At 41.3% G+C, this 72,089-nt stretch overlaps 2 protein-coding genes across 2 annotated transcripts in view; both read left to right on the forward strand.

The window, feature by feature from the left end:
* The first annotated feature begins 355 nt into the window (after window positions 1–355).
* On the forward strand, window positions 356–30,383 carry CPN1 (carboxypeptidase N subunit 1). The gene is made up of 9 exons (XM_082853999.1): window positions 356–789; window positions 5,322–5,521; window positions 10,966–11,121; window positions 13,554–13,736; window positions 14,954–15,065; window positions 16,924–17,063; window positions 18,906–19,005; window positions 26,568–26,686; window positions 29,556–30,383. The coding sequence occupies exons 1-9, from the start codon at window positions 570–572 to the stop codon at window positions 29,712–29,714; spliced, it is 1,389 nt and encodes a 462-aa protein (XP_082710125.1). The 5' UTR covers window positions 356–569; the 3' UTR covers window positions 29,715–30,383.
* A 13,914-nt stretch (window positions 30,384–44,297) lies between these two features.
* DNMBP (dynamin binding protein) overlaps window positions 44,298–72,089 on the forward strand; it is a 110,456-nt gene continuing 82,664 nt past the window's right edge. The window contains exon 1 of the mRNA XM_082854921.1: window positions 44,298–44,411. The gene's annotated coding sequence lies outside the window, so the exon portion shown is untranslated. The remainder of the gene's footprint in view (window positions 44,412–72,089) is intronic.

Genomic DNA, 72,089 nt, shown 5'->3' on the forward strand with positions numbered 1-72,089 from the left:
TGATTGGCAACAGTTTTCTTCCAACCTGGGGCTCACCTTCTCATTTTCTCGATGGTATCTGTTGAAGGTTTTTGAGGAGAAAAAGGACAAGACAGAGCTGTGCTTCAGAAAGATAGGATGTAGAATGGATCAAAAGGACAGAGTGTTCTATTTTAATACCCTTTCCTATATTGTAATATAGGGAACAAGGACAGGCCAAGCTTCTCAAAATTCTCCGGGAATCAAAGGGTTATAAGCAGCTATTTATTGAAGCCTGTTTACAGTCCAGTTAATCAGTAAACCAGAATCAGTGAAACTACCCAATCTGAAGAAGTGCAAAAACCTTTCAAAAGGTTTTCATGGATTAGGAGAGGCAGAGAAATGGGGGAGGGGAGATGAGTGCCTATTCCAGAGCTACATAAATAACTTCTGGCTTTGGAGGGACAGTTCTGAACTTTCTTCCCAGGCACTGTCACACTGGTGTTTACTGGCGGGAAACTAGGAAAAGCTGGTTCTTGGCCCTTGGATTTTGACTGGTTACTGGGAGAAGCGGGGCCCATTTTAGTGGGTCTCTGAAAAAGCCCGGCAAGATGTCAGACCTGGTCTCAATTTTCCTCCAGCTCCTTCTCTTCAAGTTGGTTGCCCCGGTGACCTTTCGCCACCACCGCTATGATGACCTCGTGCGGACGCTGTACAAGGTGCACAATGAATGTCCCCATGTCACGCGGGTTTACAGCATTGGGCGCAGTGTGAAGGGAAGACACCTCTACGTGCTGGAATTCAGTGACTACCCTGGAATCCACGAGCCCTGTAAGCCCTGAGCATGTGTCTTAAAGTGTGTGTGGGCAGGACCCTTCCCTTACAAATCCAGTAATTGGGGTGGTTTCTGGGGAGGTCCCTGGACCCCTCGACCCATAAAGTATCACCCCTTCCTCAGCCTGGACTAAATATTTCCTTGCTTAGCCTACAAACTGGCCCTGCCTCTGGGGAGCTGCAACCCCAGTTCAGGCTCCAGTCTGCTCCTCCTTTTTGGGTTCTGTTTGCTCAAGACCTTAATGGTAAAAGGTGAATCTTTTTCCCTGCTCCCTTCCCATCCCCCCCGCCTTCCCTCCCATTACCCTTCTTTCTTCCTTGCTGTTACTATTCTGCCTTTCCCTATCCAACGCCTCTGGAGAAACAGTTAGCCCTTCTAGTTCTGCCAGAGCTTAGGGACAGCTCTTTGGGGAATGACGGTGTACTCAGAGTATGGGATCCTGGAGAGAGTTTGAGGTTTGTGGTATTCATTTTATTCATTGCATTATTTGTTGTTAGTTTGTTTCTATTATAAAAGCCATCCATGTTTGGATTAAAGTAGAAATTAGATAAGGTAAAAACCTCACCCGTCATCCCACCACTCACGGATGACCATCGTTAACATATTGATGTATCTCCTTCTAAACTTTCTTCTATGCATGTTTAAGCCACCTCCCCTTACCTACACGTCATTTTTTTTTTTTTATAAATTTATTTATTTATTTTTGGCTGTGTTGGGTCTTCGTTTCTGTGTGAGGGCTTTCTCTAGTTGTGGTGAGCGGGGGCCACTCTTCATCGCGGTGCGCGGGCCTCTCACTGTCGCGGCCTCTCTTGTTGCGGAGCACAGGCTCCAGACGCGCAGGCTCAGTAGTTGTGGCTCATGGGCCTAGTTGCTCTGCGGCATGTGGGATCTTCCCCGACCAGGGCTCGAACCCGTGTCCCCTGCATTGACAGGCAGAGTCTCAACTACTGCGCCACCAGGGAAGCCCATCATTTTTTTTAATAAAAATGGAATCATACTATATCTGCTCTTCTCATTTCATAGTCTTTGATGAATAGCATGTCTGTAAATATAGATCTACATTATCATTTTTGGCTGCATAATATTCCATGGTTGCAAGGTTGTATTGAGCAGTTCATTTATTGATGGGCATTTAAGTTGTTTCTACTTTACGGCTTTACTTAACAGCAATTGTGACATTCAAGTACGTCAGTTCCTCTTTCAAACTGTCAACCTCAAGTCTCTTTTCCTCCCCACTTCCTCACCCTTCCGCCAGCCCAGATTCCATCACAGCCTGCCTAAATGATTGCACCAGGCTCCTAACGTTCTCCTAACGCCTAACAGCCACCACTCTCTAAACCTTTCATTTAAGACACAGACGCTAGATGCCCAAATACTGATATAATCCCCTCCCTCCCTTGCTTAAAAACCTTCAGTGGCAACCTCACACCCAGTGGATTCTGTCCATGACAGCTTCAAACTCTTAAGTGGCCAGTTCGGGGGGAAGGGAGAGAGGGGGGTGGGAGGCTGGCTCAAGGAAGGCTACGTGATTAGGCGACCATAAGGGCCTTGCTTTGAAAATGCACTTGCAGAGCAAACACCCTGCTTTTACTCAGGTCGTGTGTTCATTTGTGGAAGCTTGCGGGTGCTAATGGACATTGTAGGCTTAGCCCCTCACTCCACGCCCCTTTCTTGGTGCTCTGTCTACTTTCTATCATTCAGTGCCTTTCTTGAAGCTTTTCATACTATTATACCTCACCGATCCCTCTTTTCTCTGATGCCCTATCAAAGGTGCATCCATTCATTCCTTAATTATTCCACAGGTATTACTGATGACCTACTCAATGTAAGCACTTTGGTAGACTCTGAATATCGCACAGAGTATAAAACAAAGACTCTGCCCTCAGGGCCTTAATTCTAGCGAGGTAAGACTGGCAATAAATAGGTAACTAAATAAATATATATTATACCAGATGAAAATAAGTGCTATTGAGAAAAAGAAACCAGGAAGGAGAGATAGGGAGTTGTGGACAATTGTGGGTTGAGTGGGGGAGGGGTGTTGCTTTTTAGGAAAGCTTCTCCTTCGAGGTGATTTTTGAGTGCGTGATTAAGGTGCCACATTGGCTCTGGGGAGGAAAACACCGCACAGAGGCAAGAGCCGGAGCACGCTTGGCATGTGTGAGGAGCAGCGAGGAGGCCCCTGTGGCTCCGGGACGGTGAACCACAGGAAGGCAAGGTCAGAGCAGAGCTGTCGGGGATACTGGGCAGGAGGAGATCACGTGGGGCCTTGCAGGCCTCTGCAAAAATGTTGGCTTTTGCTCTGAGTGAAGTGAGAAGCCATTGGAGGGTTTTAAGCAGAGGAGTGACATGATCTGACTAAAAATTTTAGAAGATCACTCAGAACAAGAGTCAGCAAACTAGAGCCTTGAGGGCCAGGTACCTGTTTTGGTAAATAAAGTTTCACTGAAATACAGTCACACCCATTTGTTTTTGTATCATCTATGTCTGCGTTCACTGGAAGCGTTGAGTAGCTGCAGTGAAGACAATATAGCCCAGGAAGCCCAGAGGATTTACTATCTGGTCCTTTACAGGAAACGTTTGCCAAACACTGACTCAGGAGAATAGACTTGTATGGTTGGGCAGATGCAAGGAGTTCAAGTAGGAGATTTATTGTAGTAATGCAGGCTTGCGATTGTGGGAGCTTGAACCAAAATGATGACAGTGGTTGTTAAGAGAAGTGGTTGTATTGTATTCTGGATATACGGAAAGTAGAGACAAAAGAATTTTATATTGAATACCTCCTAAGAGCAAGGGACTATGGTAGGTTCTACAAGGCAGTGGTTCCCAAACTTATGGATTTCACACGCACACACAAATATATATATATGGGAGATCAGAGGGGACTAAAATAGATTTTCCAAATTTTATTTTACTGAACAAGGATGTTGAAGAATACTACCTGCCATCTGCTATCACCATCCTTTCGTAAAATAAAGTATAACTTAACACCAAGAAAAGTCAGAAAGACATGATAAGATTAAAGAAATACACTAAGATCAAAGAATGTACATTATAGAAAATCCACCACACAGTCCTTATGGGTTATAGACATTCCTTTGGGAAAGACTGCTGTAGCAGATAAATAACAATGGATTGTATCCTAAAGAAAGTTAAAAATGGCATACATTGCAAAGGCCAGGTCCAGTAAGGAAAATAGGACATGTGCAAAATTAGCCAAAACTCAGAGTAGAAAGTGGTATCATAAAAGGGAAGTTTAATAGCGAGTTCACTCCCAGCAAGGAGATTCCAAGATGGCTTCACAGAGTAAGGAGCATTTGAGCCTAGATGGATGGTGAGGAGGGCATGGAAATGTGAAGATGAAGAGACACAGAATCAGAAAAGGCATGAAGGCAAGAGAGTGCTGGATGGGGGCTTCCCTGGTGGCGCAGTGGTTAAGAATCTGCCTGCCAATGCAGGGGACAGGGGTTCGAGCCCTGGTCCAGGAAGATTCCACATGCTGCGGAGCAACCAAGCCCGTGCGCCACAACTACTGAGCCTGAGCTCTAGAGCCCATGAGCCACAACTACTGAGCCCGCGTGCCACAACTACTGAAGTCTGCGTGCCTAGAGCCTGTGCTCCGCAACGAGAAGCCACCGCAATGAGAAGCCCACTCACTGCAAAGAAGAGTAGCCCCTGCTCGCCACAACTAGAGAAAGCCCGCGCACAGCAATGAAGACCCAACACAGCCAAAAATAAATAAATAAAATTAATTAATTAAAAAAAAAAGAGTGCTGGGTGGAAGGGAAATGGCAAGGGCTTTTCTCCTTCTTTTTAAAATAGGGCAAGAATGATTTTTTTAAGTGGTTCTAGAGGCTCCTCTTATGACCTCAGTTCTAACTTCAATTGAACAGTTAACATAGCCAAAGAAAAGACTAAGGAATGAGACATACATAGACTCCTTCCTACTCTGTGCCTCAAGACACAGCATTCTCAGATATGAAAGGGAGATTTTAACCTGAGTACCAAGAAAATTAAATTTTCAACTGGTGCAATTAGGAACTGTTATGCTGTAACCTGGAGGACTTTAGACCAGCAAATCTTGGGAAAGCACTATGCTTATCCTGAAAAGATTTGTCTCTGAGAAGCATTAAGCTACCTCAGTGCCACCTGGGCTTTGACCTCCATTATTAATCTGCCAGGTGACCTCAGACAAGTTACTTAACCTCTTCCATACCCAGTACCCTCATCCTGAGGATAATAATGCCTACTTTACAGGTTTTCTGTGAAGATTAGCAATGCCATAAATGGCTAGTACACAGTAGGGTTTTAATCAGTAGTAGACATTATTATCCATGGCATGAATTTTTGTAGCATTGTAGTTGCAGTTTGTTCAAGGGGGGCACAGGGATTATTGGAAAAGACCTAACAGAAGCATGAGGTTTTCTTTTATTCATTACTGAAAAAGAGGGGAAACGTCCCTTGCATGGTTAGGAATTAACTGCACTCGTAAGCTTTCCCCCATCTTTATGTATGTTTCTCTCACTTGCAGTGGAACCGGAAGTCAAGTATGTGGGGAACATGCATGGCAACGAGGTGCTGGGCCGCGAGCTGCTGCTGCAGCTGTCGGAGTTTCTGTGCGAGGAGTTCCGCAACAGGAACCAGCGCATCGTCCGGCTGGTGGAGGGCACGCGCATTCACATCCTGCCGTCCATGAACCCCGACGGCTACGAGGTGGCCGCCGCCGCCCAGGTACCGAGCCCCAGGGGGAGGCCCTGCAGAGAGCAGAGCCATCTTAGGGAGTAAGGAAAAGCCGGGAGACCAGGTGTCCTCTCTGTCCCACTGTAAATGCCACGATGTGATAGAGGAAAAGCTGGAGAAATAGAACGAAGTGTGAAGACGGGTTCAGCACTGTAGCACCCTAGGCAATGAATGGGGGTTCTCTCTGAGTCTCAGTTCCCTCCCTTCCCCGCCTTTCCAGCTGAGTTCTCCACTTCATTGTGAGGATCAGTGAAGCAGTATCAGTGACAACATTTCATCAACTGGAAGGTACTGAACAGGTGTGAAGGGATATTGCAAGACGCCCCTCCTTCCCTGAACTTTTAGCTGCCAACCTTAAATCCTCTTCTTCCTCCCATACTACACTTACATTTGCATTTGGAGGGAAAAGAGAAAGAATGAGCTTTTCTCAGAATTGTGGGGTGGCAGGTTAGTCCTGTTACAGATTCTTCATGCTTTATTCCATCTCTGTATGGCTTTTCTCCTCTACTAGTATAGTAGTCAGCCTTTGAATTCTTTATTTTAGAGTTACATTATTCAGGGGACAAATTTTAAAAAGTGTTTATGGGCTTTATTTCCTAACATAAATTCAGAATATTAGTGTGCCTAACTTTAAGTCAGTGATTCTTTTGTGGCTGTGCATCAGAATTGTAGGTGAAGATATTTGAGATACAGGTTCTCAGGTCCTCTCCCCACCCCAAATCTACTGAATTAGAATTTTCAGTGGGTGAGGGCAGGCATCTGCCTTACACAATGGATATGTTTCTTTAGAAGCTCTATTTAAACCTGGTTTGTTTGGGTTTGTTTTTTTTTTTTTTTTGGAGGGGGATGTAAATGAAAGATTTTTTTTCCATTTAAAAATATGTTTATTGGGGGTAGTCTTAAAATGTTTTTTATGTTTAAGACTAGACTTCACTACTTTACTTTTTTTTAAATTTTGGTTTTATTGTGGTAAGAGCACCTAAGATGAGATCTACCCTCTTAACAAAATTTTAAGTGTACAATACACTATTGTTGATGATAGGCAAAAGGTTGTACAGCTGATCTCCAGAACTTATCTATCCTGTTCAACCAAAACTTTATACCCCTTCATTAGTAACTTCCCATTTCCCCCTCCTCCCAGTGCCTGGCAACGACCTTCCATGCTCCGATTCCATGAATCTGACCACTCTGTCCCATACAAGTGGAACCACTCAGCATCTCTCCTTGAATGGCCCATCCTGGTTTAAGCCTACTAGAGGACAGGGCTGAGGGGTGAGGAGAAGCAGGGAGGGTAATGGAGCCAAGATGTCGAGCCAAACACAAATTCGACCCTTGCCATCTTACAACCTCCTGCTGACATGACTCAACAGATGAAAAAAAAAAAAAAAAACTTTGTTCCCCCCCCCTGCCCCCCTGCTGGAAATCAGAGAGATGGACATGAATATGCCTTGAGACTTGAATTTCCAAAAGAACAGGACAATTTGAGAGTGTTGTAGGGGTGAACCCAGCGTGGCCACTTTCCTTCTAGTGGCCCTTCCCTGTATTGCAGTGGGGAGACTGGAGAAGCCCCTCAGACCTGCCCACATCTTTTGTGCAGTGAAGTGGGGGTGGGAGGAGGTGGAGAAAACCCCTGCCAAATCCTAGAGCTGTGTCTCTGGGGAGCCAGTCACCTCTGCTCACCTGCTATGTACTTGTTCAAAGGGAGCAGATCTTTTTTTTTTTTTTTTGCGTTTTTTTTTTTTTGCGGTACGCGGGCCTCTCACTGTTGTGGCCACTCCCAGTGCGGAGCACAGGCTCCGGACGTGCAGGCTCAGTGGCCATGGCTCACGGGCCCAGTCGCTCCGCGGCATGTGGGATCTTCCCGGACCGGGGCACGAACCCGTGTCCCCTGCATCAGCAGGCGGACTCTCAACCACTGCGCCACCAGGGAAGCCCAAAGGGAGCAGATCTTGAACCTGAACCCAAGAGAGGACCCATCGGGTTCTCAGATTCCCAGAGCTACGTGCCGTACCCAGAGGAAACCTGTCTGCATGGCTACACAGGGAAGACCTGCCTGGCCACCTAAATTTAAAGCCACCTGTAGGTAAGGTAGAATAACATGGCTCCACCTCCCAAAGATAGTCAAGTCCTAATCCCTGGAACCTATGAATGTGTTATGTTACATGGCAAAGGGAATTAAGGTTACAGACAAAATTAAAGTTGTTAATCAAGTGACCTTAAAATACCCTGGATTATTTGGGTCGGCCTAGTGTAACCAGTCACAAGGGTCCTTTAAATGTGGAAGAGGAAGGCAGAAGGTCACAGGCAAAGAGAGATTTGAAGATGTTCTAGGGAAACAGATTCCTCTAGAGACTTCAGAAGGAACACAGCCCTGCTGACACCTTTAGATCTCGTGAGACCCATTTCTATCTTCTGACGTCCAAAACTGTGAGATCATAAGTTTGTGCAAAGTTAAGCCCTAAGGTTGTGGCAATTTGTTACAGCAGTAATAGGAAGCTAATAACTGAACCCTGTTTATGGGAACTTCTGTTAAAGGAAGTCCTTACTGCCAGCTTAACTAATGACCCGGTGTGAATAGTAAGTCAGCTGATAGGTAAATCAACGTAACTGCTAATATGGACAGTTATGAGTTAACGCTGATATAAATCAGCAAGCAATGAAAACCCCTGGAAGCATAATGAAAATCATTATCTCATAGAAGTGAAAAATCAAACTCCAAATAGAAAAATCATATAAATGTTTTCCACTGGAACAGAATTGATGTAGGAGACTTAAAAGAATGTCAAAAAATATGTTTTCAATGAGATCTAAGAATAAAACACGAGCAAAATGCCACGATAATAGAGAAATCTGAGAACAATAAAGAGTTCTTAGAAAAACACGAGAGTAGTAGTACATCTGTGAGTTTTTAGCCTCCTAGTGTCCATGCATTCATCCTACTTCCAGTAATGGCCACCAATTCGGGCTCTCCCCTCTCAGTCCGCAGGGCTCCAGTAGACACTATTCTGCCTCTCCAATGCCAAACAAAACACCAAACAGAATTTCAGTTTTGCAAGAGCCTGTGAACTTATCTCTATTCTCCTGCTTTATATATTTTAATTATTTATGTAAATATCTATCTCCCCATATATACCATGAATTCCTGGAAAGCTAGCATAATGTCTCATGATCTCTTTCCCTAGTGTCTCTCAGGGGACTTTGAATGGAGATAGACCTAAATAGATGTGGATTGATTAAATGGATGGATGAATGAATGAATACATGACCAAATAAAGGATGAAATGTGAAGTGTGAGCAGAGAGGTTAAGGGATCCACAAAGTTGATATCGCTCAGAAAAAAGATAATCAAGGATCCTAAGTAAAATAAATAAATAAATAAATGGGGGGATGGTTTCCACTTCGGAAAACAGTTTAGCAGTTTCTGAAAAAGTTAAATATGGACTTACTTTATGATCCAGCAGTTCTACTACTAGATATTAGAAATGAAAACATGTGTCCACACACAGACTTATACACAAATGTTTGCAGCAGCATTATCCACAATAGCCAAAAAGTGGAAGCAAACCAAATGTCCATGTACTAGGTTTAATAGTATCCCCTCTGCCCCCTCCAATTCATGTCTACCTGGAACCTATGAATATGACTTTGTTTGGAAATAGGATCTTTGCATATGTAATCAAGTTAAAGTGAAGTCATACTGGATTAGGGGACCTAAGTCAAATATAACTGGTGTCCTTATAAGAAGAGAGCAATTTGTACTCAGAGACACAGACATACAGGGGAGAAGACTATGTGAAGATAGAAGTAGAAATTGGAGGGAGGCATCTACAAGCTAAGGGACGCCAAGGACTGTCAGCAACCACCAGAAGCTAGAAGAGTCAAAGAAGGATCCTCCTCTAAAGCCTTTAGAGAGCATGACCCTGCTTGATTTCAGACTTCTAGCCTCCAGAACTGTGAGAGAATACATTTCTGATGTTATAAGCCACCGAGTTTGTGGTAACTTGTTACAGCAATCCCAGGAAACCATACAGTCTATTAACTGGTGAATGGATAAACACAATGTGATAAATCCATATAATGGAATTATTCAGAAATAAAAGGGAATGAAGTCCTGATACATGCTACGACATGGAGGAACCTCAAAAACATTTTGCCCAGTGAAAAAAGCCAAACATATAATATATGATCCCACTTACTGAAATGTCCAGAAAAGGCACATCCATAGAGACAGAAAGTGATTACCTAGGGGTGGAGTAAAAATGAGGAGTGACTGTAAATGGGCATGAGGTTTCTTTTCAGGGGGATATAAGTATTCTTAGATTGTGGTAAAAGTTGCACAATTCTGTAAGCATACTAAAATTCTTTAAATTGTATGATTAAAATGGATGAATGTTGTGGTATGTAAGCTATATATATCAATAAAACCGTTTTTAAAAAATAGGGGTTCCCACCCTCCTACACTGTTGGTGGGAATGTAAACTGGTGCAGCCACTATGGAAAACAGTATGGAGGTTCCTTAAAAAACTAAAAATAGAGCCACCATATGATCCAGTGATCCCACTCCTGGGCATATATCTGGAAAAGATGAAAACTCTAATTTGAAAAGATACATGCACCCAAGTGTTCATAGCAGCACTATTTACAATAGCCAAGACATGGAAACAACCAAAGTGCCCATCAACAGACAATTGGTTTAAGAAGATGTGGTATAAATATCCAATGGAATATTACTCAGCCATAAAAAAGAATGAAATATTGCCATTTGCAGGAACATGGAGGGACCTAGAGATTGTCATACTAAGTGAAGTAAGTCAGACAGAGAAAGAAAATATTGTAAGTGATAAGTGATATCACTTATATGTGGAATCTAAAATAATATACAAATGAATCTTTATATAAAACAGAAACAGACTCAGACATAGAAGACAAACTTATAGTTACCAAAGGGGAAAGGGATGGGGGAGGGATAACTTAGGATTATGGGATTAACAGATACAAACTACTATACATAAAATAGATAAGCAACAGGATTTACTGTATAGCACGGGGAACTGTAGTCAATATCTTGTAATAACCTATAATGGAAAATAATCTGAAAAAAATACATATATAACTGAAAAAATTATACTTTCTCGCTGCACATACCTCTGTCATTCTGATTAAATAGACATAAACAATTTTTTTAAAATAGGGGTTCCCATTATCCTGAAACACCCTCCTTTTGTTAGAGCTTCTCCTGGGATCTCTACCTCCAGCATGTGGTTTATAGAGAAACTTGAACCACGCCACTGGGACTTTGGATGAGTTAAAGGAGAAAATGCTACATCGTTTGATAGATCGAGCTAATGTGTAAAAAAAAAAAAACTGTACAGTGTTCTTCAAATAGAGCATTCAGTCTGAAACCTTCATCTTTTATTTCTTCCTTTTCCCACTAGGACAGGGACATTTCTGGGTATCTGGTTGGCAGGAACAATGCAAACGGAGTGGACCTGAACCGCAACTTCCCTGATCTCAATACCTACATCTACTACAATGAGAAGAACGGAGGCCCCAACCACCACTTACCCCTTCCAGACAACTGGAAAAATCAGGTATAAGACAAAATTTGCAAGCAGAAGCAGGTAAATCAGCATCTGGAATTTCTTCCCTGAATCTTCACATCAACTAAATATGCAATAATAAAGCATCAACCCAATTCTGTGCTAGTCTGTCCAGAGCAATGCTAACTGTAACGTATGCCTCTTTGTACGTTTTCCCTCCCTGAGCATAGAGCCCTTCACTGAGCACATGATATTTGATGTTAGTGGTGAGAGTGGCAAAAGAGGTGAAAGTGGTATCACACCGCTGCACAGCACTTCAAAATTTTATAGAATTCTTTCTCAGCTAGCATTTCAGTTGATCACGGTAACACTCTGGTAAATGCATCAAGCCGTGTTATCCACTCCCATTTTACAGATAACACTTAATAGAAAAAATAATTTAAACTCACACCGCTAGTAATTGGTGGACTCAAGATTAAAACCCAGGTCTTCTGACTCCTCATCCAACATTCTTTCTACTGCACTATACTGTTGACAGAGAACTGTAGCATTCTAAAGAGAAATCTCTCTTGCATGTGATGAACTGTACGCTTATCAACAATTAGCTAGAGAAAGAGGTTCAGGGAGTCTCACCCTTAGAAGAGAAGTTTTTCTTCTTCTCTTTCTGTATGACCCGTGACCACCTTACCATATTCTCATTTCCCTTGCTTTCTCAATCAAAGGGTCCCATCTGATGCTCCCAGACCTCTTGCCGCTTGGTAATGCGAATGGTTTCAGCCTGACGGTCTTCCTGTTCCTGGGAATGACTCTTGTCATCCTTGGAGCATCACCACCACCCTGTTCCTTACACTGTATGGGCTAGTTCTAAACATTTTGTGTGAGTATCTAAACTTAGAGACTGGGGAGAGAAAATGAAAGCAGGTGCAAGGCTTTATATTGGGAGTTTCTAGATGGAATCTTATCAGTTTTTTCCCCTTGGAACTGAAGCAAAAGTCATGCCGACATGTTTAGATTTTGGAGAGCAGCTATGCTCTTGGCTCAAGGAAATAATACATCAAAAATAACTTTGCATTCGTTGACATATCCAGCCAGAAGGATGTTCTGATTTATTAAACTTGTCTACATAAAATAAGGTAATTGAGCCAGTAACAATTAAACTCCCACTGGCCCTCTGTCTGCATCTTAGAAGGAAAAAAGACAATGAGAAGTCCCTCTTGCTCTTGAGGGGCCAGGAACAGTGAGAGGCTGGCCTCCTTCTGATGGATGGAGGGTTAGGACATGGAGAAAGGACTGCTTTAAAGAATCTGAGTCCTGGTCACAGAGCTGGACCGGTGCCTTGGGATTATATCCATTCCGATTGGATGAGACTCAACATTATTCATTCAGTCTCCCTTGGAATAGAAAAGATGGAGGCCTTCACAGCTGACCCTTGGTCCAGGACGAGCCGTTAACACATTAACACCACATAACCTCTAAGCACATCCATCTTGAGGGGAGGAAAAACAGTGAAGACTGTAAATTATTTACTTACAAGGCCAATAGATTCAAGGCTTTCTTTAGAATACTGTCACTCGCTAGCAATATAATCTGCAATAGAAATCTGCAGTAGAATGGGTGGAATCTCACTACTTAGCCAAGACTGGCCCATATTACAGTATGTCTAACTCATGAAATTTGGGTATGACCACAGGAGAACATTCTACATGTCAACAACACAGCAGATGTGTTGGGGGAAGGAGGAGGTTGAAAACCATTGCTGTAAACCAACAATTTTCAGATATATTTACTAGAACCCTAAATTTCTGCAGAGGAGCTCCAGAAGCTACTGGAATAGTGGGTAAATTGGAGGACCCTTTTTTGTTGCCAGAGAGAGGCCAAACTGGGACTCTGCGCTCTCCAATTTATGTTACCCCTCTTCAAACTGCTCTTTTTCTCCCTCTCTCTCTTTTTTTTTTTTGATAGACTTCATTTTTGAGCAGTTTTAGGTTCACAGCAAAATTGAGTGGAAAGTACAGAATATTACCATATATTCCCTGCTTCCCATTATCAACATCTCCCACCAGAGGGGTACATTTATTACAAGGATAAACCTACATCGACTTGTCATCATCACCCAAAAGTCCATAGTTTACATTAGGGTTCACTCTTCATGTTGTATATTCTGTGGGTTTTCACAAATGTATCATGTATCTACCATTTTGCATCATGCACAATAGTTTCACTGCCCTAGATGACCTCTTTTTAGCTATTGAATACTTGGTTTCCATATGAGATTTCATTTTAAACAAGTGTTCCATTCACTTAATTTGTTAAACTATCACACAAAAGATCAAAATTTCCCCATCTGCACTTCTCATATCTGGTAGGATTCTCTTTGCTTTATTCAGACATGCCATCCTCTCAGGCCACAACCCGACAAACTCATGTAAACAGCCATCTGGCTTCAGTTGCAGCTTCACCGCCAAGCTCTCATCTCTCCTCAGGTGGAACCCGAGACCCAGGCAGTGATCCAGTGGATCCGCTCCTTCAACTTTGTCCTTTCAGCCAATCTCCATGGAGGGGCAGTGGTGGCCAATTACCCATATGACAAGTCCCTTGAGCACCGGGTCCGAGGTTTCCGCCGCACTGCCAATACCCCCACGCCTGATGACACACTTTTTCAGAAGGTATGCAGAATGGCTGCCTGTCCAGCCAGAGGAACTTGGGGCTTAGGAGTGTGACTGAGGTCAAATCAGTAACACAGGACCCTGTTAGGAATGAACAAACAGAAAATGATTGAAAATACCTCCTGCTCGTTAAGAGCTTACAATCTAGTATATTACATTTTGTTTTGAGTGATAAGCCATAAATTCATGAAAAAGTAAATAAATAGGAAAGCTTTTTACAGTACAGTTACCAAAATTTTAAAAAATACTTAAGCTAATGACAAGCAAGAAATATGCCAAAAGCCTAATAGTGCTGGTGGTAAGCTAGAGCATTAAATGTGAATTTGGGGGCTCTAATTTACGGTTTTATGGTAATATGGCTATATTAATGAAAAATAGACCATGCACATGAAAAAGGTTTACATAATAGTTCAAAACAGCAATAGAATAAAATTAACAGATGAGTTATTTTATAGTTAATATTATTAATAATATATAATTAATATAACAATAACATTACTTAGTATCTCAATTTTTTTCTTTTTTTGGGCTGTACCTCGTGGCTTGCAGGATCTTAGTTCTCCGACCAGGGACCGAACCTGGGCCCCAGCCTTGAAAGTGTGGAGTCCTAACCACTGGACTGCCAGGGAATTCCCCTATAATGATAACATTATTAATTCAACAGTTAATGAATTACACAGAGAATAACACCAGTTGTTGCTTTGCAAAGCAAGTATACTATTATATTTTCTTCTCTAGTAATCTCATTTTGTCCACTATTATAAAATAGTAATGAAAGAGAATTATAGAGATTTTGAATATATTCCTCTCTTTCCAACACACATCTCTCACCCCCAATACATAATTCTTTTTGTCACAAAGCCCTATCTTTCTTGCTTCTTGATTTCTCTTATAAAACTCGGCTGGAAAATGAGGTACACCTCACTGAGGTACACCTAGAGGGGAGCTTATACATTATCGAGTGCTACCCCTCACTTTGCACTTGAAGAAATTTAGGCCCAAGATAGTGGGAAAATCAGAAGATAGGTCTCCTAACTCTAGTCTACTCCATGCACACACAACCCATCTCTCTATTCCTTCTGGTATTTTCTTTCGCTAAAGCAAATAATCAGTTGTTATACCTAGTGGGGTTCTTGGCCTCACCCTGCTTCTGAGTATGAGCATTGCCACATGAGTTGGGGATACTCAAGGTCGTTTTCCACCTGCTTTACCTGTAGCTGGCCAAGGTCTACTCCTATGCACATGGATGGATGCACCAAGGTTGGAACTGTGGGGATTACTTCTCAGATGGCATCACCAATGGGGCTTCCTGGTATTCTCTCAGCAAGGGTAAGAAGAGTGCTAAGCACAAGAGTGCTGTAAGCTGAAGTAGAATGGGGTTCGTTTCTCCATTTAAATTATCATTCTTTTTCACAGAGAAATGATAGGAATGCTATTTTGCATCCAAGTAGAGATCTGAAAAATGGGAAGTCTTAAGTTAGCATTTAACATCATCTTGTGATTCTTTAAAATGGAGGTCTGGGGCTTCCCTGGTGGCGCAGTGGTTGAGAGTCCGCCTGCCGATGCAGGGGACGCGGGTTCGTGCCCCGGTCTGGGAAGATCCCACATGCCGCGGAGCGGCTGGGCCCGTGAGCCATGGCCGCTGGGCCTGCGCATCCGGAGCCTGTGCTGCTCAACGGGAGAGGCCACAACAGTGAGAGGCCCGCGTACCGCAAAAAAAAAAAAAAAAAAAAAAAAAATGGAGGTCTGGACACCTTGTGGTCCATTAAAACTGGTGGTTTACATAGTGGATTAGGGCATAGGAAGGGAATAATGCAGTCAAGTGGTTAAGAGCATGGGTTCTAAGGGTACACTGGGCTGAAACCAGGCTTGCCCATTCACCAGTTATGTGGCTTCAGGCTAATTACTTAACTTCTCTGTGCTTCAGTTTCCTCATCTATACTTTAAGAATAACACTACTTGCATTGTAATTCTGATGTAAGTATTAAATAAAGCACATAGAGGATTTGGAAATGCCTGGTTTATAGATGTTAAGGTTTTTCCGTAGTAACATGAGGTATGCCTCATGTACCAAAGAAGGAGAGATGCTGGCCTGGACACAAACAGTTCCTCTGATATGTGCTCTCTGTACCCTGCCTACCCATCTCCCATCAGAAGGGGTTTGCTGTGGACAGTGGCCATTGATAACATAGCAGAAACCTCCAGCAAGAGGCTTCTCTCTCTATTCCCTGGGCTTTTCCCATCACTGAGGGTCAAGATAGAACCTCTGTTCACAGACCTTCAGTAGATAGGGACCCTAAGGTTAGGGAGGAAGCTGAAGCAGGAAGCTAGGTTCTCTTAGGAATCATGTTGCAGCAGCTGTCTTTCCCCATCTTCTCACATCTGACCTGTCAGAGCCCAGGTAGTAGAAAACTCACTGGAGAGGGCTGAGCTGATGGCTGGTCCTATGGGGAGTGGGCAGGAGGAAGGTGAGGGAGTCATCATGTACTGGGAAGGCGGTAGACTTATCATGGCTGAAAACTCACTTGAACCCAAGGCAAGAAGATTTCTTTTTTTCAAAGACAGATATACATTTATTACCTTTTGTTATGGAAAGTTTAAAAATCACTAAACAAATACGATAATTTTTTTTAAAACACCTTACCTTTAATATTCCTGTGGAACATCAAGTAGGATTATGTATTACTGGAAGTTTATAAGACTAGGTAACAGATTTAAGAATCATCTTCCTTGTCACTTTACTACATCTACCAATATCTACCAAATAGTTTACTGTTAATTTAAGCCCAGGCAAGAAGATTGAACTTTACTTTCTTTAGTTTGCATTAGGAAAGCAATAAGTACCCCCTCCCAAATTTAAAATATAAAATATACTTTTTTGAATTATACTTGTTCCTCCTTTTCCCTTCCCATCCTCTGGGAAAGCATGACCCACTGCCTCCACTGAGAATCATTACCCTAAATTAAAGGGGTGCAATTCCAAGATCATGAAGTTTGTATCAAAATGATAGTATGGTCTCTAGACCAGCATCATCAGCGTCACCTGGAAACTTGTTAGAAATGTAAATGTTCACTGAATACATACTGAATCAGAACCCTGGGGTTAAGCCCCAGCAATCTGTATTTGGCATGGGGTGTTGGGTGGGAACCTGGTTGTACAAATCTGCCACTGCCCTCTTTCACTTAGGAATGCAAGACTTTAATTACCTCCATACCAACTGTTTTGAGATCACACTGGAACTGAGTTGTGACAAGTTTCCGCGGCAAGAGGAATTACAGCGCGAGTGGCTGAGTAATCGGGAAGCCCTAATTCAATTCTTGGAACAGGTAAATCCCATTCCTTAACTCTCCTGGTTACAGAAAGGGAAGTGTTTTCTGACGGTAGGCAAGGTATTTTGTGTGACTCAGGTCTGACTTTTGCTCTGACTCATTACAATAGATCTCAGCTTCTCTACCAGTGAAATTAATTCATTCAACATTGTTGAGCACAACTATCTGTCAGAGACTGTACTATATGCTCAGGATTAAGAGTAAACAAACAGGGCTTCCCTGGTGGTGCAGTGGTTAAGAATCCGCCTACCAATGCAGGCGACATGGGTTCGAGCCCTGTCCTGGGAAGATCCCACATGCTGTGGAGCAACTAAGCCCGTGCGCCACAACTACCTGAGCCTGCGCTCCAGAGCCCACGAACCACAACTACTGAGCCCCAGTGCTACAACTACTGAAGCCTGTGCGCCTGGAGCCCGTGCTGTGCAACAAGAGAAGCCACCGTAATGAGAAGCCCACGAAGAGTAGCCCCCACTCACCGCAACTAGAGAGAGACCGCACGCAGCAAGGAAGACCCAACACAGCCAAAAATAAAAACAAATAAATTAATTAATTTTAAAAAGAAGAGTAAACAAACAACAAATATCTCTGTATATATGCAGCTTATATTCTAGTGAGGAGAGACAGACAATAAAGAAAAACTAAAATAAATTTTATAACATGTTAAATGCAAAATGCTATGAAGAAGGCCTTACAGAGAAAGTGACATTTAAACAGATTTAAAGGAGGTAAGGGGGGCTTCCCTGGTGGCGCAGTGGTTGAGAGTCCGCCTGCCGATGCAGGGGACACGGGTTCGTGCCCTGGTCCGGGAAGATCCCACATGCCGCGGAGCGGCTGGGCCCGTGAGCCATGGCTGCTGAGCCTGCGGGTCCGGAGCCTGTGCTCCGCAACGGGAGAGGCCACAACAGTGAGAGGCCGGCGTACCGCAAAAAAAAAAAAGGAGGTAAGGGAGTAAACCACAAAAATATCTAGGGGAAAAGGGGCTCCCTGATGAAGTCACAATTGCAAATGCAAGGCCACAACAAGTAGATGAAAAGATGCTCAAAATCCTGAGGGAAATGTAAATCAAAGCCACAGTGAAATACCACCTCACACTCATTAGGATGGCTGCTATAAGAAAAACAAATTTACAAACAATGACAGAAAATAGCAAGTGTTGGCAAGGATGTGGAAAAATTGGAACCCTGGTGCAGTGTTGGTGGGAATGTAAAATGGTGTAGCCACTATGAAAAACAGTGTGGTGGTTCCTGAAAAAATTAAAAATAGAGCTGCCATATGATCCTGCAAAACCACTTCTGGGTATATATTCAGAAGAACTGAAAGCATAATCTCAAAGAGATATTTGTATATGCATGTTCATAGCAGCATTGTTCACAGTAGCCAAAAGGTGAAAGCAACCCAAGTGTCCATTGATGGATGAAGGGATAAATGAAATGTGGTATAGATACACAATGGGCATACAGCCTTAAAAAAGAAGGAAATTCTGTCATATGTTACAACATGGATGATCCTTGAGGACATTATGCTAGGTGAAATAAGCCAGTCCCCCAAAAAACAAATATGGTATAATTTTACTTACATGAGATATCAAGAGTAGTCAAATTCATAGAGATAGAAAGTAGATTAGTGACATGATTTGACTTAGATTTTAACAGGATCACTCTGACTGCTCTATTGAGATTATTGGGGATCGGGATGAGACCAGAGAGACCAGTCAAGGGTCTATCACCATAATCTTTGTGAAGATCAAGTGCAGAAACACATGGGAAAGGGCTTTGTGGACTCTCAAACACAGCACAAAGGTTTTATGAGCATAACTATACACTATAAACTTTCCTACAGGTACACCAAGGCATCAAGGGAATGGTGCGCGATGAGAATTATAATAATCTTGCGGACGCTGTCATTTCTGTCAGTGGGATTAACCATGATGTCACTTCAGGTAGGTGGCCACTGCTTAGTGGGGTGAGAAGGAAGCTTTCACTCCCTCACCGTCTTCAGCCTAATCAGGAGGCCAATTTGTAAGCCAGTGAGACCAGCAGGGACATCAAGGACACGGGGGGGGGTGGTGGATTGGAGGAAGGAAGGATAACAGGATTGAGGACAGGAATTAAGAGGCAAGGGCCAGGAAGATGTAAATGTAACATCTCTCTCAGCATTCAGGAGTCACTGCCTCATACAGCTTTGTTAGGGGTGTTTCCTGGGTTTGAGGTTATTAATAGCTCACATACTGGTATGGAATGGGCTAGAAAAAAAAAGACTGTAAAACTGATGTTTAGTCTTGTCCCTGAGCCAGGCATTTCTCTACACCTCCGTTCAGGGAAGAGTTAGTAAAAGGCATTCCATAGGCTCGCTGCAGGGCAAGATTGATGGTGGGGGCAGATCTCGGAGCCAACTTGGAACCTTCTAGAATGGTACAGAATATCTCACGGCACAATGGTGTTGCCAACTGCCCCAGCCCAATTTGATCAGGTTTGGGGTTGTTTGTTTGGTTTTTAATGTAGAGCAGTAGCTCCCAGTGGTTAGGAGCAGGTGAGATTTGCCTCCCTCCCCCAGCCTTGATACCAGCATGCTCAGCCACATTTCACTGTGCAGGCTTTACCAAGCAGGCATCTTACAGCTCAGACAGTCTGTTTAAACTAGATGAATCTCAGCTTTAAGATGATAACTTATATTCTTTAAGGTGATCCCAACACGTCTTACATGAACAGTTCATTCAAGGCAAAGGCAACAACATTCTAAAGGCAGAATTCTGTAGCCCCACAGTCAAGCATCAGACACCAGAATCCTCCAGCCCAGTGACTGGAGCCAGGACTGTATAGGGAACCAACCTTTGGAATCTGTAAGAGCTTCAGGGCCTGCTAGATTCTTTATTTTAAATTTATTTATTTATTTATTTATTATTATTTTTTGGCTGCGTAGGGTCTTCCTTGCTGTGCGTGGGCTTTCTCTAGTTGCGGCAAGCAGTGGCTACTCTTCGTTGTGGTGCGTGAGCTTCTCACTGTGCTGGCTTCTCTTTGTTGCAGAGCACGGGCTCCACGCGGGCTGCAGTAGTTCCTGGCATGCGGGCTCAGTAGTTGTGGCTCGCGAGGTTAGTTGCTCCGTGGCATGTGGGATCTTCCTGGACTAGGGCTCAAACCCATGTCCCCTGCATTGGCAGGCAGATTCTTAACCACTGCGCCACCAGGGAAGTCCCATAGATTCTTTTTTTTTTTTTTGAATTTTATAGTATTTATTTTTTTATATGGCAGGTTCTTATTAGTCATCCATTTTATACACATCAGTGTATACAGGTCAATCCCAATCACCCAATTTAACCCACCCCCACCCCTGCTTTCCCCCTTGTGTCCATACATTTGTTCTCTACATCTGTGTCTCAATTTCTGCCCTGTAAACTGGTTCATCTGTACCATTTTTCTAGGTTCCACATATATGAGTTAATGTATGATATTTGTTTTTCTCTTTCTGACTTACTTCACTCTGTGTGACAGTCTCTAGATCCATCCATGTCTCAACAAATGACCCATTTTCGTTCCTTTTTATGGCTGAGTAATATTCTATTGTATATATGTACCACATCTTCTTTATCCATTCATCTGTCGATGGGCATTTAGGTTGCTTCCATGACCTGGCTATTGTAAATGGTGCTGCAATGAACATTGGGGTCCATGTATCTTTTTGAATTATGGTTTTCTCTGGGTATATGCCCAGGAGTGGGATTGCTGGATCATATGGTAATTCTATTTTAACTTTTTTAAGGAACGTCCATACTGTTCTCCATAGTGGCTGTATCAATTTACATTCCCACCAACAGTGCAAGAGGGTTCCCTTTTCTCCACACCCTCTCCAGCATTTGTTGTTTGTAGATATTCTGATGATGCCCATTCTAACTGGTGTGAGGTGATATCTCATTGTAGTGCTGATTTGCATTTCTCTAATAATTAGTGATGTTGAGCAGCTTTTCATGTGCTTCTTGGCCATCTGTATGTCTTCTTTGGAGAAATATCTATTTAGGTCTTCTGCCCATTTTTGGATTGGGCTGTTTGTTTTTTTACTATTGAGCTGCATGAGCTGTTTATATATTTTGGAGATTAATCCTTTGTCTGACGATTCATTTGCAAATATTTTCTCCCATTCTGAGGGCTGTCTTTTCGTCTTGTTTATGGTTTCCTTTGCTGTGCAAAAGCTTTGAAGTTTCATTAGCTCCCCTTTGTTTATTTTTGTTTTTATTTCCATTACTCTAGGAGGTGGATCAAAAAAAGATCTTGCTGTGATTTATGTCAAAGAGTGTTCTTCCTATGTTTTCCTCTAAGAGTTTTATAGTGTCTGGTCTTACATTTAGGTCTCTAATCCATTTTGAGTTTATTTTTGTGTATGGCATTAGGGAGTGTTCTAATTTCATTCTTTTACATGTAGCTGTCCAGTTTTCCCAGCACCACTTATTGAAGAGACTGTCTTTTCTCCATTGTATATCCTTGCCTCCTTTGTCATAGATTAGTTGACTATAGGTGCATGGGTTTATCTCTGGGCTTTCTATCTTGTTCCATTGATCTGTATTTCTGTTTTTGTGCCAGTACTATATTGTCTTGATTACTGTAGCTTTATAGTATAGTCTGAAGTCAGGGAGTCTGATTCCTGCAGCTCCGCTTTTTTCCCTCAAGACTGCTTTGGCTATTTGGGGTCTTTTGTGTCTCCATACAAATTTTAGGATTTTTTGTTCTAGTTCTGTAAAAAATGCCATTGGTAATTTAATAAGGATTGCATTGAATCTGTAGATTGGTTTGTGTAGTATAGTCATTTTCACAATATTGATTCTTCCAATCCAAGAACATGGTATATCTCTCCATGTGTTGGTATCATCTTTGATTTCTTTCATCAGTGTCTTATAGTTTTCTGAGTACAGGTCTTTTACCTCCTTAGGTAGGTTTATTCCTAGGTATTTTATTATTTTTGTTGCAATAGTGTATGGGATTATTTCCTTAATTTCTCTTTCTGATCTTTCATCATTAGTGTATACGAATGCAAGAGATTTCTGTGCATTAATTTTGTATCCTGCAACTTTACCAAATTCATTGATTAGCTCTAGTAGTTTTCTGGTGTCATCTTTAGGATTCTCTTTTTTTTTTTTTTTTCATCTGCAGTGACAGTTTTACTTCTTCTTTTCCAATTTTTATTCCTTTAATTTCTTTTTCTTCTCTGATTGCCGTGACTAGGACTTCCAAAACTATGTTGAAAAATAGTGGTGAGAGTGGACATCCTTGTCTTGTTCCTGATCTTAGAGGAAATGCTTTCAGTTTTTCACCATTGAGAATGATGTTTGCTGTGGGTTTGTCATATATGGCCTTTATTATGTTGAGGTAGGTTCCCTCTATCCCCACTTTCTGGAGACTTTTTATCATAAATGGGTGTTGAATTTTCTCAAAAGCTTTTTCTGCATCTATTGAGATGATCATAGGTTTTTTATTCTTCAGTTTGTTAATATGGTGTATCACATTGATTGATTTGCATATATTGAATAATTCTTGCATCCCTGGGATAAATCCCACTTGATCACGGTGTATGATCCTTTTAATGTGTTGTTGGATTCTGTTTGCTAGTATTTTGTTGAGGATTTTTGCATCTATATTCATCAGTGACATTGGTCTGTAATTTTCTTTTTTTGGAGTATCTTTGTCTGGTTTTGGTATCAGGGTGATGGGGGTCTCATAGAATGAGTTTGGGAGTGTTCCTTCCTCTGCAATTTTTTGGAAGAGTTTGAGAAGGATGGGTGTTAGCTCTTCTCTAAATGTTTGATAGAATTCACCTGTGAAGCCATCTGGTCCTGGACTTTTGTTTGTTGGAAGATTTTTAATCACAGTTTCAATCTCATTACTTGTGATTGGTCTGTTCATATTTTCTATTTCTCCCTGGTTCAGTCTTGGAAGGTTATACCTTTCTAAGAATTTTTCCATTTCTTCCAGGTTGTCCAATTTATTGGCATAGAGTTGCTTGTAGTAGTCTCTTAGGATGCTTTGTATTTCTGTGGTGTCTGTTGTAACTTCCTTTCATTTCTAATTTTATTGATTTGAGTCCTCTCCCTCTTTTTCTTGATGAGTCTGGCTAATGGTTTATCAATTTTGTTTATCTTCTCAAAGAAGCAGCTTTTAGTTTTATTGATCTATGCTATTGTTTTCTTAGTTTCTATTTCATTTATTTCTGCTCTGATCTTTATGATTTCTTTCCTTCTGCTAACTTTGGGTTTTGTTTGTTCTTCTTTCTCTAGTTCATTTAGGTGTAAAGTTAGATTGTTTAGTTGAGATTTTTCTTGTTTTTGAGGTAGGCTTCTATAGCTATAAACTTCCCTCTTAGAACTGCTTTTGCTGCATCCCATAGGTTTTGGATCATCGTGTTTTCATTGTCATTTGTCTCTAGGTATTTTTTGATTTCCTCTTTGATTTCTTTAGTGATCTCTTGGTTATTTAGTAACGTATTGTTTAGCCTCCATGTGTTTGTGTGTTTTATGATTTTTCCCTGTAATTCATTTCTAATCTCATAGTGTTGTGCTCAGAAAAGATGCTTGGTATGATTTCAATTTTCTTAAATTTACTGAGGCTTGATTTGTGACCCAAGATGTGATCTATCCTGGAGAATATTCCGTGCGCACTTGAAAGAAAGTGTAATCTGCTGTTTTTGGTTGGAATGTCCTATGAATATCAATTAAATATATCTGACCTATTGTGTCATTTAAAGCTTCTGTTTCCTTATTAATTTTCTGTTTGGATGATCTGTCCATTGGTGTAAGTGAGGTGTTAAAGTCTCCCACTATTATTGTGTTGCTGTCGATTTCCTCTTTTAGAGTGTTAGCATTTGCCTTGTGTATTGAGGTGCTCCTATGTTGGGTGCATATATATTTATAATTGTTATATCTTCTTCTTGGATTGATCCCTTGATCATTATGTAGTGTCCTTCCTTGTCTCTTGTAACATTCTTTATTTTAAAGTCTATTTTATCTGATATGAGTATTGCTACTCCAGCTTTCTTTTGATTTCCATTTGCATGGAATATCTTTTTCCATCCCCTCACTTTCAGTCTGTATGTGTCCCTAGGTCTGAAGTGGGTCTCTTGTAGACAGCATATATATGGGTCTTGTTTTTGTATCCATTCAGTGAGTGTGTGTCTTTTGGTTGGAGCATTTAATCCATTCACATTTGAGGTAATTATCGATATGTATGTCCCTATTGCCATTTTCTTAATTGTTTTGAGTTTTTTTTTTTTGTAGGTCCTTTTCTTCTCTTGTGTTTCCCACTTAGAGAAGTTCTTTTAGCATTTGTTGTAGAGCTGGTTTGGAGGTGCTGAATTCTCTTAGCTTTTGCTTGTCTGTAAAGCTTTTGATTTCTCCATCAAATCTGAATGAGATCCTTGCTGGGTAGAGTAATCTTGGTTGTAGGTTCTTCCCTTTCATCACTTTAAGTATCTCATGCCACTCCCTTCTGGCTTGTAGAGTTTCTGCTGAGAAATCAGCTGTTAACCTTATGGGAGTTCCCTTGTATGTTATTTGTCATTTTTCCCTAGCTGCTTTTAATAATTTTTGTCTTTAATTTTTGCCAATTTGATTACTATGTGTTTCGGCATGCTTCTCCTTGGGTTTATCCTGTATGGGACTCTCTGCACTTCCTGGATTTGGGTGGCTATTTCCTTTCCCATGTTAGCGAAGTTTTCGACTATAATCTCTTCAAACATTTTCTCAGGTCCTTTCTCTCTCTCTTCTCCTTCTGGGACCCCTATAATGTGAATGTTGTTGCGTTTAATGTTGTCCCAGAGGTCTCTTAGGGTGTCTTCATTTCTTTTCATTCTTTTTTCTTTATTCTGTTCCACAGCAGTGAATTCCACCATTCTGTCTTCCAGGTCACTTATGCATTCTTCTGCCTCAGTTATTCTGCTATTGATTCCTTCTAGTGTAGTTTTCATTTCAGTTATTGTATTGTTCATCTCTGTTTGTTTGTTCTTTAATTCTTCTAGGTCTTTGTTAAACATTTCTTGCATCTTCTCGACCTTTGCCTCCATTCTTTTTCCGAGGTCCTGGATCATCTTCACTATCGTTATTCTGAATTCTTTTTCTGGAAGGTTACCTATCTCCACTTCATTTAGTTGTTTTTCTGGGGTTTAACCTTGTTCCTTCATCTGGCACATAGCCCTCTGCCTTTTCATCTTGTCTGTCTTTCTGTGAATGTGGTCTTTGTTCCACAGGCTGCAGGGTTGTAGTTCTTCTTGCTTCTCCTGTCTGCCCTCTGACTGCCCGTAGATTCTTATACCCTATTCATGCAAGGGTGGGGAATGTCTCATTCTAGCCAATCAACATACATTGAATATCACCAATTTCTCCAATAAGAGTCCATTTCCAACACCCATTATGCGAAATTGACAAATTACTTATTTCAGTAACAGAAAAACTCATTTCTAACATTCATTATGCTACTTAGCAAAGCATCCAGTGTTGCTAAGAGATAAAGATAGCTGAAGCCCTTATAACAGCTGCATCTGGAATTGGGCCTTTCCGGTACAATGCTAGCTAACCACTCCTGGGTGTGAGCCCCTAATTGAAGAAAATGACAGCCCCCAGGGTATAACAAAGTATCCAACATATGCATTAAAACACACTGCTTTTGCTAAAGAATTTTAAAGTAAATTACATTTAATAGGGGGCAGAGAAGAGACTTCCTCATTATTTATTATCTGTCTCATTCTTGATTGCATTTATTTCAATTAGTCCTTGGTGTACAATTAAAAGAAATTTTAAAGGCACAGTCATAATTTATTCTAAAGAGATATAAAGTCATTAGCCAAAATGCTACATCCCTGCCATGAGAAACAGGCTTTCTTTTCAATTTTATTTTCCCCTTTTGATGGTGGTGGAAGAAATATTAGAAATAGGGTTCTCAAACTCAGATCTTTAGTGGAGCACCCCCACTCAATACAAGGTTACACACATACAACACTGCTGACAGCTGGCTGTCCAGACCATGTCCATTGGTGCGGGTTGTACACTGCGCGACATAAAGCAATCCATTTCTTTTCTGGTAGCTCATATTTTGTCAAAAAAGTTTTTGCCTCCGTCCTCATTATTTCTTTAAGTAGATGTCATTTCTTCACAATGACTTTTCAAACACTGAAACAGAGATTTCATGTTAGTCTCTTTACCAGGCAAAACATTCATAAATCTTTTGGCCTTTCTCCTAGTAACCCTTTACTGGACATGAGTTTGTGTTAAAATACAGGGTCTAAAATTAAACACAGTACTCTCAGTGCAGAGCACAGTGAAACTTCTGCTTCCCAGGAGCTGAGGCCCATGCTCTTACAACGTCATGACAACCTATGATTGTTTTAGATCTTTGCCAGTTTCATCATGCTATTAAGAAAAATCAAGCTTGTGGTCAGCTAAAACCCTCAGATCATTTTTTCATATCAAGGCCTCACCTGGGGCAGATTTCTCATCAGCAGGCTGAGTTATATCCTTGTGACTTTTAGGTGACCATGGAGATTACTTCCGGCTGCTGCTTCCAGGTACCTACACTGTCACTGCCACAGCACCCAGGTTTGACCCAGAGACAGTGAGTGTGACCGTGGGTCCTGGGGAACCCAAACTGGTGAGTTAGGCTGACCTTTACAGAGCACTATAAAGATCACTTATACAGAGTTACAAATAATCGATTGTATAGTTCTAATCTTTGCCAAGCTTCCCTCTTTCACCGTTTAAAAAAATATTCATTGCTCTCATATGCTAATTTTTCTTCTGTCATTCTCCTATTACATCCTTACCTACTTCCTTTTGGTTTTTCCTTTTCCTTCTGTTTAACATAGCATAATGATTAAAACACTACCTGATTCTAAATCCAGCTCATTTGTCCACAGAGCTTGGACAAGCTACCTGATCGCTCTCATTCTCAGTTTCTTCCTCTGTAAATTGGTAATAATAGTGCCTCCTTCACAAGAGGTTGAAATGAGAAAGTGCATGTAAAGCCTTTAGTACAGTGACTTACACGTAGAAAGTGCTCAACAAATGTTAGTTCGTAAATCCCAGAGACCTTGCCCAGATACACAGGTTTACGTTCTTCTGCGCCGTCAGCAAGGACTACCACCAGATGGCACTCTGCCCCCTTCTGATGCCCATGTGCCCAGGCAGCCTTGCTTTCCACTCACCTCAGCAAAGAGCCAGCTGCACTCCAATATTCAGCTCTCCAAAAGGCTTTCTTTTATAGATAGGATGAGAAGCAAAGAACTGTTTTGATCTACAGCCTGGACCTTTTTAGCTTTGGTCATATTAGATCATGATCTCAGAGGCAAAGAGGCTCAAAGATCATGGACACTAATCCTCCGGTTTCTCAAACGAGGAAAAGGTAATGATGCCATCCTTGTTAATGAGCATCTATGGACCTTTTTCTCATGTCAGGTCTTCCCTCCTCAGTCTGTCCTGTTCCTTCTCTATACATCCCAAGAGCTTAGCAGACCCTCCCTCTCCTTTCCCTGTTAACTCAGTGCAGTCAAGTTTCTTGCCTTTTCAAATAGTTATAGGTACTATTCATTGAACAGCCACTATGTGTCAGACATTATCTGAGAGCTTTCCAGAATTATCTCATTTAACCTTCATAACAATCCTGTAAGGTAGATCTACATATCCCCATTTGTGGCTGAGGAAAGTGAAGCTTAGAGAACATAAGTAACTTGTCCAATACCACACAGTGAGTAAGTGGGAGCCGTGATTCCAGCCTCTGTGGGGCTTTCAGGACTGCCTTCTTAGCCAGTCTGTTACAGGGCCTCGAGCTAAGCTCACAACCTCTGTTCATAATCCCTTATTTTAACACAAGGATGAAGGTCAAGAGCTCCTTAAATCCTTTGAAAATTCCTCTGAAATTTCTAGACAGTTCCCCCTTTCCCCTCCACTCCCATCTCCTGCAGGATATAAACGACTTCTACTTGCAGATTCAGGGAACAGAGTAACTCTTCCCTGGCAGCCTGTTACCTGGTCCCAATTTCCCTACCAGTGCATCCTCTTTCCCTTTTTTCTTGTTATCCCCCTGCTCCTCATCTACCCTAAAATCAAATGACTGTTATGCAGCTGCTTACAGAAGTCTTGCACTACATGCAAGTCTATTCAATTGCAAATTCAAACAAGGACAAATCCTCTTAAGTAACAAATTCTGCTTCAAAAGATCTCATCTCCTTTGTCATATAACCTTTAAATTAATTAACATAACACATCATTGTATCAAATATAACTCAGAGGGGGGGGAATCTGTCTTTTGGATACAATTCTCAGATACAGTCACAACTAAGAATACATTTATTGATCCCAGCTGAGTCTTTTCCCATTATAAAGCAGAGATCCATTTGGTTGAGGGAAAAGAAAAAAGATCATTTACTAGAGGGTTTTCATGCTGCAATTAAAACTCTTTAAAGTATCTCCGAGAGTCCAGTGTTTTCCCCTTGGCTTTCCCCACTGCCTTCCAGATGTCCCACTCCTTTAATTTCCTCTGTCCTCCCCTCATTTTGTTGTCTCTCTCTCTCTCTCTCTCTCTCTCTCTCTCTCTCTTTCTTTCGTTTCCTCGATCCTTATATTACTATATAGGAAATAGTACTAATACAGTGTAATTGGCTCTGATTTCTCCCGCTTTGGGAGAGCTAGCAGAAAAGCTGGCTGTGGTTTGTTGTGAAAGAGGCAAGAAATAACCCCGTGAAGAGGTCTGTCTGTCACATGTTTTCCAACTCCCCTCTGGCTTCAGCAGCTCACACTGTTCCCAGGGCCTGAAAGCCAAGGATGCCTCTGGGGAGTGTGGTTAGAACACTGTGCCACACCGTCACCTTTTCCTTCGTGGGACAGCTCTATGGCTTCTGCACAACCAGCACATACCACACTTGTCAGTCAGAAGCATCTTTACCTCTGTGTGCATGGCCAGAAGGGAAGTTTCAATGTACTGCTGGAAACAGTACATTAATGCACATGGACACTGGGAATTTAAGAGTCCATACTAACAATCTATATCATCTCTACTGTCTCTGTTTCCAAACAATCATGACAGAAAGTCTAGCTCTGAAGGTCTGAGGCACTCTTTGGCGTTCCTGAGCACAGCGCCTGTGATTCACAGAGTCAGTGTAAAGGGCATTATTGTGGCACCATCAATCTTAGTTCTTGTGCTGAACAACAGTATCGGTAAAATCACGGTTGAGGTGTAGATATAATTTTTTCTATTACAAATAAATAAATGTACATTAAGTTCATGTCGATATACCCTATGTATCACCGGTGATTATGTGCCACTTTGAGGGGAATGTTAGCCAAGCCTGTATGACACCACCAATGCTGCTCTGGGTGGTTGCTGTGATACTCTCCTTGGTCCCTTGTCCTCAGAACCCGGAACCATGGTAAAACAAGGTCCAAACTGGTCTTCCGACAATTTCAATCCTAGGAAATGGAAAACTGATTCCTGTGCTCTCCTAGCTTCTTTTTCTTTTTTCCAGGTTAATTTCCAACTCAAGAGAAGCACCCCTCCAGCAGCCCCTAAGAGGAGAGGCCCCAACTCAGGGCATAGAGGCAGAGTCTTACCAAAGAAAGTACAGCCCCGGGCAGCTAGGAAAAAAGAGATGATGGTGAAACAGTCCCAGAGAGTCCCTGCCTGAAATCCACAGTCCCCGGGGCAACACTTTAGAAAGGCTTTGTTCCCACTCTCACACCAGATGAAGCATTCTTTCTATTTTATTATCTGAGACATATTTAAATATAAACATATTCAGAACAACTCAGAATGGTCTCCATCTGTTCCAGGGGTAAACCCTCTGATGCAGCAGTACGTACATGCAGTGGTGTTCAGTAAGATTTTCTGATTCTGAGGGTATGGTTTAGGTCCAGCAGGCTCTGTGCCAGTCTACGCTGTGTCCAGAGACTGGTTCTGGCTGGTTAGTCACTATCTCTAGAGTCTAGCAGAGAGCCTATAACACAGTAAGTACCCAGTGAAGGTTTCTGGATGAATGGCTGAAAGGCTGAAATGATCCATCATTACATAGCAAGACCAGGTGACCAATTCTTCTGAAATCCCAGAGGACTGTTTCAACAAGAGCCAATAGTTTCTTATTAAGAAAAGGATTTCACACACAAACACCTAGTCCCACTGCTTCATACATGGGCATTTTAAATAATATGCATCTTTCAAACATTTTCTGGGCGTATAAGTGTAATGCAGATGCCCCTGTGGAATGACTGTGTCCTGACCCTGTGCCAGGGACACACAGCACTCTCCACTCCACTGAGTTCTCCAGAACGAACCCATTTGTACTAAAAGTGTTATTAAGCAAAGTAGACGTCACTGAAGATTTTGAAGGCATGTGTAGTCTTTCATCACACATCAGTCAAGTTCATAAACCGCCACGAGGCGTGCTGGGGTTCCCAAGTACCCTGTCCCCAGGGCTTGCTGGGGGTTCTTTACCCATCATCACCCATTTCAGGGAGCCTCAGTGAGACAGGGCAGAGGCTCCATTTCCCCCGACTTGCTCTACCTCCCCCCACCTTGTCAGCCTCCCCCACTGGCGCCCCAGCCTCTAACTCACCCAGACCTTTCTTAACATTGAGCAGAGTAGGTGCTCTCAGCAAGTATTCCCACACCCACCAGAAAACAAGAGGTGCTCTAGCTGTGACAGTCCACCCTCTGTAGGAGGCCATTCAAGATCAGGAGTAACACATGATTTACTTCTGTCACTTGAGCAATCTCTCAATCTGCGGTTAAAAGGGAAACAGAAGAAAAATATGCCTTTTCCCATTTAAAAAGGAAATTCTCTCCTCAGGTGATGTTTTCTTTCTTCCCAATTTTAATCCCGTATCCCTTGGTTCCCTTCTTATTGTTAGAAAGAAGGAGCTGCTTGGGAGGGCTCTTTTCAATTCAGTGAGACTTTGTGCCTGAGGTTGCCATATGCAGTCGATTTTTCCAGATTGTCTGAATATCACTTACTTTGATTTCACCTTCCCTCGTACATAGCCATTTAGCAGAGCTGATGTTTGCAAAGTATGGTCACAGTGCTTTCTCTGGCCCAACCATATGCTTTTATTTATTCATTTACTCATTCATTCATGCAGGGGACATTCACTGAGTCCTTGCTCTCAATAAATGCAGGGAATACAAAGAGAAATAAGATACAGCTCATTATCTCAGGGCTGCCGTGACCTAGTTGGGAAGACAAATAGGTCATTACATTGCCTTGTGATAATTGCTGTGATGCAGTGAACTCTGGGGCAGGGGGATGGGGAGACTGTGCGAAGGGCCCTACCATAGTCTTGGGAAGATCAGGAAAGGCATATCAGAGTTCGTGAAGTCTACGGTGAGATGTAATAAGGTCGGATAAATAGGCATTGGCCAGGGGGAGAGAAATGGGGGAGCAAGAGTTAGGTTGAGGGGACTGCAAGTACCGAGGGCTGGAGGCTCTGGAGAGGGCGGCCTTTAGGGAGCTGCAAGAAATTCAGCACAGGGGGAGTGAGTGAGGTGCCCAGAGAGGCCAGTGAGGTGGGAAGGGGCGAGACCGTGCAGGACCTTTGAACCATATTACAGAGGTTGGACTTTATCCTGAGAAGAACAAGGAGCCATTGGAGGGTTCCACTGAGGGGAGCAACAGAATCAGATTTAGAGCCATCACCCTGGCTGCGGCCTCAAGAGCTGGCTGGAGCAGCGGCAAGGCTGACTCAGTGAGAAGGCTGCTGAGAGCCGGGTGAGAAGGTGGCCCAAACTGGGGCTGGGCAACAGGGGTGGGGACCACCAGGCAACTCATGAGTTACCCAGAGGGCTTCCTGTCAGCCCCCGATGGCTTCACTGCCCTCTTCAAGATTTGCAGCCATCTCATTCAGACACTCCCAGCCTGCCATCCTGAGGATTTTAAGCACTAAAGGAGATGCAGGTTTTCAACCAAACCTTAAAGGCTAACCTGAGTAAAATTCACCCAAGCAGGAGGTGATAATACGGACAGAATATTATATGGAAAATACAGGGTCTGGCCGTGACTGTACAAAAATTTCTCAATATGGAGGAAGGATGTGAAATCAGAGCTGATGGCGGAGAGAGAGGGCAGGATTCAGCGAACAAGAAGGAACGTCCTCCAACTTTGAGTCCAGCATTCTCCTGGCCAGGAGCCTTTCTATTTTATGTCTAGGATTTTATTTTAAAGAGGAAGTCTTCCGTACAAAATGCTAGCCTAGATAGATAATGTTTCCCAAAGGGGTAGAATACTGTAGTTAAGGGCATGGATTTTGGACTCTGACAGACCTGAGTTTTAATCCTAGCTCGGCTCCTTATTTGCTGCATGACCTTGAACAAGTAACTTACCTTCTCTGAATCATGGTTCTCATATGGAAAAAAGAAATGGAAATAATATCTACCTTCACTTGGAATTAAAGGTGAGACTCTCATAAATCAGTAGGGAGGGGAAGGCAGCTCCTGCCCTGGACCCTCCTCAGAGGATTATCACTCATCAAACTAGTCGATTGTAAACCAGTGAGGCTGACAGGGACATCATGGACTTAGGGGTGCAAAGGGGAGTTTGGAAGTGAGGCAGATCCCGAGGAGCTGAACCCAGCCTATTCTGTCTCTCTTTTTTTTTTTTTTTTCAAATCTCATGTGCTGGAAGGTCTTTGTTTGTTCCATATTCTTCCTAGCACTTTTCCTTCCAGATTGAAGATTTTTTTGACACAGTGATTTTCCTCATGTGACTAGATAGGAGAATTTCCAATTTTCAGACAGGATGATACCTAATGACTGTTGGACCTGGTACTGGTGCCTGAAGAAGTTTCTGCTCTGGTAAGCTGTGACTACCTTACCTTTTCATTTTACTCTGCCCAGCACTCAGAACAGTGCCTGGTATATATAAACACAGCAAACATATTTGTTGAGTGAATAATTCCAGGATTATTTTCATATTTTTTCCTCATCCTCTCCTCTTTTACTATTTTTCTTCTTTTATCTAGTATAGTTTTGAGCATGCTTTTTTTTTTTTTTTTTTATGGTACACGGGCCTCTCACTGTTGTGGCCTCTCCCATTGCGGAGCACAGGCTCCAGACGTGCAGGCTCAGCGGCCATGGCTCACGGGCCCAGCCACTCTGCGGCATGTGGGATCTTCCCAGACCAGGGCACGAACCCGTGTCCCCTGCATCGGCAGGCGGACCACTGCGCCACCAGGGAAGCCCCTGAGCATGCATTTTTAAAATTATTATTATAAACCAGGGTAGGCCGAATTCTAAAATGAGTCCCCATGACCCCTGCCCTTGTATAATCCCTCCCCTTGCAGGTGGATGTGACTGTGATAAGATATCACTCCCCTACTTATGTTCCACTATATGGCAAGAGGATTTTGCAGATGTGATCAAGGTTCCAAGCCAGCTGGTTCTGAGTTAATCAAACCGGAGATTATCTTGGGTGGACCTAACCGAAACTGACCAGCCTTTTATAAGCAGAGAGTTTCTCTCCCAGGCCTGGGAGGAAGAAAGCAGACAGATAGGTTGTGAACTGCCTGTGAAGAGAAGCAGCCCCTAGGAGATGTGAGTGGTGCCAGGCAACAGCTGGTAAGAAAATGGGGACACAGTTATAGACCCACAAGGAGATGGATTGTATCAACAGCTCGAAGCAGCTTGAGCCCACACTTGGGTGCAGCCTTGTGAGATGGCAGCAGGGCAGCCAGCTAAACCATGTCCAGACCCCTGACCAGTAGAAACCAGGGGATAATACACTCATGCCATTTGAAGCCTCGACATTTATGCTAAGTTGTTGCACAATAATAGAAAACAAATATACAAACTATCTCAAATTGTTTTGTAAATTAGGATATAAACCAATAAAACACAAATAACCAATTGTGATCACCCTACGGATGGTATGGCTGCCATGCTTCTACCTCATATAGAATGTCTGTGAAACAAAGAACAGGGAAAAACAAAACCATACAACTCTTTTTAAATAAGATGGCTGGTATAGTCAAGAGTTCAAGAGTACATGTCTCTGACAGCAGGGACTTCAGCCTTTGGATAACTGTGGTTTCTTGCTTACAGTAGTTCCCATTATTTGCACCAAATTGTTTGGTACTAGATTGTGGAGACGTACCACTGGCACAAATACTAAAGCAAGAGAAAATTTAAAGCCTGTCCAGAGATGCTGTAGACAGAACTCTTCTTTAAATGGAGGCTCTTGTGCCCTTCCCAAAGAGCGAAAATCAGTAAACAGTGTGTAACATCCTAAACTTTTCTACCCACCTTCAGGACACTTTGAAGGAAAAGCAGGAACAGGAGCCCTCTTAAGTAGCCAAACGTAATTTCTCCCAGTTGGAAATTTTATCCTAAAACAAAAAGATCCCAGTACAGTGGTGTCAAGTTTTTATCTGCGAAAGACCCAAGATATGGATTCAGAGCAATTCATTCATCTGACAGATAGTTGAGTCCTTTTATGAATCAGACCCTGTGTTATCTGTGTTAAGAGTCAGGGAGATGGTGGTAAACCAGAGAGACACGGTTCCTACCTATTTGGATTCTGAGGGTTTGAGGGAGAGACAAAGAATAAAACAAGTTCGTTAAACAAATACATAAAAAGAATTACTAGCTGAGAAGTGGTGCTGAGAGAGGAAATGCCAGGGGATCTATTGGAAATAGGATGGTTAAGGAAGACTTCTCTGAAGAGGTGATATTTGGGCTGAGATACAAAGGATAAGAAAAATAAAGGCTTACAAAGAATAGGAATGAAAAGTACAGGCAGAAGGAGTAGCAAGGCCAAGGACCCTGCAGCAGGAAAGAGCCTGGCTGCTTCGAGCAGCTGCATCTCCTGGGTCTAAGGGTGTGTGTGTGTGTGTGTGTGTGTGTGTGTGTGTGTGTGTGTGTGTGTGTGTGTGTGTGTTTGTGTGTTTAGCTTCCCAATCTATGATCTAACATCCTAGAAGCCTAACCCAGCATAGGTCCAAGACACAGCATAGCATCCAGACCACATTTAGTGTAGTCATAAGTGAGCCAATAAGATTCACTTTTTCCATGGCCACAGAAAACGCCCCTAACAAGACCAGCCATCTCAAAAACAAGGATTGAGAAAGTGGAACACACTGGTTTGGGACAAATCTGCCATCAGAATGGGAGAAGTCAAAGTTCATGTGTCTGGAGCATCACCTTCACATACGTGGTACGATGATTTGTCTAATACAGACTCCCAACACATACCCTGTACCAACACTCTGTCGTGCCCACCTTCTGCCTAGCATATTACTTCACTTCAACTTTAACACTAACTTCATTCTGGCTATAAAGCCTGAGTAAACATTCCTCCTGGGCAAATGCCTAAGCAAACATCACTTCTCTCCCTCCTCCCAAAAGTTAAATTCCACTATGTATAAAGGCTTTTTCCCCTCTCACTTTCTCTTATTCCTCCCCTCTGCACTTACTGTTCCTGCCCACGCCCCTTCCCCTCATGGGTCTTTCCCTCTCCTACCTTCATTCTCTTCACTTCCCACACATTCCCTGCACCTTTGCCCTCACCCCATCAAGGGCCCTGCTGCATGTGGGATGTGGCTTCACCTAGTAGCAAGAGACCTGGAGCCATTGCCACATGGGTGACCAGCAGCTAAGGAGAAGCCTTCAGGGGTGGTGCCTATTTCTGCTGACACATCGCTTCTCATTGCACAGCCCCAGGGAGCAGGCAGATAAAACCATCACTTGGATCCATGCCTACCCCACAGGAGGAGGGAGGAAAGGCCTCTTTGACTTCCTTTCAGATTGTCTCACATGAGGCCTTTGGAATACAGAGTCCATCCTGGGCATTAGATCAAAGGAGTCGAGTGAATTTCCTTAAATCCTTTCTGGACTCAGTTGAAGTACAAATAAACTGAGAAATAAAAGGATCACAACTCTATTATTTTTTGTATATCCAAATATAGTATTTTACATACACTGTAGTTTATAGCAGACTTATTTCACAGACAGTTTAAAAAGAAATTTCTTTAATGGAAGGTGCTATGGACCGAATGTTTGTGTCCCCCCCAAATTCATACATTGAAGCCCTAATGTGATGGTATTTGGAGATGAAAACTTTGGAAAGTCAGTAGGTCACAAGGGGGAAGGCCCCATGATGGCACTGGTGTCCTTATAAGAAGAGGAAGAGAGCTAGCTCTTTCACTCTCTCTGCCACGTGAGGCTACAAGAAGGCCATCTCCAAGCCAGGAAACAGGTCTTCACCAGAACCTGGCCATGCTTGGCATCCTGATCTCAGTCTTCCCAGCCTCCAGAACTGTGAGAAATAAGTGTTTGTTGTTTGAGCTACCCAGTCTTGGTAATTTGTTATAGCAGCTGGAGCAGACTAAGACAGAGGGATAGATAAAGGGTCTGCTAACTTTCTATTTTAGACTAACTTTCTATTAAGGACTATTAGAAAAATATAATTGCAATCTACTATCACCATGAATTCATAAACTCTCTAATGCCAAAAATAAGAAAGATATAATCTCAGAATTAAAAACTGTTATCAATGAAATTATTTTTCTCATTTTGCTAGGGAACAGTAAACATTTCATCTCAGACTAGCACTTCTGAACCAGTAGTTTAAAGATGGGACTGTTAGTGGTTCAAATAACTAAAAATTTATAAGAAGGGTTTTCAGACACGGCTGGATCCAGGTGCCCCAGTTATGTGGGCTGGAATCTTTCTCCACTTCTTGATTTCATTGTCTTCAGTGGCGACTGCCTTCTCACACAGGTGCTCCCTTGCAGGACTAGATGACTCATAGCAGCTTCAAGCTTGTATTCTACCAGCCTAGCAACAAACTATTGATTCTTGGGCCTGACTCTCAAGAGCACAAATTGGGTGACATGTCTGTCCCAAAAACCATCATGGTGACTCTGATTGGTGAATCTGGGGTTGTATGCCCACTCCCAGAAGGCAGAGGGTGGGTATGGGAAACCACTGTAGGAGAGTTGGTTCCCGTCTTTTAAAAAAAACAAAACACTGTTACCAAATAAAGAAGAATGGATGATTATGGACAATAACAACAAAAGAACATTACAATTTTATTAAAATCAAGCACTGTTATAATTTTACTATGACTCTTAACTCAAGTGAACTCAGTCATTCAACAAACATTTATCAGACACACCTATGTGCCAGGCACTTTGCTAGGCAATAGGACACAAAGATAAATCCACTAGTCTCTGCCTTCGGTGAACTCAGCTAATGTGAGGAGAGGGAGAGGTGGACAATGTTTACAACAGTGTGTGAAGTGGCTGAGATCAGCCCTGTCAGAGGACTGAATCATAGTCCTCGTTAGTTCCTTACTTTGCTTGACTAATATAGACCTGACTTAGTACAGCTTCAAGTTGGATGACGCCTTTATGTGAAACACTTTACATTAATTTCAAACAGATATATATCATGTAGGAGGTGGGGGTAGGACGGACATGAACTTGACCACAGTTCATTCAGAGACAGCTATGTGGTCCAGCTCCTTAAGCAGGTAATACATTCCCAGACTGTGTTAAAGAAGCACAGTGTCATATCAAAAGAGCACAGTTCCACCAGGCCACACAAGAGTCAGCCTTCCTCTGGAGCATGATTTATAGCTCCCAGAACATTTTCAGGAAGGACATTGAAGGTCATGATGTCACTAAGTCTCATGGATGCACCAGGATAAAACATTGCCAAGAGAAGAAAAACACGGCCGCTTCAGAGAAAAGTTCTGAAACTGAGTGGGGAGCCCACATTGCACAGTGGAAAGAAAGACTGTGGCAGATGGTGGTTTGAATCCTAGCTTTGTCATTTACAAGCTCTGTTATCTTGGGCAAATCAGGTATTTCCCAAAATATGGGTAAAGTATCACAAGTAGTACTTAAATATTCTTTAGGACAACTCAAGTGGTGCATGAGCCAATTTGGCTTGATGTTCTGATCAAGCAATAAATTACCTAGAAAGTTATTCTTTTAACAATTTCTTTACATCTTTCTGAATGTATCAAGGAGAAAGTTTCTCTTTGGTTCTAACTTTCTAACACTGACTAGTTTCGTTTTTTTTTAACAAATGGAGAGTAGCCCTCAAGCTCAGAATTAGAATTTAATAACCATTTGGGGGCTTCCCTGGTGGCGCACTGGTTAAGAATCCACCTGCCAATGCAGGGGACATGGGTTCGAGCCCTGGTCCACGAAGATCCCACATGCCATGGAGTAGCTAAGCCTGTGCGCCACAACTACTGAGCCTGTGCCCTAGAGCCTGCGAGCCACAACTACTGAGCCCGTGTGCCACAACTACTGAAGCCTGCACACCTAAAGTCCGTGCTCTGCAACAAGAGAAGCCACCGCAGTGAGAAGCCCATGCACTGCAACAAAGAGTAGCCCCCACTAGCCGCAACTAGAGAAAGCCCGCGTGCAGCAACGAAGACCCAATGCAGCCAAAAATAAATAAATAAATTAATTAATTACAAATAAATAAATAAAAGAACTAAAAACATTTTAAAAAGTAACCATTTTGTTTTCATTGTATTTGTTTTAAAGATTACCTCCTATTAATTACAATCTATATACTGGTTTTGCGTTTATGGGAGTGGTACAAAATTTCCCTTAAAAAGCGAAGTGAGTAAATTTAAATAAAAATATTTTAAAAGTTAGAAAGGTGGTGTGCCATTTAGTCAAGAACTATTGTGATGGTTTTCTGAGAGTGCAAGATTATGGCAAAAAGTGGTATAGGAATGACTAAAGTATGGGAAGTGTGGAAAGCACTAGGCCAGCTGTTTAACCCCAGGGAGCCTCAGTTCCTCATTTTTAAGCTAAAGATAACAATTACTTGCTGGGTTGTTGTCATGATACGTGCTAAGAAAAAACAACCAATATTATTTGGAGAAGGAAATGATGACCTTCATTATCTTTCTTCATTATTGTAGACAACCTGGGAAAGAAAATAAAGATGGTTTATAAATTACTTTTCAAGAATTATTGATTCTATTCAAATGGGGGAACCCAGGTTCTGTTTCTTGGGGTAATAACTTTTTTCTGATTAATAAAAGAAAAAAGATAGGGACTTCCCTGGTGGTCCAGTGGTTAAGACTTCGCCTTCCAATGCAGGGGGTGTGGGTTCAATCCCTGGTCGGGGAGCTAAGATCACACATGCCTCGAGACCAAAAAACCAAAACATAAAACAGAAGCAATATTGTAAAAAATTCAATAAACACTTTAAAAAATGGTCCACATCAAAAAAGAATCTTAAAAAAAGAAAAAAGATAATATATGGTAAGTTCTTAACATAAGGCTAGCTCTCAATAAACATTTACTATAAACTTGTCTTCAGTATTTCAGCTTCCCTTTTCTTTCCTTCCCCTATCTCCTTCTAGATTCCCAAATATCTTCTGTCTTTCTTGTCTCCTCATGGAAATAGGAAGAGATCTGATAGTGTCACTTAAATATGTTTTGATGGATACACAAGAGAATGAGTTTTTTTCCAAAATATTACCTCAACTAGGCATTAGCATTTTAAGGTAGATTTGTTTGCCAGTTTGATTTTTACTTCCAATTATGAAAGAATTTCCTGTTCCTCATTAAACCAATTTCAAGCTTCTGCAAGCAGATGGGAAGAGAAGAAGCCCCTAGGAAACACTATATTAATATATAAGAACAACCCTTAAGATAAACATGATACAGTCCTTTTTTTGAATTCAGAACTTCCTTACAAAACGGGAATTGGCTTTACTTTTGCCAGCTAGGGTCTATTCCTAAATGGAACCAAATGGCCTCCATTGTCTTCTTCCAGGACCTGGCCTTGCCTCCGCCCAAGTCCACTAGACAGATACCCTCTCTCAAAAATCACCCTGGACTCCTCCCTTCCCCAAGGGAGAACCAGACTTCCCCCAGCCTTCCTTCCTCCACTCAACTAGAGTCCCCTCCTTTCTGTCCCGGTGCATTCTGGCACCAGATTAATGAATAGTTATTAGTGTTTCCAAGTGCTATCTGTTCTTTCTCTGACATGGAAGACTAAACCTATGCCTTCTATATTCTACCACTAAGTTGCTCCAGAGGGAAACCTTGGGGAGTTGCCTTTGATTTGCAGCAAAGCCATGGACACTGTTAGTGACGCAGTCCATCATAACAGCGATGGATACTTGAGTGTGTCCTAACACGCTGGATTTAGGTTCAGACGTGAGATCAGAGGATGACATGCCTAAATAAGTTTGATCAATGAGATTAATCAAAATGCACAGGAATTGATTTGGGTTTATTGAGGATCATCCAGGGAAAAAAACAAACTTCTTAATATCGCACACGCAGATATTATTATTATTGCTAAGAAAGAAGTTCCACATACATTTACCTCTTTTGATCCTTTTCATTTCAGTCCCTTCAATTGAGGATATTTTATAATGTATCAGTACATTGACTTAAAATGAAATTCAAACTCCTTATCATGGCCCATCAGGCCCAGGATTATCTTCACCCTTGTTTGTTTTATAATTTCGTCCCATAGTACTTGCTTTCTTTCTCACATAGCCTTCTCTTCTGTTCTGAAACTGAGAAAGTTGTTTTCCACTTCAGGGCTTTGCACCTTCAGTTTCTCCCACTAGAAAGGTGCTTCCTCAGCTCTTTACACAGCTGATTCCTTCTCATCATTTTGGTCGCAAGTAAACGTTATATCCCCAGAGACTTCCCTGACCACCAACCACTATATTCAAAGGTTTCCACTTCTTACTTTGGCCCTTATCAGACCAGATCCTCATCTAAACCACAGAACACAGTGATTCTGTACTCACTTGTCTCAAGGACTGTGTATAACTTGTACCATTCCCCTTGCGTGGGAGAGACGTTAATTCGTTACATACAATGGATGCCTAGGGCATTAGGGTTTAATTCTCTATGATCTAATTTATCATATCATCTAGGTTACTTCCTTCACAGCATTCACCATACCCTGTAATTATTTGGCTTACCATTTGTTTATCTATTGTCTGTTACCCCACTCTAGAATGTGAGCTCCATGAGAGCAGGGTGCTTATCGGTTGTCTTTGTCAGCCTGAATCCCAAACATCCAGCATGATGCTTGCTTGTTGCGTTGCAAATGTTGCATTGTAAATCTTTGTTGATGAGTGAAAGAATATTATTTTGATGATTCAGAATCTTCACGATGCCCTAGGGCAGTGGTTCTTAAACTTTAGTGTACCCACCAAAGAACCCACTTCCAAAGATTTAGATTCAGTAATCAGATCATTCTGAAACTGACTCTTTTAGGTAAAAGAAACAGGTCCCAGTCGGGCTGGGTGTACATTAAGACATCCAAAGTTGTTTTCTTTTCTTTTTTTGTGGCCATGCTGCACGGCTTGCAGGATCTTGGTTCCCTGACCAGGGATTGAACCCGGCCTCCCGGCAGTGGAAGTGTGGAGTCCTAACCATTGGACCATCAGGGAATTCCCAGTTGTTTTCTTTTTTAAATGAAATGCTTGATTTTAATTTCATTTTGCTTTCATGTGGCATACTTTTAAAAAAAAATTTTATTGGAGTATAGTTGATTTACAATGTTGTGTTAGTTTCAGGTGTACAGCAAAGTGAATCAGTTATACATATACATTTATCCACTCTTTCTTAGATTCTTTTCCCATATAGGCCATTACAGAGTACTGAGTAGATTTCCCTGTGCTATACAGTAGGTCCTTATTAGTTATCTATTTTATATATAGTAGTGTGTATATGTCAATCCCAATCACCCAATTTACCCCTCTTCCCTCATGTGGCATACTTGACTCTGTCCAAAAACCATGGAAAAATATATCCCCAGAACACAAACAAAATTGTGGTTAACTGAATAGGAACAGTATCTTCAAAAATAAAGGCAATGGATTTGTAACGTTAATTACTTACTACTGAGAGAAGAAAAGTCACTATCTTACAGGCAAATGAAGCATTTGCTGACAGTTTTGTCGAAATCCAGAATATTGATATTTTACCAGAAAGTTTTCTGCCCACAATGTGCATATGCATCAAAAAGCAAAGGAGGAAAACAGTATGGCAGTTCCTCAAAAAATGAAGCATAGAATTATCATGTGACCCAGCCATTCCATTTCTGGGTATATACACAAAAGAACTGAACGCAGGGATTCAGACAGATATTTGTACACCCATGTTCACAGAAGCATTATTCATGATGGCCAGAAGGTAGAAGCAAACGTTGGATGGAAAACATCCATTGACAGATGAATGTATAAACAAAATGTGGTATGTGCATACAAGGTAATATCATTCTACCTTAAAAAGGAAGGAAATTCTGACACATGCTATAACATGGATGAAACTTGTGGACCTATGCAAAGTGAAATAAGCCAATCACAGAAGACAAACACTGCGAACTCCCTGGCAGTCCAGTGGTTAGGACTCCAGGCTTTCACTGCCAAGGGCCGGGGGTTCGATCCCTGGTCAGGGAACTAAGATCCCCCAAGCTGTGCTGTGCGGCAAAAACTAACAAACAAACAAACAGAAAAGACAAACACTGTATGATTCCACTTACAAAAGGTACCTGGAGTAGTCAAATTAATAGAGACAGAAAGCAGAATGGTGGTTGTCAGGGACTGGCAGGAGAGAGGAATGAGGAGTTAACGTTTAATGATTACAGTTTCAGTTTGGGAAGATGAAAAAGTTCTGGAGATGGATGGTGGTGATGTAATGTGAATGTACTTAATGCCATAGAACCATACACTTAAAAACGTTAAAAATGATAAACTTTATGTTACATGTATTTTAACACACACACACACAACACTAGAAAGGAGAACTAGCTGATGAAAAATTTGAAATACAGATCTTCCTCCACTTACAGTGGAGTTATGTCCAGTGGAGTTAAGCCCATGGTAATTTGAAAATATCCTAAGTCGAAAATACATTTAATACACCTAACCTACCCAACATCATAGCCTAGCCTACCTTAAACGTGCTCGGAACACTCACATTAACCTACAGTTGGGCAAAATCATCTAACACAAAGCCTATTCTACAATAATGCATTGGTTATCTCATGTAATTTATTGAGTACTGTACTGAAAGTGAAACCCAGAATGGTTGCATGAGTACAGAACGGCTGTAAGTGTATCGGTGGTTTGCCCTCCTGATCCTGTGGCTGACCGGGAGCTGCCTCACTGTCGCTGCCCAGCATCAGGAGAGAGTATCCTAGAGCATATTGCCAGCCCGGAAAAAGATTGAAATTCAAAATTCTACTGTGGTTCCTCCTGAATGCCTACGATTTTCTCAGCATTGTAAAGTGGAAAAATCTTAAGTCCAACAGTTTTAGGTGGGGACCATCTGTAGAGGTTTATCTGTTATACGTTCACAGTGACAGACTTGTTCCGTCTTCTTCAGCATCCCCCAGGTAGATCCCAGAAACTAGGCACAGAAATTCAAGCAACAAACCAAGCAGTGTGACTTTGAGGCCATTAATACACAAAAGGAATCCCGCGAGGATTCACGAACGAGTTAAAAGCGTGCTCTCAGCCCTGCCTAGTTCTTGCATTCTGCTGTTCGTTGCTCTTAAATTCTCAAAGGTGTCCTGAGAGACTTTCCTCAGAAAAAAATGAACAGACCGAAGTGAACGCCGAGTATTTGTGAGGTGATAAAGGAAACTGCCTCCGGGCAGCACAGAGGACCGCACCACAGGCAGGAACTGCATGCGGCTTCTCTAAATGGGATTTAACCCTTTTCTAGGTTGGAGCGGGAGTGTGGCGGTTGAGGGATCGGCAAGGAAGGAAAGGAGCTTTCGATCAGCGGGAGCTGCACGTAGAACTGAACGCTCCACGAGCAGCCAACGCTCGAGCTGCCCTAGCAGGGTCGGCGCCGCACCGCCAGGTGCCTCAGTTTCCCAGAATGGAGGTCCTGGGGCACCGCCCCCTCTGACGTAAAGGGGCGGGCGCATCCAAGGCGGGCCGTCAAGTAGTGCTAGAGCTGGGCGGGCGTCTGAGGGGGTGGGCGCGCGGGTAAGGAGCGCGGCGCCCCCGGGCCGCGCGGGCCGCGCGAGGCGGAAGCTTGGGCGGGAGTTCGGAGGCGGGGCCGCCACGCTGAGTCACGCAGGATTGACCCGCCCGCCGCTTCCAGGGGCGGAGGTGACAGCGGGCCTGGGAGAGGCGGTCGTAGCTGCCCGCTGCGCCAAGGGACCGCCAGGCGGCGGAGAGCTGGTCAGGGGCCGGGCGAGGCCGGGCGGGGAGCCCGGGTCGCTGTCCGGGGACGGCGGGCGGAAGGGACCCGCGCCCCGAGGAACGCGCCGGGCGGCCAGGCCTGCGCCGCCCCTGCCCCGCCACGGCCGCTGCCCCGGCCGGGAGCCCCCGAGGGGCAGCAGGGCGCCGGGCCCTCGTCGGAGTTCTCCGGTCCAGGTCAGTCGGGCCCAGGGAGGTGCCGGGGAGTTGGAGGCCGGGGGGCCGGCAGTCAGAGGGATGCAGACGTGGGCTTTTTAAATGGTGTCAGGCAAGCCCAGGGCTCTTTTCACTGCACCACCCTGCCACTCCGGCAATGAGGCGGAATTTGAAAGCTGGAAAAGAATCCAGCATTAGTCCAGACCCCTTATTTAACAGATGAAGAGATTCTCCTGGCTTGCACAGAGTCACATTCAGTCGGAATAGGAGTCCGTGATTCTGTGTCAGGGAGACAAGGGGGGAATGGCTTACCGAAGCAAGAGTAAGACCTGTTTGGCTAGAGATGCAAGTTTGGTTATGGTGGAGTTTTGTACACCTGCATTCCTGCCGCAGGTACTAATGTCCACCAGGCATCAATTTCTCAGAGTATTTAACCTTGAAAAGGATGTCAGTGCTGTCAGTTGAATAAAGGAATATTGGGGTTACAAACAGGCCAGGTCTGCTGCAAATTAGGTGCTGTGGGGAATGCATGGTGTATAGAGTTAAATTTTAAATGAAAAAAAACCCACTTTAAATGGAATCTCATTATCCTTTATTGTCTGTGTCATTTATATTGATATAATAATGAAAGGCACTCACAACATTATTCTGTAATTGATAACTTGCCTTTAGGTCTATTTTTACAGTAATTCTTTTATAGTCATATGAGCGTCTTGTGTTTAAACACTTTCATAATCACCTATGCTGTGGTATGTGGCAAGCCAGTGGTAGCACTAATATGTAGCGTTTGAGCATAGTTTAGCTTCACGTGTTTGTATAGCTGAAGTTACAGAACTGATTAATCTGTAGTTGTATACTGAAAAGTGAAGTACCTGACAGCATACAGGTGTGGTTTCTTAGAGTTGGTGCTACGTTTATTACTTTCGTAGCATAGAATAGATTCCAGGTGATGAGCAAGTTAGTTTATCCCCAGCACCTGTTTTTCTCTAAATTATTGAATCAAAGGATCTCTAAGACTACCTTCCATCTCCAAAGTTCCCTGATTTTTACGTGTTAATTTGAAACATATGTCACTCATTGTGTCAACGACACAAAGTTTTGAGAAAACATGTTTTTAAAAAATTTTGCGTGATGCATAGTGAATCTTCAAATTCACTGTTGTTCTCAACACTCCCAGTCACTTTATCATTATTGAGCTAACATAAGTGAAAAGAGATTTTTCAAATTACCTCAGTGTTAAATTCACTAAAGTCAGAGACTGGAATAGAATGCTTTGTGTATGGTAGAGAATAGCTAAAATTTGGCCTGGGGATGGCGTCTGTGCAGCACACAGATAACTTTTGCAATAAGCTGAGAACATTCTGCCTCAGAAAATGTGATAAGATGTTTTTTATACAGTGTTCATATTGTGTGAATTTTCAACTGAGATACAATAATCTTCATAGACAATCTGTCCAAATATGTTCAAGTTATTTTGTCTTGCAGCCCCAAAGCAGAGCCTTTCCCATCTCTTGTTTCTTCTTTTCTGGGTCCTTTCTTCTTAGGGTCCCTCTTACCTCGAGAGACCCTTTCACATTCCTTTTTCATCCACATGAAAGAGGCAATTCAGAGCCTCTCTCAAGCACTGATTGAACTTACACTACTTTTTCTCCTCTTAAAGCACATGATAAATCATAATTCTTGAATTGTCATTTAGATCTCCTAAAAACTAAGAGTGGGTGTTCGTTTTTAGAACATAGTGCAAGACTCCATGAGGCTCTCGTTCTGAAAAAGGGTTAAATGGAATGTGTTTAGATTTTTATTTTCCCTAAACTTGGAGACTGCAATTTAGGAAGCCTCCAGAGCCAGTAAACTCATTTCTCTCTGCCTCAGAAGGAAACCCTTTCTGCAGAATGCATAGTGAATCTTCAAATGCATTATTCTTCTCAACCCTCCCATTCACTTTATCAAGGTTGGGCTAAATAAGCAAACAGTGATTTCTCAAATTTCAGACACTTCAGTGATTGTTCAGCTTACAGGTACTTTTTAAATTTGGGGAACTTTTTTAAATGATAAAAGCAATTAAACTACAATGCAAATGGAGGCTTGCATACCCACTGCCAGGTATAAGGCTTGAATTTTTTCTGGGTTTATTATTCTGTCGTTTCTGAAGTCGGTTAATGTATTACCTACCCCACAGCATTATTACAAGATTATCTGCTTTGAAATTCTCAATTGTTCTTGATCTTCAGCTAAAGCATCCTTAAAATTCATTCAGAATACTTATGAAAAGTTTTAAACATAAATTCAATTAATATTAAATAGTTTCTTATTATGCCTTGCTTAGGAAAACATCTGAATAAACTAATCTTCAAGATTGGATAACTTAGTCTCGTTTAGTCTCGTTGGCCAGGAGCTAATTATAAGATATCAGTCTCTTGCCTGGAAAGGCAGAAAGGTCTAAAGTAGCAGTCATGAAATCAGATCACAGATCAGCTCTGTGATGAAAGAGCTGTTAAACCAAGGCTCAACAAATAGTCATGGAGCACCTGTATCTGGTCTTGGTGCTGGGGATACAGCTGTGAACAAAGCAGACAAGGCCCTGCCCACATGCAGTAGGTATTCTGGTGGTGTGGAAGCAAACAGGAAATAAATAATGTGAATGGATCATGGTCACACGACTGTAAGTGCTGTGGAGAACCTGAAGGAGGCGTAAGTGAGAAAAAAAGTGGGGCGGGGGGAGTACGCACAAAGTGCACAGTGGTCAGAGAAGGCCTCTACTGTAATCACTTTTGATCTAAGACTTGAGAGGAATGAGAGAGTGAGCAGGAGGCGGAGGGATGAGCAAGTTCCAAGCCCTGATGTAGGAGCATGTTTGGCATGTGTGAGGGATGATGAGGTCACAGTGGCCAGGCGGTCCCCACGTGGGCGAGGGGAAAGTGCAGCAGATGAGAGGCGGTGGGAGTGGGGAGGGGCACAGCCGTGTAGGCCGTTTTGTAAGGATTTTGGCCTTTCCTCTGAGTGAGGGGGGAGCCAGTAGAGGGTTTTGAACAGAGAAGCTTCTGATGACTTATGTTTTAACAGGATCACTCTGGCTGCTGGGCCAGAGAGACAGAAGGGGGACAAGGGCACAGTCAGTAAGAACTTGCCTTTCGTACCAGCTGTGTGAGCCTGAACCGCAATCCTCCTCTGGCCCGTGTTTCCTCATCTGTAGAATAACCAGGTGCTCTCTAGCTCTAGAATTTTTAGATTTTAAATAGTGTGGAATCACTGTGAGGAGGCCAAAGGATTGTATATGAAGAGGTTCTGAAAGTAAATAGTTTCAAAGGACATGAAAACTTGACGCCAGCAACGTGTCTTGAGCTGAATCACTCCTAATCAAGAGGTAATGGGGTCTTTTCAGTCAAGTTGTCAGGTCATGAGAACAAAAACACTGATTCGTGACTATTTTCCACTGATCCCTTTAGTACTCTGCTGATCCCTGAATTTTTCCCTTCCTGCTTGAAAAAGGATGAAAAGCTGTTACTCATCAACAGAGCTGGCAACCAAAGTTGCTTTTGTTGTTAGGAAAGTTGGAAACGTAGGGGAAGGAAACAATTCTAATTTTATTTTTATCATAGGTCATTTGAATTCTTTTTTAACATGCAAGGAGCCTAAAAGATTTCTTTTGTTTTGAATTCCCTTCTCCTCCCATTCACCTCATGCTTCACAGGTGCTCATTTGAACACATATAACGTTTCTTTTTGTCTGTATAGGATCTTGCAAAGTGGGGATATTTGTCTTATATGTATTTTAATTTGTAATGTATTTCATTTTGCTTCTTTTTTCTCTGAGTACTGTTTTTAAGATACACCTGTGTTTCTACATGTACATCTAATTCTTTGCTTCCAAATGCTGCATTATATTCCATGCTGTGTGTGTGAACCACAGTTTTACTTATCTCCTCTCTGTGTGATAGATACTCAGGTTGTCTCTACTTCCTACCACCACAAACATTGCTGCAGTGAGCATCTTCATACCTGTCCACTTATAAAGCTGTGTAATATACTTGTGGGATATACACTTCGAAGGGAATCACTGCGTCATAGGCTTGCATGTCCTGAATTTGATCAAACTGTGCCAGATTCCTCCCCACAATGGCTGCACCACTCTCTCTCCTGCCAGAAGTGTTCGAGGGGTCCTGTATCCTCATGTCCCAACCAGCACTCAGCTTTCTCTAGCTCTCCACCTTTTATGATCTCATAGGTGCAAAGTGATACCTTGTCATTTTTATTTGTATTTCTTTGGTTACTGATGATTGTGAGCATCTCTTATGCATATAGTTTCATCTGTAAATTACTTATTCCTGTCTTAGCCTGTTTTCTATTGGAGTTACTATCTGTGTTGCTGTTGACTTGTGGAAGACAGTTTATAGATGTTCACTTATCGTAACTTTGCAGATATCTTCTCATATGTTAATTTTGTCTTTGTTGTCCTTTCATCAAGAAAAATTCTTAATTTCAATGTAATCAGGTAAATAAATTCTTTGGCTTAGAGTTTTTCAAGTTTTGTTTAAGAAGGCCCTCCCAGTCCGTAGGTCATTTCTTTAATTCATCTAGAGCCCACATTGCACGTGGTGTTAGATAGGAATCCAGCCCTATTATTCTCCATTTAATGAGCCGGTTTTTCCAATAACATATCCAAAAACCCCATGCTTTCCTCCATTACATTGTGGTACCCTCTTTCTCTTATATGGTTCCCATGGATACACCAGTCTATCTCTAAGCCTCTATTCTGTTACATTAGTTTGTCAGTTCTTGCTCTGTTTTTTTTTTTGTTTTGTTTTTGTTTTTTGCGGTACGCGGACCTCTCACTGCTGTGGCCTCTCCCGTTGCGGAGCACAGGCTCCGGACGCGCAGGCTCAGCGGCCATGGCTCACGGGCCCAGCCGCTCCGTGGCATGTGGGATCTTCCCGCACCGGGGCACGAACCCGTGTCCCCTGCATCGGCAGGCGGACTCTCAACCACTGCGCCACCAGGGAAGCCCTTTGCTCTGTTTTTTATTGCTCTGATTTTATTACAGTGATTTGGTAATACATCCTCATGACTGGCACAAGTGCCCCATCTCTGTTCTTCATTTTAAAATTTTCTTAGCTACTTCTGTGCCATTATTTTTCCATATAACATTTGGAATATGTTTATCAAGTTCCTCAAATTTTTTGAGGAATTTTTGTTGGGATTACATTGAATTTATCAATTATTTGGGAGAGGCTTGACATCTTTTTGATATTAACTTACTTCATTCAAGAGTATGTAATGTGTTTCTTCATTTACTCAGCTTATTTTTTTCAGAATTTTTGTTTTATTTGGAAATAATTTAAAACTAACAGAAGAGTTCTAAGATTAGTACAAAGAGCTCCTGTATATCCCTTACCTAGATTCACCAGATGTTAGCATCTTGCCATATTTGCTTTATTACTCCCTCTCTTCAGTTCTGTGCATTTTGCTGACTCATTTGAGTTATTAGTTGCAGACATCATGACCCTTTACCCCTAAATACTTCATCAGTTCATTTCTAAGTCCTTTATTAGAACTTCAAAGTTTTCTCCATAAAGGTCTAAGAGTATATTCTTGGTTGAATTAATTTCTAATACTTGATAGTTTTGTTGCTATTGTGAATCATGTCTATTTCTATTACTGTTGTTTTCTAGTTAGCTCTTGGTAGTTTAAGAGAAAAGGTATTGATTATTGTAAGCTGATCTTGTATTTCATAGCCTGGCTTCACTGTCTTATTCAAATAGTCTCCTGTTTTCTGTTGTTTCTTTTCCCCCATAGTTAATCATATCCTTTGAAAATAGTGATAGTTTTGTTGTTCCTTTCTCATCCTTATACTTCTTATTTATCTTTCCTTTACAGCATTGACCAGAACTTCCAGGACAGTGTCAAAACAGTTGCTATGCTAGTGAACATCTTTGTCTTGTTCTCAGTCTTAAAGAGAATGAGTCTAAAGTTTCCCCATTTCATGTAATGTTTGTTTTAGGTTTTAGGTGTACCTTTGTCAGGTTAAGGTGTTCTCCTCTATGTATTCCTAGTTTACTGAGCATTTTCATCATAAATGGGTATTAAGCCTTGTCAAATACTCTTTCAGGATTTGTCTCCAAAGAAATAAGATGGCATCAGGAGGCTGCAACCCAAAATCCTAAGCTAAGCTTAAGCTTCAAGCATAAGAAGATTAATAAAAGTCTTCAATATTTCTGAACCCTATGTATATAAATTTATGGTAAACATCTCACAATTCCAATATAAGCTTATTTCACCGTTAGATCAGCTTTTTCCTCCTGCTTTGAGTCAGAATTTAAAAAGCTGTTGTGAAGAATGAGAGCGCCATATTCAGCATAACTGTAGTCGTCAGCATGATTGTAAATATAAGATATGTAAAATTATAGTTTCCTTACTCTGTGGATCACTCTCTGCTCCGGGTATAAATCTCACCTAAGTATATCTCACAAAATATTGACATGGTTCAGCAGGTAGCTCTTTAGCAGCCATAACTGCTAGGGTGTTGTGCAGTAGAGTCTCAGGGCTATCTCTTTTGGTTCGTGATTGGGTTTTTTTGTTTTTTTTTTTTAACTATTTTCCCCTAATTATAAAAATTATACCTCTTAATTGTAGAAAATTTGCAAGTAGAAATGCAAATCTTTAATCCTACCTTTTAGCATCAACCCCTGTTAAAGTGTTTATTTCTCTCTCTCTGATCTTTTTTTTGGGGGGTGGGAATAGAGGGGCTACTTTGTGGAGGAGGAGAATGCACCTAACATTGGGCTATATAATTGTGTATCACCCCTCCTTTTTCAGCCTTAGGCCATCAACTCTTGTTTGTCTTGCTTTGATTGATCTTCCAAAAAAAAGCAATAAGAAAGATATGATTAGCTTATAGGGCTGGGGTTACAGTTTGCTGATGACTTGGACATTTCGAACAGGCTGTGTGGGAGTGCCCAGGCAGCCCGACCTCAGAGTGTGCAGAAGTCATAGGCCACATGCCAGCAGACCGAAGACTAACTCGGAGGAGAGGAAGGGGAGAAGTCTATTTGATGTCACTTTGCTTCAGTTCAGTTAGCACCTTCCTTCTTTAGACCACATTTGCATTCATCTTTCAGAAAACAAAAAGTATGAAGAAAATAGTTGTATTTATTTTCTTTTGACCCTGAAATAAACCCAATGCTGTTGTCTTGTTTCCCTAATCACCTTCTGCTAGTGTGGTGACTGGTGAGGGAGTGTCGTAATAAATTACAGGAAGTGACAGAATTTTTAAGGTAACATTTTTATCAGCTGGTAGATTCAATATCCAACTGCCCTCTCCTCCTCACTCCTCATCCCTTCACCCTGCTTTTTCATTTTGCCAAAACACCTGTCACTTCCTAAAATGCTGTTGTCTGCCTTCCCCATCCCTCACGGAGGAAGTTCTTCAAGGGCAGGAACCTTTGTTTCATTCACTGATAAATCCCAAGCACCTTTTAGCCTTGCCTGGTACATAGCATGCCCTCAACAGATGGAACCCACAAAATGAGTCAGTCTGTAAGGAGGCAGCTCTGTGATACAGAGAGGGGAACTCTTAAGGGAGGGATAAGGGAAGAAAATTCTCTTAGCCTCCTTTAAATGCATGGGTTCAATAAACTAGTAGAGTCCCCATTTCTTCCTTGACCTTGTAAGCGTAACTGTCAACCCAGCCACAGAGCTAATTTCTCTATATCTGTTTTAGCCGCTCCTGTGGGGTCTGTGGTTTCTGAAAGTGGCGTGTGAGTGTCTGTGTTGCTGACAAGCACATGGTGGGAGTAGGGCCCCAGAGAGAATAGTCACTGCTGACGTTCTAGCCGTGGGTTCTGGGCCCAGCACACACTCTGCATTGTTTTCATGAGGTGATTGATTCTCTTACGATAAATGATCTGTCCCATCAGCAGAAAAAGTTGCAGTGAATGTGCCGAGTTGTGCTGAACTCCCAGCCTCACACCCCGTGTCCTCCCGCTTTCTAGTTTATTCTTTCCTCCCATCCCCAGCCATGCAGAAACCTTTGGCATTTCTGTCTCATTTCTGGATCTGGTTCAGAATTGTCATGATGAATAGTCATGCTACATATACCTGGTCACTTTATTGTAAAGCAAGGCTCAGTCATATGAAATAGCACTCTGTAGGGTGCTAAAGAAAAAAAAAAACTGGGTTGCCACAAATGCACCAAAATGCTGTCCTGGAGCCCAGTGCCATAGACCCAGTCTATCTTGTGTAGACCATTGTCTGAGTCATGGCCCTGAAATACTACTTTACTATTATTTTGCTTATATTATTCTACTGCTTGACACTTGTTACCTGGCCCTCGAATCTGATCCAGACTGTCCATATATATTCTAATTTACTTCCATGTCCCTATTTTCTACTCTAATCAGATATGTCTCTTTTTCTTTCCTACAACAATATGATAGCAATAAGTATATTATTAATTATAATTATGAATATGTCTTTGGTTTCACTAGCAGTCTGAATTCAAACGAAGGGAAAGGAATATAAAACAACAACAATAATATAATAACAGCAGCTAATATTTTAGCCAGTCATAGTACTAAATGCATTCCTATTTAATCTTCAGAACAATTTTATAAAGAAGGTGCTGTTGTAATCCTCATTTTGCATATGGAGAAACTAAGGTACAAACTGGTTAAGAAACTTGCCCTAAAGTTTATGTTGCTGTTAAGTGATAGAACAGGAAATCAAACTCACATCTGTTTTTCTCCAAAGCCCACCCTCTTAACCAGTGTGCCATAGCAGGCCTCAGGTAAGCAGGTGACTGAAGAACAGGAGTGACTTCTATGGTCACATGGTTATTGACTTATTGTGCTTTTTTCATGTTCGCCGCACTGCTCACCAGTGCTCTGTGCGATGTGAAGGGGCTGGGAGGATTTTGTCTGCAGCTGGGACTGCTCAGGGAGCTCCTCCCCGGATCCTATGTCGTCGACTCTACAGTCAGAAATGGGTGGCACCTCAAAAAGGGAAAGGCTCTGAAACTACAAATCCAGGTAGCATTCTTTGGCTTTTTGACCTTTTCCTAATAATGTATTTAAGATTTGCAAAAATGAATAAAGAACAATACAATAAATGTCCATGTATCCAACACTCAATTTAAGATGTAGAAAGCTGGGCTTCTCTGGTGGCGCAGTGGTTAAGAATCTGCCTGCCAGTGCAGGGGACATGGGTTCGAGCCCTGGTCCGGGAAGATCCCACATGCCGCGGAGCAACTAAGCCCGTGGGCCACAACTACTGAGCCTGCGAGCCACAACTACTGAGCTCGTATGCCACAACTACTGAAAGCCCACGCACCGCAACAAGAGAAGCCACCGCAATGAGAAGCCCGCGCACCTCAACGGAGACCCAGTACAGCCAAAAGTAAATAAAGTTAAAAAAAAAAAAAAAGATGTAGAAAGCTGAGTTGGTTCCTGCATTCCACCTCCCTTTGCCGTTTTGTAGATCCTCTGGTTCTAGCAACTTAGAAAACAAAAAGGATTCACTTTTATTTACATATGACAACAGTACCATTACTGTCACCTAAAAAAAAGCAGCAGTAGTTCCTTAATATAATCAAGAAACTAGTCAGTGTTCAAAATTTCTGCCATTTGTCTCAATTTCTTAAACAATTGATTTGTTTGAATCAGGATCCAAGAAACGGCACCCATTGCATTCAGCTAATATGTTTCTTAAGTAGCTTTTAATTGATAAGTTGCCTTTCCTTCCATTTCCATTTGAATTTTTAAAAATTAATTAATTTATTTTTGGCTGTGTTGGGTCTTCGTTGCTGCCCGTGGGCTTTTTCTAGTTGCGGCGAGCGGGGGCTGCTCTTCATTGCGGTGCGCAGGCTTCTCGTGGTGGCTTCTCTTGTTGTGGAGCACGGGCTCTAGGTGCAAGGGCTTCAGTAGTTGTGGCTCACAGACTCTAGAGCGCAGGCTCAGTAGTTGTGGCTCACGGGCTTAGTTGCTTCTCGGCATGTGGGATCTTCCCGGACCAGGGCTCGAACCCGTGTCCCCTGCATTGGCAGGTGGATTCTTAACCGCTTCGCCACTAGGGAAGCCCTTCATTTTAATTTTTGATTATAGTTTATTTTATTAAAGAATTTTGTCATATAGTTTCCCACATTCTGGATTTTTAAAAATGGTTTGTGATGCAACCTTATTGTCCTGTTGTGAGTTAATTTACATTTTTGTTAGTCACTCTAGGAGGTTCCAAGTTATTCAGCCTCCATAAATAGAAAGGATTCACCAGCCCACATATAGCTTGGTCTGGCCCAGAGGTCATTTCCAAGGAGTCTTCCAAAATGTTCCAGGTGACAGGGAATGACATAATCAACAGCAGACCATCTCTATTTAAAAACATTTTGCCTCAGAAGGAATTTTATATCTTCTCTTTGGCAAGGCATTTTCGTGTTCCCTAGAGTCAGAGAAGAGAATAGAGAAGTGAGTGAGTGGTCTGGTTTTCTTCTTTTAGACGTGTCTGTTGCTTTAAGGATTTCTGGGGCTCAGTGCCAGAACCTCCTTGGGATATTATCGTCTTACAGTTTAGATCTGCTTATCAGGAAACAGAACCCCTGGAGGATCAGGTAAGAGGAGAGTGAGTTTACATTAAAACCAGACCTTTGTTAGTTCCTGTTTGGGGTCCTGTATTGTATTCTTGAGCATGTAGCCAGACTGTGGAGCATAATACTAATACGTATGGTCTTCAAACCTATAGTGTACATTACCTGCTCTTTTTGCTGCCATTGTCTAGATGTTGTTCAGTAATTATAATATCTGGACCACTGTAGACATGAAGAAGTCCAGTTTTGTTTTGTTTCTCTTGTAGTCTTGCTGCCTTGACCTGCTAGTCAACTGTGATAATTCTGCAGGGTAATCAGTCAATATTAAAGTAAAAAGAATGAAAGTTGTTGAAGTGTGACGCTATATTTGGCTTTATTTCGTGACTTGACGATTGTAAGAATAAAGTATCTCAATGTCAGTATTTTCATCTAGTTTTAAAGCCGAACAGTTAATAAACCAAGGCTAAAAATCTAACATAGAACGAGAAGGACATTTAATACATTTGTTACAGCCCTGCTTATACTTTTATTTTGAGATTAACTGGTTATCTTAAGTAAGAGGTTTGCTTTAATTAATAACAGTAAATTACTGGAAATCTTTGTGTTGAATTTTACCAGTATGTTCAAACTTTATTTTTTATTTTTAGTTTTTTAAATATTTATTTGTTTGGCTGCACTGGCTCTTAGTTGGGGCATGCAGGATCTTCGCTGCTGCATGCAGGATCTTTAGTTGCAGCATGCGAACTCTTAGTTGTAGCATGTGGGATCTAGTTCCCTGACTAGGGATCAAACCTGGGCCCCCTGCATTGAGAGCGTGGAGCCTTAGCCACTGGACCACTGGGGAAGTCCCTCAAACTTTATTCTTATATTCCATAGGTGGGAATCAGGCTTGGTCAACATTCTCTTCTGGTTACTCCAAATACTTAAAAAGTAAAATATAATTATTATTCACAATAAAAGTGTCAGTCAGACACTGGCAAAAATGTCAGTGATTTGCTAGTTATTGATTGCTCTTCCTTGCAGTGATCAGTTAACAAAAATAAGCACTTCATATTCACCCTGATCACAGGAAGCAACAGCACACACTTGAGATAATATGTTTGAAAAGCAGTCTGTAGATGTATTGTGTTCTAATAATATGTGTTACAAAGCTGTACTGCCTTGCAGAGAACTGCCAGTATTTTGATGAGGCTAGAGTTTAGGGTGTATGGTGGGTGGGGAATGTCCAGAAATGAGGCCAAACTTATGCATGGGGACCAGATCATGAAGAGTTTTGTACAATCTGCACAGGAGTTTTAGACACTTCCTACCAGTGATGGATGGGAAGCTCTTGTGAACTCCAAGCAGTAAAGAATTATGAGATTTTGTATTAAAAAACAGTAATCCTAGTTGCAGTGTGGAAAATAGAACAGAGGGAGATAAGACTGGTAGGGAACCAATTAGGAAGCTATTGCCATGGTCCCAAAGAAAAGACGGTGAGAGTCTAAAGTAGGGCAGTGGCAATCTTAAATTGTAAATGTCAAGCCAAAGAACAATTTTTCAAAGGTAGATGAGTTTGAAGGACTGAACGATAGTGTTAATGTTTTTCCTAGAAGTAGAGGGTTTTTTTAGAAGAGTAAATAAATTAATTTCATATTCCTCTTCTATCCCTGGAAGGCATTTGGCAAAGGTTTTCTTAGACCCATAGGCAAGGATCTTGTAAGTGAAACTGCTGCCAAATCCTTGTGGGAATACACAGTTCATTTAGAGCTTAGGGTAGAAGGGGATGCCAATTGCTATGTCCTTGTGACCAGTAACAACAAAGAGTCACATTACTCCCCCTTCCTCTCAAAAAGACAGTAACAGTTTTGAGCAGTTAACCCCACCCAGAAGTTGCTGCCTCATCTGTATTATTGTTACAATCAGTCTGCAGGACGATGACAGTTCTCCTTCTCCTCCCCCTTCATCATCATCATCATCATCATCATCATCACCACAATCCTCATAGGTGACATTTACAAAATACCTGAGTGCTTACTATTTACCAGGAAGTGTATTAAATGTTTTACCTATATGATCAAACTTAATCCTCAACACACCATGAAATAAATTACTATTGTTATCTTCAGTTTACAGATGAGGAAACAAAAGTTCAGAATGGTCTAAGTGACTTGCCCAAGGTCACATAGCTTGACAACCGGCAGAGCCAAAAACTGAACCTAATTCTCTCTGACTTAAGTCTGAGCTCTTAACTGTTATGAATGTAGTTATTACTTAATACAATTTAGTAGCAAAAATGATTTCTCATCTTAAATTTACTCCTTTATGTAGCCATGCCCAGTGAAAGTGCACATAATCAAACACTGTATTACCTACCCTCCATTTGCAGCTAATAGCGAGGACACATTTTTAAAACATAAGTACAGGAAAATCTTGGGGATGGGGCGGGGCAGAAATAGGGAGGCTATTTAAATTTCTAGCTTTTTTCAAGGCAGGATATCCATGTATGCCTTCACTATTTTTTGCTTGAAGTACAGCAGTTTCTGAAACAAGAGAGCCACTCAGTTTTTAAAATTGAGATATAAGTCGCAAACCATGAAATTCACCCTTTTAAAGTATGCGATTGAGTGGGGTTTTTTGGGTATGTTACAAAGGTGTGCAATCATCACCACTGTCTAGTTCCAGAACATTTTCATCACCCTGAAAAAGAACCTTGTATTCATTAGCAGTCATTCCCCACCTATGAAAAAGATTTTGAGACTACCTATCCATAATCTCCTCTTTAACGCAGATGATGATGATAACAACAGTAATAATAATAACAGCTAACTCCTGTGTAGTGCTTACTATATGTAAGGTACTATTCTAAGTGGTTTATATATACTAACAAATTTAAATTTCACTGTGATCCTGTGAGGCAGGTTCTATTACTAAACCCATTTTATAGGTGAGGAAATTAAGGCACAGAGAAGTTAAGTAACTTGCCTCAAATCACATAATTTTTTTAAAAAAATTATTTATTTATTTTATTTTTGGCTGTGCTGGGTCTTCATTGCTGCGTGTGGGCTTCTCATTGAGGTGGCTTCTCTTGTTGCGGAGCACGGGCTCTAGGCGCGCGGGCTCAGTGGTTGTGGCTCGCGGGCTCTAGAGAGCAGGCTCAGTAGTCGTGGCGCATGGGCTAAGTTGCTCCACGGCATGTGGGATCTTCCTGGACCAGGGCTCAAACCCATGTCCCCTGCATTGGCAGGCGGATTCTTAACCGCTGTGCCACCAGGGAAGCCAAATCATGTAATTTTTTAAAAATTAATTTATTTTATTCCTTTTTTTTTTTTTGGCTGAATTGAGTCTTTGTTGCTGCGCGTGGGCTTTCTCTAGTTGAGGTGAGCGGGGGCTACTCTTCATTGTGGTGCACGGGCTTTTCACTGTGATGGCTTCTCTTGTTGTGGAGCATGGGCTCTAGGTATGCCGGCTTCAGTAGTTGTGGCACACGGGCTCAGTAGTTGTGGCATGTGGGCTCTAGAGCACAGGCTCAGCAGTTGTGGTGCACAGGCTTAGTTGTTCCGTGGCATGTGGGATCTTCCCAGACCAGGGCTTGAACCCATGTACGCTGCATTGGCAGGTGGATTCTTAACCACTGCGCCACCATGGAAGCCCACATAACTTTAATATGGGGTGGAGATAGGAGATAAATCCAGATAGTCTGGCTTTGTAATCTGTGCTCTTAACTATTCTTTGTATTTTAAGCTGATTATATTTGTATTTGAAAATTATATGAAGACCTTAAAAATACCATGCTAAGTGAAAGAAGCCTGTCACAAAAGATCACATATTGTATGATTCCATTTATATGGAATAGGCAAATCTTTCTGTCTATAGAGACAGAAAGTAGATTACTGGTTGTCTAGGGATGGGATGGATGGGGAGGTTTTATGGAGGGAAATGGGAAGTGACTGCTAATGGGTATTGAGTTTATTTTTGAAATGATGAAAATGTTTTAGAATTGATAGTGGTGCAGATTGCACAACTCTGGGACTTTACTAAAACCTATTGGATTGTACACTTTGAATGGATTAATTATATAGTATGTCAATTATAACTCAGTAAACCTGTTTTTCAAAAATGATATGAAGGACTTCCCTGGTGGCACAGTGGTTAAGAATCCACCTGCCAATGCAGGGGACACGGATTCAAGCCCTTGTCCGGGAAGATCCCACCTGCCATGGAGCAGCTAAGCCTGTGTGCCACAACTACTGGGCCTGCACTCTAGAGCCTGTGAGCCACAACTACTGAAGCCTGCTCGCCTAGAGCCCGTGCTCTGCAACAAAAGAAGCCACCGCAATGAGAAGCCCATGCGCTGCAACGAAGAGTAGCCCCCGCTCACTGCAACTAGAGAAAGCCTGTGTGCAGCAACGAAGACCCAACGCACCCCCCTCCAAAAAAAAAATGATATGAAGATAAGTGACCAGGATGATTTACCTTGGAATACCTTTTTGTCTTCATCTGGAAAAAAAATTGTGTGTATACACACACACACACACACACACACACACACACACACACACACACACAAACACACTTTTCCCCCTTGTATTTGGGGGTGCTCAGTTACTTAGAACCAGTTCTAATTCTAACAAATATACTTGCTTATTTGAATATTTCAGGTGCTCCCAAGTACCTAAAATCAAAGCCCAGCCTTCCTAATGTGGAAATGAATCCTGTGAGATCCTGTATAGCTCTGTGTGAAAGAGGAGCATGATCATTGGGAATATGAATATATATTTTGATATATAACTTAAAGTAGTTCAGTGTGTTAAATCATTAATTCTGCAACTATTTATGGAGGGCCTGCTACCTACCAAGCAGTGCTCTAGGTGCTTGATATACATCGGTACATAAAATAGACGAAAAGAATCCCTGCCCTGTAGAGCATGTAGGAGATAGGGACTAATTCTGTAGGCTTCGTAGAGGAGGTATCATGAGTTGGGTCTTAGAAGATAATAGTTTACCCAGATAATAAGAGTTATGCATGTTTGATGGAAAAGTGAAGTGCTCAGCTGATCCAGTCAAAACAGCTAATATCACACTGTGTCCTTTTTTTTTTTTGGCTGTGCAACAGATAACTTCAAAATCTCAATGGCTTATTACAACAACCATCTGCTTTCGTTTTCATAGGTCTGAGAGGGCTGAGATTTGTAGGTCAGAGTAAAGGAGGATAGACAGCAGCAAATGGATATAGGGGCAGGAATCTTCTTGGGGATTTATCTCAGGTCTTTGGCCAAGGGCTGGGCTGGGCATGCACAGGGCAAGCTTCTGTGAGGCCTGAGTCAGAGTTGCTTCTGTGGGGCCGAGAGCTGAGCAGAGATACCTGAGGGTGCACAGTGCTCAGAAATATTGGATTTATAGTCTGGCTAGAGTAGAGAGACCTTGATGAGCACTACAGGCATTCCTTTGAGACCCCAGCTAGGACAACTTTAGGAGTAAGAATAATACCTACAATAAATGCCATACCTTAAGACTCAGGACAAAACCCAACCTACATGATATAAAACCAAGCGTAATAGGATCAAGAGGATCTTCCTGTAGTTTAACTGAATGTCAAAACAAAATTCAACACACATTAAAGGAACAGTATAATCCAGACCACCTATAACATATCATACACAATGTATATCATATAATAAAAATTACTAGAATACAAAGAAGTGAAAATATGACAAGCAAAAATGTGACACATACTATAGAGGAAAAAATATAACTCATTGTGTGATGACTGAGATGATAGATTTAGCTCATGAGGAATTTAAAACAGCTAATGTAAATATGTTCAGATATTTAAAAGAAGAGATGGCCATAATGAATGAATAGCTAGGGACCATCACCAGAGAAATGGAACTATTAAAAAGAGCCAAATGGAAATTCTGGAATTGAAAAGTACAACAGCTGAAATAAAGATTAACTGGATAGACTTAAGAGAGCAGGAAGGATACTGCAGAAGAAAGGGGCCAATGAACTATAAGACAGATAAATAGAAGTTATACAAGCTGAAAAGAAGAAAGATTGGGGACGGGGAGAACAGAGCTGTAGTGACAGTGAGACAGTATCAAGTAATTTAACATGTCTAATTGGAATCACATAAACAGAGGAGGAAAGATGAAGAAATATTTGAAGAAATAATGACCAAGATTTCCCCAAATTTAGTCAAAAACATCAACCCATAGATCAAAAACTCTTAGTGAACCTCAAATATGGTAAATATGAAGAAAACTGCACCTAAACACTTTGTAGTCAGCTGCTGAAAACCAAAGATAAAAAGAAAATTCTTAAAAGTAGCCAGAGAAAAAAGATATTACGTACAACAAAGAATGACAGCTGACATCTCATTTGAAATAGGCAGAAGACAATAGGACAACATCTCTAAAGTTTGAAAGAAGAAAAATAAAACCATCAATTCAAAATACTATACTAAGCAAAAAATCCTTGCAAAATGAGAGTAAAATTAAAATATTTTCAAATTTGAGCAGATTTGTTGTCAGCAGACTTATACTGCAAGAAATGCTGAAGGAAATGATACCGGGAGGAAACTCAGATCCATAGAAAGGAATGAAGAGCACTAGAAATGGTAATTGTACAGGCAAAAGTGAAAGACTTCTTTTCTTTTCTTAATTTATTTAAAGGGTAACTGATTGTTTATAACAAAAATGGCATTGTATTATGGGATTTATAATATATTGCATTAATTATCTATTACTCTATAACAAATTTTCTCCAAAATTAATGGCTTAAAACACTAAATATTTATTATCTTACAGTTTCCGTGGGTTGGGAATTCAGGAGTGGCTTAGCTGGGTGGTTCTGGCTCAGGGTGTGTCACAAGTTGCCATCAAGATGTTGGTGGGGGCTGCATTCATCTGAAGGCTTGTCTGGGACCCTAGAATCTCCTTGCAAGATGCCTGCTCACATGCTTGTTGGCAGGAGGCCTCAGTTTTTTTACCATGTGGGCTTCTCCATAAGACTGCCTGAGTGTCCTCACAACCTAGTCTTGGAAATCACACACTGTCACTACCACCTCATTCTGTAGGTTAGAAATGAGTCACTAGTATGGCCCACACTCAGGAGGAGAGGAGATAGGGAGTAGTATCAAAAAATTTTTGCATCTACTTTAAAGCTACCACAAATATGTAGAAATAACATATATGGCAACAATAACACAACGGACAGGATGGTGTGGTAAATGGAATTATACAGTTATGTATCTCATATATTGTATGTACAATGGTATAATATTAAATGTAAGTAGACTGTGAAAAGTTAATGATGCATATTGCAATCCCTAAAACAACCACTTGAAAAATCCAGTGGTATAAATAAAAGCCACTAGAGGAACTAAAATGAAATACTAAAAAATATTTGATTAACCCAAAGAAGGCAGTAAAGAAGGAATTAAAAAATAGGACAAATAGAAACAAATGCAAGATCAGTAATTACATTAAATGGTCCAAATATTTTAATTTAAAAGTATAAATGATCAGACTTAACAACTGTCTAAAAGAGATGCACTTTAGAAATTCAGAGAAAGACAAATAACTATGTGATGTCACTTGTATGTGGAATCTAAAAAAAAGCCAAATGCATAGAAAAAGAGTAGAGTGGTAGTTTCTGGGGCTGGGGGGTGGGGGAAATGGGGAAATGTTGGTCAAAGAGAACAAACTTCCACTTATAAAATGAATAAGTTCTGGGGATCTAATATACAGCATGGTAACTATAATTAACAATATTATATACTGGAAAATTGCTAAGAGAGTAGATTTTAAATATTCTCACCACAAGAAAAGAAATTGTAATTATTTGAGGTGCGTGATGTGTTAACTAACCTTATTGTGGTAATCATTTTACAATATATATGTGTATCAAATCATCACATTGTACATGTTAAACTTGAACAATATTATATGTCAATTATGTCTCCATAAAGCTGGGAGGAAAGAGAGATGTACCTTAAATATAAAGGCATAGGCATGTTGAAAGTAAAATATAATAATAATAAAATAAATAAAAAGAAAAATGTATACCAAGTAAACAGTAAGCATGAAAAGCTGGCATGGCTATATTAATGTCAGAGAAAGTAGACTTTAAGGTAAGGAGATAAAGAGGGACATTTTGTTATGATAACAAGGTCAGTTTATCAGGATGATAGAAAAACTCAAAATGTGCATTTTACCTAGTAACAGATCTTCAAAATACATGAAGCAAAACTGACAGAATTAAAGAGAAAAACAAATCCCAATAAGAGTTAGGGATTTAACATTCTTTTCTCAATATTAATAGAGGAAGTAGATAAAAAATCAGCAAGGGTATATATGAGATGAAATAACACCATCAATCTTCTCAACCTAACTGACGTTAATAGAACACCATTCTCAACAACTGCATTCTTTTCAAGTGCACATAGAGCGCTCACTAAGATAGACCATATGCCAGGCCATAAAGTATCTCAATAAATTTAAAATAATATAGAGCATGTTTTCTGACCACAGCAGAACTAAACTGGAAATTAATAACAGAAAGATCTCTGGGTATTTGAAATATTTGGAAAGTAAATGTCACCCTTCTAAATAACCCATAGTTAAAAGAAGAAATCAATGGGAAATTAGGAAATTTTTAGCTGAATGAAAGTGAAAGCACTGTATCAGAATCTGTGTAGCTAAAGCAGTGTTTAAAGGGAAAGTCATAGTTTTTGATGCTTATATTAGAAAAGAAGAGGGGTTGAAAATCCGTTATCTAAGTTTTCACAGGAATGAGAAGAACAGAGTAAACCTAAAGTTGAAAGAGGGAAATAACAAAGATACAATAATAGAGGAAGAAATCAATGAACTAGAAAACAAACAATAGAGACATTTAGCAGAGTCAAAAGTTGGTTCTTTGAAAAGATGAACAAAATTGATACACCCCTAGTACAACTAAGAAAAAAGAGAAAACAAAATTTCCAATATCATTATAGATCATACAGATATTAAAATCTTAATATAGGAATATTTTGAACAACTTCATGCAGCAAATTTGACAGCTTGGATTAAATGGACAAATTTCTTGGAAAAATACAACTTAACAAAATCAGTACAAGAAGAAATGAAAAATTTGGGTAACCCTATATGTGATAAAGCTATTGAATTTTTAATGAAAAATCTTTCCTTGAAGTTCTCCAGGCCCAGATTATTACAGTAACAAATTCTATTAAATATTTAAGGATGAAATAATACCAACCTTACACAGACTTTTTCAGAAATTAGAGGATGAAGGAACATTTTCCAGTTCTTTATGTGGCTAGCCTAACCCTTATTGGCAGATCTGACAAGGACACTTAAAAGAATATTACAGTCTAATATCCTTTGGGAAACATAGGTGTAAAATCTTCAACAAAGTAAATTTGCACTATATAAAAAGAGTAATACATCACGAGCAAGTAGGATTTATTCCAGAAATGGCAGGTTGACTTAGTATTTGAAAATCAATGTAATTTGCCACATCGACAGAATAGAGGGGGAAAAATGATCATCTCAGTAGATGCAGAAAAAGCATTTAATAAAATTCAACACCTATTCATGGTTTAGAGAAAAAAAGCCAAAACAAAATAGTATGCAGAACTAGAGCAAAGTCCTGAACTATTTCCTTCATTCCTCTTGCTAGGAATCACCATGATCTGACATGCTAGCTGCCTGGATAGCCCAGCAAAGGACTCTGAAATCTCTAGGATGTAGCTAATTAATTGGACTGTGATTTGTATGTATTTGCTGTTTGTTAAGGAATTAGTATTCTAGCTCATATCAACTACCAGACACTACTTTTGGTTAGTTTCTGTATCGATTTTGTAATCTTATTATTAATATATCATCTTTGTTCTTCATCTCTCATGGCAGCCTGTAATATAAATCTCCCACCTGTTTGTTTCTCCTTTTTTCTTATCCTAGCTACAGTTCCTAATGTTTCACTCCTAGATTCACATGTTTCCATGTATATACATTAGTTTCTTTACATATCATACCATTGCCCTTCCTTTCCTGTGAGAGATCTCTTTTAAATCAAGTGAACCTTTCCATTGTTGAATTTTAGGTTTGAACATCCTGACTTAGGACATTTAATCCTCATTGATACCATCTAAGGAATCCACCATTCACCAAGTTTGCTGTGTCTTGGCGTAACTCTCTGGTTCATCTTGGATAGAAACTACCAGAAGATCCATATATACATTTTCCTTTCAAGTATAGTGACTCTAGTTTCTATAACTAGAAGTGTTAGTTTTTACTTATTTGTATAAAGCTGCTGGTCCCTCTCTTTCACGGTCCTTGGAAGTTGGTACTGCGTAGAATGATCTAGAATCACTCACCCTGAGAATGGTCTCAATTATTTTTAACTCCAACTGCACAGTTTCTTTCCTCCCTATTTTTCTTTCTCAGAATCTTTAGTTTTCTAAATTCCTTTTCTGATTCTTTCTTACAAAATATCAAGAATATTTTATACTGTAAAAAACCTGAAGGGTAGAGAAACTCCTTGTCTTTTAAATCTTCTTTAGCCAAAAAAATAGCCTGTGCTTGAAAGAGATAAGGAAAAGAAAAAAGATGCTTACCTTGCAGATCTCTGTGCTATTAATCCTCATAGCTTGGGTTAATAAATGTTCTTGGCATCTCCTGGAAGCTGTCCTAAAAACTGCCTGTTATCACATGTTTGTTTTGTTCCTTGTTAACTGCAGCTTCACCCTGAAGTTTCACTTTATAGTTTCAAGTTAATCTGCACTTCTGCAGCTGCTGTCAGTTGTATTATCCGGGCATTTATTGTATACAAAACGTATCACAGCTGTTAATTTTAATAAAGCTCCTTAGCTCAGACATGTTCAGTGTATTTACTTAGGAGTCAGTGATGCTTAAATTTCATAATTGAGATTCATGCAGGATTAAAGAAGTGGGAACCTGAGCAAGTACTTAAGGAACTCTTAGGTTGACCCATTTGAAAAATGTTTCTTGAATGTAAATGTCCTCAAATTTGGTAGTCCTAAAATATTAGTCTTGGAATCTTCCTCCACCAGTGCAATTTGCCAAAAAAGACAAAATTGATGTAGAGATATATAAGAAATTTTAAAAATAACTAAAAAGGGAGAAAAATATCAGCTTAATGTGGGGGAGAGAGGAGGGTGGAATCCTTCAAGTTACTTGAAACAGCTATCTCATAAGAGTCAATCCTGAAGCTTTCTTAATTTAAATTGTCTTTTGTAAAAAAAAAAAAAATTAGTTGTTTTAGATGAGAGGTGTTCCGTTTAAATCCTGAAGAGGACTGAAGGGCCCTTCCATGATTGGCAGAAACTCTGATCTATGTCCTGTTCCATCGCTTGAGGTTGTTGCCTTCCAACTTGAGACAAGTTTGAAATAAGCAAAATATAATATAAACTATAAGACAGTTTACAATAGCAGATTCCTTTTCTACCTCATTTCTCTGATCATCCCACCTAAGTCAGAACAGGCTTTTTATTTTTTCTTACAGTCCAACATTCCGTAACCTGTTTGGCAAAGTACAAGTGAGTCAGTGCTGCTGTCATCAGGAGAGCACAGTGGGTTGGAAGAAGATACTTGTTGGAGGACAGCTAGCCCAGGCCATGCTGCTCGGCTTCATGGGGGCCACCATGATCTAGATGGGTTCTACTTTTCCTCTTCATCTGTTGCTAGTTCTCTGAGTAATCACCTGGCAGTGACTGCTGACCTTCTGTCCAAAATGAACTCTAGTGACATAAACCAGAGGAGGAAATGATGTTTTCCTAGCTTCTCTCATTTCCTTCCAGAAACAGATTTAGACTTCATTTTCTGACACCTCTTATCCTTTCACCCAGAGGAAAGAGCTCATTCTTTTTAGTCCTATATTGCCAAGAATAAGAGAACTGTGCAATTGCTTTTGAGGTTAAATATTACTTTTCATTGCTTGGACTTGAAATTTTTTAAATGGATTTCCATTCCCCAAAATGTTTTATGGAGAGTTCAGTTTCAAGACATAAGGAAATTTCCAGATGCTCGTGAAAGCATATTCCTTTGAAGGAACCTATACTGGAGAGTCCCTACGAAGAGGACCCTCTTGCATCTCTTCTCAGGTTGACAAAGATGTACCTCCCACTTTGTAGGCGCAAACAAGAAAGGAGAAACTGTCTTTTAGTTAAGGAAACTCCTTCAGAAATTTTCTTCTGAAAGTCCAGAATTTAGACTTACACTATGAATTGGGCAATATTAGGAAGAATGTGCAAGGTATCATCAGTGCTATTTGAAAGAATATAGTAAATTTTCAAAGCTCTCACGCATTCTGTCCTACTTTCCTAGTAGTAAAATAGGTCACTCAGAATTTCAAAACAATTTAGAGTCTGGGTCTGATGCACCAAATCTGTCAAAAAAGTGGAGATTTTTTTGAAGGGTGGGTGCACAGGACCCCAGGCATCAATATTTTTCTAAACATGTTTTAAGCTTTCAAAATTTATATATCTACCTCTTATCTCTCACCTAGATTTAGAATGGTAGATTTAGGAAACTAACTTTATATAGTTTCCTATATTTTCTGTCTCTTTTTTTTTTTTTTTTTTTTTTTTTGCGGTACGCGGGCCTCTCACTGTTGTGGCCTCTCCCGTTGCGGAGCACAGGCTCCGGACGTGCAGGCTCAGCAGCCATGGCTCACGGGCCCAGCCGCTCCGCGGCATGTGGGATCTTCCCGGGGCATGAACCCGTGTCCCCTGCATCGGCAGGCGGACTCTCAACCACTGCGCCACCAGGGAAGCCCTGTCTCTTTTTTTATGCATAGTTCTCATAAATTCAGAAAATCCTTTTGGGCATGTATCTGTCAAGGGCTCAGCAGAATATAGAAGGCACACTCAAATTGGATAATTTGAGGAGGTCCCACTTAGAATGGAATGGACAGGTTTAGGGAAAATAACAGAGAAATGTACTGTACCCCAGGGATAGCAGGTGAGCCACCCAGACCTCAGGGGCAAGAAATCGGGTGGTTACCTAACCCAAGAGAAAGAGCTGTTTTGAGGGGGCTTTCTGATGGTGGCTGTGGCCTTTAGTAGAACAATATAGCCAACCCACAGCCCAGCAGGGAGGGACACATGGGAATAAAATACCCAACCTCACCATCCCTCTGCCTTCAGATCTCCGCTGGTGCCACCCATTGACTGAACCCAACTGGAAGCCAGAGGTAAAAGAGCGCCTTGATGCAGTTCTTGGGGGTCAGCCTTGTGGAGCACAGAGCAGAGCAGAAGGGTGGAGGACAGACCTGGAAGGGGAAATGGAAGACACCCAGCACTGGCTTATTGTTCAGTGTTCTCAGTCTATCCCAGGTCTGATATCTGTGTCTATCAGGGGAAAAGTTTAGTTTGTTATCTCAGGAGATTTTTTTAGTAAAGTCTGTCCAGACTTGCATATATGTTTCTTATCAAAAATTATCGTTTACCAGGCCTTCTTTCACATTCTCTCACATTTTATGACATAGATTTTTAAAATCTTTTTTCTTTTGGTAAATATATATATATATATATAACATAGAATTTACCATTTTTACGTGTACAGTTCTGTGGCATTAAGTACATTCACGTTTTTGTGCAACCAGTCACCACCATCCATCTTCAGAACTTTTCCATTGTCACAAACTGAAACACTGTACCCATTTTCCTCCCCATCATCCCCTGGTAACCACCTTTCTACTTTCTGTTTCTATGGGTTTTACTACTCTTGATACATCGTATAAGTGAAATCACACAGTTTTTGTCTTTTTGTGACTTAGCATAATATGCTCAAGGTTCATCCATGTTGTGGAATGTGTCAGAATGCTCTTCCTTTTTAAGGCTGAATAATATTCCATTGTATGTATATGCCACATTTTGTTTACCTATTCATCTTTTGATGGACACTTGGGTTGCATGATATACTTTTTTAAGTGTTATTTTTATTTCTGAGTATGTTTTCTTTTTTTTTTTAAGATGTTGGGGGTAGGAGTTTATTAATTTATTATTTATTTTTGCTGTGTTGGGTCTTCGTTTCTGTGCTAGGGCTTTCTCTAGTGGCAAGCGGGGGCCACTCTTCATCGCGGTGCACGGGCCTCTCACTATCACGGGCTTTCTTGTTGCGGAGCACGGGCTCCAGATGCGCAGGCTCAGCAGTTGTGGCTCACAGGCCCAGTTGCTCCACGGCATGTGGGATCCTCCCAGACCAGGGCTCGAAGCCATGTCCCCTGCACCAGCAGGCAGATTCTCAACCACTGCGCCACCAGGGAAGCCCAATTTCTGAGTATGTTTTCATTAATACATTCTCTCTCATGGCTGTAACTTTTACATGTCCAGTCTGATGTCTCACAAATCTACAAGGTGAATAAGAGCAAGGGAGCTGAGACATGAAAGGTGGAGGTGGGCTTGAGCAAGAGAGAAGGGCATCATCTGGAAGCAGTAGAGAGTGGGGAGAGTTTAAATGTGTGGACAGACAGTGGAACCCCCCATGGAAAAAAGAAACAGCGTGTAAACAAAGAACAAGTTCTGGACAGAAAGTGCTTTATGGGAGCAGAGAGCATTTCGATCGGCTAGAACTGCACAAGGACTATTTATGAATAAATGGGGTGAGAAACAATTTAAAAAATTTAAAGTTTGACTTGAAAAAAGTGTGCTTTGCCAGATAAATTTAGGAAAGCTGGATTAAAAAGTGATTCTTGCCTGGATTGACTCAGTATTTATTTTTTATGCCCCTCCAAGAGAGAAATATGGCTTATAGCCTTTCCCAGGTTTATAACGACCATAGAGCTCTTGTATTTGGGTGCAATATGATTAGTGTCCTCAGAACGTATTTTGGGGAAGTGGTGGAGACTAAGCTAAGCTTCTTGGGGGCAGGAACTACAGCTTATATCATCTTGAGTATTCCTTGGTACATCAGGGGAGCAAAAATGGATTAAGAGGTAGCTGCCAAGGTCTTCAGTCCATAGAAAGTGTTAAAGTATCCTTGTGGCACTAAAAAAAAAATCACTGCCAGATTTAAGAATCAGGGAACTTCCCTGGTGGTGCAGTGATTAAGAATCTGCCTGCTGAACACTCTATGACATAAATCACAGCAAGATCCTTTTTGACCCACCTCCTAGAGAAATGGAAATAAAAACAAAAATAAACAAATGGGACCTAATGAAACTTAAAAGTTTTTGCATAGCAAAGGAAACCATAAACAAGACGAAAAGACAACCCTCAGAATGGGAGAAAATATTTGCAAATGAAGCAACTGACAAAAGATTAATCTCCAAAATTTATAAGCAGCTCATGCAGCTCAATATCAAAAAAAACAAACAGCCCAATCCAAAAGTGGGCAAAAGACCTAAATAGATATTTCTTCAAAGAAGATATACAGATTGCTAACAAACACATGAAAGAATGCTCAACATCATTAATCATTAGAGAAATGCAAATCAAAACTACAATGAGATATCATCTCACACCGGTCAGAATGGCCATCATTAAAAAATCTAGAAACAATAAATGCTGGAGAGGGTGTGGAGAAAAGGGAACCCTCTTGCACTGTTGGTGGGAATGTAAATTGATACAGCCACTATGGAGAACAGTATGGCGGTTCCTTAAAAAACTAAAAATAGAACTACCATACGACCCAGCAATCCCACTACTGGGCGTATACCCTGAGAACACCATAATTCAAAAAGAGTCATGTACCACAGTGTTCACTGCAGCTCTATTTACAATAGCCAGGACATGGAAGCAACCTAACTGTCCATCAGCAGATGAATGGATAAAGAAGATGTGGCACATATATACAATGGAATATTACTCAGCCATAAAAGGAAATGAAATTGAGTTATTTGTAGTGAGGTGGTTGGACCTAGAGTCTGTCATACAGAGTGAAGTAAGTCAGAAAGAGAAAAACAAATACCGTATGCTAACACATATATGTGGAATCTAAAAAAAAAAAAATGGTCATGAAGAACCTAGGGACAGGACAGGAATAAAGACGCAGACGTAGAGAATGGACTTGAGGACACGGGGAGGGGGAAAGGAAAGCTGGGACAAAGTGAGAGAGTGGCATGGACATATATACACTACCAAATGTAAAACCTATAGTTAGTGGGAAGCAGCCGCATAGCACAGGGAGATTAGCTTGGTGCTTTGTGACCACCTAGAGGAGTGGGATAGGGAGGGTGGGAGGGAGGGAGAGGCAAGGGGGAAGAGATATGGGGATATATGTATACGTATAGCTGATTCACTTTGTTATAAAGCAGAAACTAACACACCACTGTAAAGCAGTTATACTCCAATAAAGATGTTAAAAGAAAAAAAAGAATCCGCCTGCCAATGCAGGGGACACGGATTCGATTCCGGGTCCGGGAAGACCCCACATGCTGCCGAGCAACTAAGTCCACGCGCCACAACTACTGAGCCTGCACTCTAGAGCCCGTGAGCCACAACTACTGAAGCCTGTGCGCCTAGAGCACATGCTCTGCAGCAAGAGAAGCCACTGCAATGAGAAGCCCACACACCGCAATGAAGAGTAGCCCCTGCTTGCTGCAACTAGAGAAAGCCCGCAAGCAGAAATAAAGACCAAACACAGCAAAAACAAACAAACAAACAAAAAACCAAATAGTTTCTGCTCTTTAGATCTCTCCCTCATTGAAAGATAAGCCTGAGTATCTCCTTCTAAGAGAGTGGTCAGGTTATCTGCAGGGTCTTATTTTGTCCTGTGTAGGCTGGATACCTTGGGATAGGAGTTGAGTTGCTTAGGACAATAGAGGAGAGTTTAAATGCTCCTGTCAGTCACCAACAGAATTAGAGAATAAATATTTAAAGAATATGGGGTTAAAGAGTCATCAAATGATTAGTCTACCCAGCAGAGCCAAATTTTTAGCCTGCGTGGGAATTTGATTGACTCTGTTTGGCTTGATTAATATTTGTTGAATATGTGAATGAATTATAGAGAGTAGGAAAACCTTGTAAATTCTTAGCAACTGTGTAATATGTAAAGATTGACAGTTTAAAAGATTAACCAGGTTCACTGACAGATGAGTGGGGAGAAAAGAATTGTATCTTTAGCCAAGAAGAGAGGAAAATGGTACTTCCCCAAAAGAAAACAGACAAACTGTAAACAAATAATA

The sequence above is a fragment of the Leucopleurus acutus genome (genome assembly GCF_964270905.1).
Source record: "Leucopleurus acutus genome assembly, chromosome: 14".
Taxonomy (NCBI): Eukaryota; Metazoa; Chordata; class Mammalia; order Artiodactyla; family Delphinidae; genus Leucopleurus; species Leucopleurus acutus.

What these genes read in the sequence shown, in the direction of transcription:
- CPN1 (XM_082853999.1), top strand. Translation starts at nt 570, where the DNA reads ATGTCAGACCTGGTCTCAATTTTCCTCCAGCTCCTTCTCTTCAAGTTG. An exon ending in AGGTGGCCGCCGCCGCCCAG is followed by an intron (nt 5,522 to 10,965) that starts GTACCGAGCCCC and finishes TTTTCCCACTAG; the next exon opens with GACAGGGACATTTCTGGGTA. An exon ending in TAATTCAATTCTTGGAACAG is followed by an intron (nt 17,064 to 18,905) that starts GTAAATCCCATT and finishes ACTTTCCTACAG; the next exon opens with GTACACCAAGGCATCAAGGG.